A 72,089-nucleotide genomic window follows, 5' to 3' on the forward strand; every position below is an offset into this window, starting at 1 on the left:
CGAACGTCCAGCTGCTTGCACAGGGACTTAGCGTTTAAAAAGCTGAACCACCCCGAACTTCACTGTAATATTCCCAAGTCGGAAAGGTGGACCACCCTATCAGTTCACTCTGAGATTCCCAGGTTCGGGAGCTGAACGATCCTGTCTGTTTGCACTGAGATCCCAGTTTAGTGCGCTGGACTATCCCGGCTGATCACACCATGATTCACAATGTAGAGTGCCGGACGACACCACTTGTCCACACGGAGATCTCCATTTTGCATACCTGGACTATCCCGGCTTTTCACACTGTGATTGGCAATTTAGAGAACTGGATCATTCCAGCTGTCCACTCTGAGATTCCCAGTTTAGAGAGCTGGACCATCCAAGCTGTTCACACTGAGCTTTCTAGTTCACAGACCCGGACCAACCCAGCTGTTCTCACTGGAATCCCAGTTGAAAGAGCTGGAACATCACGGCTGTTCACACCGACGTTCCCAGTTTAGAGAGATGGACCTTTCCAGCCGATCGTTTGGGGAAACCAAGTTTTAGAGGGCAGAACGATTCCGGCTTTCCCAACTGAGATTCCCAGTTTCATGAACTGGACCATCCCGCCTGTCCACTGTGAGATATCCATTTCACAGAGCTGAACTATCCCAAATGTCCACACTGAGATACCCAGTTCAAGGACCTGGACCATCCGAACTGTTCACACTGTGATTCTCAGTTTGCAGAGCTGAAACATCCCGCTGTTCACAGAGTATCCTACTTACAAAGCAGGAACATCCTAGCTCTTCACACAAAATTCCCAGCTCAGAGAGCTGGACCATTCCAGCTGATCGCAGTGAAAAACCCAGTTCAGACAGCAGGACTATTCTGGCTGTTCACATTTGGTTTCCACTTTCGAAAGCAGGACGATCCTGGTTGTTCGCACTGAGATTCCCAGTTAAGGTAGCCGGACCATCCCGGATGTTCACACTGAGATTCTCAATTTAAAGAGTTGGGCAATCCGGACTGGTCAAACTGAGATTCAAAGTTTGGAGAGCTGGACCGTCATGGCTATTCACATTGAGATTCCCACTTTAGACAGCCTGCCCTCTTGGCCTCATTCCTAATGAAGGGCTTTTGCCCGAAACGTTGCTTTTCCTGCTCCTCGATTGCTGCCTGACCTGCTGTGCTTTTCCAGCACGACTCTAATCTAGAATCTGATGTTCAGCTTCTGCAGTCATCACTTTTGCATCGGCCACCCCGGCTATTCACACTCAGTTTGGAAAGCAGGATGATGTTGACTGAATCCACTGAGATTCTCATTTTAGGGAGAAAACCATCCCAGTTTTTCAAACCGAGACTCCAGGTTTAAACAGGTGGGCCATCCCAAAGTTTCGCACTGAGATTCCAATTTACGGATTCGGCCATCCCGGTTGTACCCACTGAGATTCGCAGCATAGAGTGGTGGACCATCCCAGCTGTTCACACTGATATGTCCAGTTGAGAGAGCTTGTCCATCTCAGCTGTAATCAATGAGATTCCCAGTTGAGGGACTGGATGATCCCAGTATTTCCCAATGACATTCCCATTTTAGAGAGATGAACCATCCAGGCTGTTCACGCTGAGCCGGGATGTTACAATTCTCCACCGTTCAGGCTGTTCTCACCGAGATTCTCTCTTTAGAGAGCTGAACCACCCCGGCTGTTCACACTGAAATTCCCAGATTAGAGGGCCGGACCATACTTTTGATCACACTGAGATTCGCAGTTTACTGAGCCACACCATCACAGCTGTTCACAGTGACATCCCCAGTTTAGGGTTCTGGTCCATGCCAGTTGTTCACACTGAGATTCCAAATTTCGAGAGCTGGAACATTCCGGCTGTTCACATTAAGATTCCCAGTTTAGAAAGTGTGACCATCCCGGCTGTTCGCACTGAGATTCCCAGTTTAGAGAGCTGGACTATCCCAGCTGTTCATACTATGATTCCCAGTTAAGGGACCACATGGCGTTAACGAAACTTGACCATTCCGGCTGTTCCCACGGAGATTCCCTGTTTAGTGAGGTGAACCAAACTAGCTGTTCACTCTGATTTTCCCAGGTTAGAGACCTTAACCATCCTAGCTGTTCACACTGAGATTGCCAGTTAAGGAGCGGAACCACCTTCGCAGTATACACAGAAATGTCCAGGTTAGAGTGTGGACTATCCCGACTGTTCACACTGAGATTCGCAGGTAGAGAACCAGACCACCCCACTGTTCACGCTGTGATTCCCAGTTTAGACAGCCAGACCATCCCACTGTTGACACTAAGATTCCCAGTTTATAGAGCCAGATTCTCACAACTGTTCGCACTGAGCTCCTCAGTTCAGAGAGCCGGGCCATTCCGGTCATGCACACTGAGATTCCCAGTTTAGACAGCCAGACCATCCTGGCTGTTCACACTGAGAATCCCAGGTTAGACAGTCAGACCATTCCGGGCTGTTCACATTGAGATTCCCAGTTTAGAGAGCAGAACAATCACGATATTCACACTGAGATTCCCATTTTAGAGGGCTGGATCATCTTGTCTGCGCACACTTAAATTTCCAGATTAGAGAGCTGGAACGCTCCGGCGGATCACACTGAGATCCCCAATTTACACAGCTACCATCCCAGGCATTCACAAAGAAGTTCTCAGTTTAGTATTCCGAGTCATCCTGAATATTCCCAGTGAGGCTCCCAGTTTAGAGAGTAAACCATCCTCGCTGTTCACAACAGGATTCCGAGTTAAGAGAGCTGCCCCACCCCAGTTATCCACACCTAATTTCCCAGTTTAAACAGCTGGCTCATCCCGTTTGTTATCACCGCGATGCCCGTTCAGGAAACTCTGATATCCTGACTGTTCTCATCTAGATTCCCTGTTTAGAGAGCTGAACCACCTCGGCTGTTCATTCTGAGATTCCCAGTTTAGGGAGTGAGACAATTGCCGTTGTTCACACGGGGATCCCAGTTTAGAGTTCTGTGCCATCGCAGCTGTTCACACTGAAATCCCACGTTTAAAGAACTGGAATACCCCGGCTGTTCACGCAGAGATTCCCAGTTTAGAAAAGTATACTATCTGAGCTGTTCACGCTGAAAATCTTAGTTTACAGAACTAAACCATTCCAGAATTTCACATTGAGATCCCCAGTCAAACGAGCTATGTCCATTCCAGCTGATCACGCTGAGAATCCCTGTTTAGATGGCAGGATGATCGCGGCTGTTCCCAATAAGATTGCCAGTTAGTGAACTTAATCATCCTTGCTCTTCACACTGAAAATCCCCGTTTCGAGAGCTGGACCATTCCGGTTGTTAACACTGTCATTACCAGTTTACGGAGCAGGACCAATCCAGCTTTCCAAATTGCGATTTCTATTTTACAGCTCCGGACTATCCCGGCTGCTCATACTGAGATTCTCAGTTCAGAGAGGTGGACCATCCCGTCTGTCCACACTGCGATTCCGAGTATAATGAGCGGAACCATCCTGAGGGTTCACTTGAAACTCCTATTTTATATCTCTGAACCACCCCACCATAAACACTGTGATTCCCCGTTCAGAGAGGTGTAACATTCCGGCTGAAAATTCTGAGATTCCCAGTTTGCACAGCTATAATCCCGGTTGCATACACTAAGATTCCCAAGTTATCGAGCTGTACCATCCCGTCATTTTGCACTGAACATCCCAGTTTAGAAATCAGGTCCATCCCAGCTGTTCACATTGATTTCCCATTTACAGATCTGGACCTTCCTGGCTATAAACACTGAGATTCTCAGTTTAGAGGATTGTAACATTCCGGCTGCTCAGTGGGATTCCCGGTTTGCACACTACCATCCCGAAACTTCACACTGAGATTCTCCAATTGGAGAGATAGACTCTCCCGTTCAGGGATCTCGACCACCCCGGCTGTTCTCATCGAGTGTCCCTGTTGAGTGAAGTGAACCTTCTTGGCTGTTCACACTGAGATTCCCAGGTTAGAGCGCTGGACTATCCCATCTGTTCACATTGGGATTCCCAGTAGAGAGGGCCGGACTTTCCTAGCTGATCAAACTGAGAATCCCAATTTAATGAGCAGGACAATTCTAGCTCTTCCAAATGAGTTTCCCAGTTTAGCGAGATGGACCATCCCGACTTTAACTCAAAGATTACCTGTTCACAGAGCTCGACCATCCCGTGTTTTCAAACTGAAATTGCCAATATAGAGAGCTGGAAAAGCCAGGCTCATTCTGAGATTCCCAGTTTAAAGAGACGGACCACAATGTTTGTTCATTTTGAGATTCCCATTTTACAGATCCGGACCATCCCGGCAGTTCACACTGAGATTCCCAGTGCTGAGAGCTGGACCATCCCGGCTGTTCACAATGCAATTCCCATTTTAGAGAGATGGACCATCCTGGCTATTCAAACTGAGATTCCACGTTTCGAGATCATGCCTACCACGACGGTTCACACTGAGAGTTTCAGTTTAGCGAACTGGACCATCTGGTTCTTCACGTTGAGATTCCTAGTTTAGGGACCAGGCCATCCTATCTGTTCACAGCAAGACTCCCAGTTCGGAGAAGTGGATCATCCCAACTGTTTGCACTGGCATTCCACGTTTCGAGAGCTGGGCTGTCCAAGCTTTTCATGCTGAGGTTCCCAGTGTCTCGAACTGGAACATATTGGCTGTTCTCACGTGGTTTCCACTGGGGGCGCTGAACCATCTTGACAGCTCACTCTGAGATTCCCAATTTAGGGAGCTGGACCATTCCGATTGTTCACGCTGGGATTCACGGTTCTGAGTGCTGTGCCATCCCAGCTCTTAAAACTAGATTCCCAGTTTCGGGAGCTGGACGATCCTAACTGTTCACATTGAGATTCTCAGTTTAGAGGGCCGAAAAATCTCAGCTGTTCACACAGTGATCCCTTTTTAGAGAGCTGGACTATCCGCCCGTTCATAATGAGATTCCCAGTTTACTCAAATGGACCATCCTGCTCTTTACACTAAGGTTCCCAGTGTCGAGAGCCGGACGATCCCAAATGTACACGTTGGGTTTCAGTTTCGATAGCCGGACCATCCCAGCTGTTCACACATAGATTCCCAGATAACAGAGCAGAACCATCCCGGATGTTCACACAGAAGTTGCCAGGTTGGAAAGCAGGATGACAAACCCAGCTGTTCACACCGAAATTCCCAGTTTCGAGAGCCAGACCATCCCAGCAATTCACACTGAGAATCCCAGGATAGACAGCCAGTCGCTTCGGGGCTGTTCACACTGAGAATCCCAGGTTAGAGAGCTGGACAATCACTACATTCACACTGTGATTCCGAGTTTAGAGGGATGGAACATCTTGTCTGGTCACATTAAAATTTCCAGATGAGAGAGCTGGAACACTCCGGCTGATCACACTGAGATTCCCATTTACAGAGCTACCATCCAGGTGATTCACATTGATTTTCTCAGTTTAGTGTTCCTGACCGTCCCGAATATTCACAGTGAGGCTCCCAATTTAGAGAGTAAACCATCCTAGCTGTTCACAACAGGACTCCACGTTTGGAGAGATGGACCATCCATGTTATCCACACTTAATTTCCCAGTTTAAACAGCTGGCTCATCCCATCTGTTCTCACCGCGATGCTCGTTCAGCGAACTCGAAAATCCTGACTGTTCTCATCTAGATTCCCTGTTTAGAGAGCTGAACCACCTCGGCTGTTCATTCTGAGATTCCCAGTTTAGGGAGTGAGACAATTGCCGTTGTTCACACGGGGATCCCAGTTTAGAGTTCTGTGCCATCGTAGCTGTTCACACTGAGATTGCACGTTTAAAGAACTGGAATGCCCCGGCTGTTCACGCAGAGATTCCCAGTTTGGAAAGGTATACTATCTGAGCTGTTCACACTGAAAATCTCAGTGTACAGAACTAAACCATCCCAGAATTTCACACTGAGATTCCCAGTTAAAAGAGCTGGGTCCATTCCAGCTGATCAAACTGAGAATCCCTGTTTAGATGGCAGGATCATCACGGCTGTTCCACTGAGATTGCCAGTTTGTGAACTTAATCATCCTGGCTCTTCACACTGAAAATCCCCGTCTCAAGAGCTGGACCATTCCGGTTGTTAACACTGTCATTACCAGTTTACGGAGCAGGACCATTCCTGCATTTCACATTGAGATTCCCAGTTTGCAGCTCTGTACCATCCCAGCTGCTCATACTGAGATTCTCAGTTCAGAGAGGTGGACATTCCCGTCTGTCCACACAGCGATTCCGTGTACAATGAGCTGAACCATCGTGAGGGTTCACATTCAGACTCCCATTTTATGTCTCTGAACCACCTCACTGTGCGAGCTGAGATTCCCAGTTCAGAGAATTGCAACATTCCGCCTGGAGACAGTGAGATTCCCAGTTTACACAGCTATCATGTCGGCTGTTTACACTAAGATTCCCAAATTATCGAGCTGTACCATCCCGTCATTTTGCACTGAACATCCCAGTTTAGAAATCAGGTCCATCCCAGCTGTTCACATTGATTTCCCATTTACAGATCTGGACCTTCCCGGCTATACACACTGAGATTCTCAGTTTAGAGGATTGGAACATTCCGGCTGCTCAGTGGTATTCCCGGTTTGCACACTACCATCCCGAAACTTCACACTGAGATTCTCCAATTGGAGAGATAGACTCTCCCGTTCAGGGATCTGGACCACCCCGGCTGTTTTCATCGAGACTCCCTGTTGAGTGAAGTGAACCTTCTTGGCTGTTCACACTGAGATTCCCAGGTTACACCGCTGGACTATCCCATCTGTTCACATTGGGATTCCCAGCATAGAGGGCCGGACATTCCTAGCTGATCATACTGAGAATCCCAATTTAATGAGCAGGACAATTCTAGCTCTTCCCAGTTTAGCGAGATGGACCATCCCGGCGTTAACTCTGATATTACCTGTTCACAGAGCTCGACCATCCCGTGTATTCAAATTGAAATTCCCAGTATAGAGAGCTGGAAAAGCCAGCTGATTCTGAGATTCCCAGTTTAAAGAGATGGACCACACTGCTTGTTCACTTTGAGATTCCCATTTTACAGATCAGGACCATCCCGGCAGTTCACACTGAGATTCCCAGTGCTGAGAGGTGGACCATCCCGGCTGTTCACAATGCAATTCCCATTTTAGAGAGATGGACCATCCTGGCCATTCAAACTGAGATTCCACGTTTCGAGATCATGCCTACCACGACGGTTAACACTGAGAGTTTCTGTTGAGAGAGCGAGACCATCTGGTTCTTCACGTTAAGATTCCTAGTTTGGGGACCAGGCCATCCTGTTTGTTCACAGCAAGACTCCCCTTTCGGAGAAGTGGACTACCCCAACTCTTCGAGGAGAAAGTGAGGACTGCAGATGCTGGAGATCAGAGCTGAAAATGTGTTGCTGGAAAAGCGCAGCAGGTCAGGCAGCATCCAAGGAACAGGAGAGTCGACGTTTCGGGCATATGCCCTTCTACAGGAATGAGGAAAGTGTGCCCAGCAGGGTAAGATAAAAGGTAGGGAGGAGAGACTTGGGGGAGGGGCGTTGGAAATGCGATAGGTGGACGGAGGTCAAGGTGAGGGCGATAGGCCGGAGTGGGGTAGGGGCGGAGAGGTCAGGTAGAAATTGCAGGTTAGGAAGGCGGTACTGAGTTCGTGGGATTTGACTGAGACAAGGTGGGGGGAGGGGAAATGAGAAAACTGGAGAAATGTGAATTCATCCCTTGTGGTTGGAGGGTTCCTAGGCGGAAGATCAGGCGCTCTTCCTCCAACCGTCTTTTCGGAACACTGATAGGGGAGGGGAGTGAAATATATTCCTCGTGGTGGGGTCCGTGTGAAGGTGGCGGAAATGACGGCGGATGATACGCTGTACATGGATTTTGGTGGGGTGGTAAGTGAGGACCAGTGGGGTTCTGTCCTGGTGGAGGTTGGAGGGGCGGGGCTCAAGGGCGGAGGAGCGGTAAGCGGAAGAGATGCGGTGGAGGGCATCGTCGACCACGTCTGGGGGGAAATTGTGGTCCTTTAAGAAGGAGGCCATCTGGGTTGTATGGTTTTGGAACTGGTGCTGCTGGGAGCAGATGCGGCGGAGACGAACGAATTGGAAACATGGGATGGCGTTTTTACAGGGGGCAGGGTGGGAGGAGGTGTAGTCTAGATAGCTGTGGGAGTCGGTCGGTTTATAGTAAATATCCGTGTCGATTCGGTCGCCCGAGGCAGAAATGGAAAGGTCAAGGAAGGGCAGGGAGGAGTCTGAGACGGTCCAGGTGAATTTGAGGTCAGGGTGGAAGGTGTTAGTAAAGTGGATGAACTGTTCAACCTCCTCGTCTTCGCACTAGTATTCATAGTTTCGAGAGCTGGGCTGTCCAAGATTTTCATGCTGAGATTCCCAGTGGAAAGAAATTGAACACCCTCGATGTTCTCACGTGGTTTCCACTGAGGGAGCTGAACCATCTTGGCTGCTCACTCTGAGATTCCCAATTTAGGGAGCTGGACCATTCCGGCTATTCGCACTGAGATTCACTGTTTTGAGTGCTGTGCCATCCCAGCTCTTAACACTGAGTTTCCCAGCTTAGAGAGCTGGACTATCCCAACTCTTCACATTGTGTTCATCAGTTGAGGGGGCCGGAATATCTCAGCTGTTCTCACAGTGATCCCTTTTTAGAGAGCTGGACTATCCGTCCGTTTATAATGAGATTCCCATTTTAATCAACTGGAACATCCTGCTTTTCACACTATGATTCCCAGTGACGAGAGCCTGACGATCCTAATTGCTCTCATTGAGATTCACAGTTTCGAGAGCCGGACCACCCCAACTGTTCACACGTAGATTCCCCGAGAACCGAAGAGAACCATCCCGGATGTTCACACAGAAGTTCCTCGTTTGGAATGCCGAATGACAAACCCAGCTGTTCACACCGAGATTCCCATTTTTAAGCTCTAGATCATCCCAGCTTTCACACCGAGATATCCCACTTACCGAACTCACCCATCCCGTGTCTTCTCAGCAAGATTCCCTGTTTAGAGAGCTGAATCAACACGGCTGTTCAGTCTGAGATTTCCAGTTTAGGGAGCTTGAAGAACACAGCTGTTCTCATCGACATTCCCAATTTAGGGAATTGGACCATTCCGCGTGTTCCCATGGAAATCGCAGCATGTTGTGATAAATGTAAAGTAGATTGCCGAATTATTTTCACTTCTGCTGATTCAATATCAATGATCCGCCGTTTAAGCTTCAGGAAGTGAATTATAATCCATCCTCACAGGCAGGTGTTCCTCTGGAGATATAAGAGACTGTGGGTATTCACCACGAACACAGCCCTGGATGCCTACTGACACCTCACAGATAGATGCTAAGTGCAACTGGGCGCGTAATGGCCTGATATAGCCCAGGAAATAGGCAGGATTGGGTAGTTTGTCAATTGGTGATCAGCATATACGTGCTCTTCACCACAGTCCCCAAACACTGTGCACATAACAAAACAGGAAAATGGTAAGTGTTACATAAACGTTTTCACTCATTTCATGGTCGGAAACAAAAATAACGAACAAATGGTCCTAGGAAAATAAGAAATTTAAATACACCAGCATAAAGACATTAAAAAGTTGGCGATGATGGAGCACTGATTTTTTTAAAAAATGTGCTGATGAACCTCAGCAAATCTGGCAGCATCCGTCGACAGACTGACCTATAATTCGATAGAAACCAGTTGAATGGGCTGGTGAAAGGGGTTTCAAATCTTAACAAGTCAACTGGGCGAATTTGAATGTATGTTTGTCAATACCGGAAAGAGAAAAGACAGTTCCAGAGACAATAAAAATCAGTCATAATTGTAAACAACTGGTTCATTTACATCGTTAAGTAGGGAAGTGTGCAATCATCATCTGCTATGACCTCGTGCAACTCCACTAACCATTTTCCTCCTGTCTTCACGTCAGAAGAAACAATACTAAAAACAGAAGTAGCTGTAAAGCAGGTGAAAGTCATATGTATTCGAGAAGAAACGCAGGAAATGTTCATAACTTACTTTTCACACAGACATAGAAAGGTACAGCAAAGATCAGGCTCTTCGGCCCACGATGATGTTCCGAGGATTAATCCTAATATAAAATAAAATAACATCACCTATACAGTTCTCAATTCTCTGCTGTCCATGTGCATTCCATGCGTTCAAACCTCTCTGACTAAAGAACCTACCTCTGTCGTCTCATCTATATCTTCCTCCTTAAAACAATGACCCCTCGTGGCAGTCAATCCTACCCTGCTGAAAACTCTGGCTATCGACTTTATCCATGCCTCTTTTTACCTTGTATACCACAAAACATTATTTTTTGTTGTTGAGTTGTAAGAAGTGGTTGCCACTTGCTGGTTCAGCTTTAATAGATCAACACTCAATGCACACGGGAAAGTGAGGGTAAGCTGTTACCTTTTACGACAGCAGTTCATCTTCTATATATTAATCCTTACAGTAGTTAGGGAGGGAACGCCAGCATACCAACTCAACAACCCTGTCGGGATGGTGATAAAATTCGAGTCAGGATGGTGAGTGGTTTGGTAGTTTACTTGCAGAGGCCGGTGATCACAAGAATCCGATGCTCTTTTCCTTGGAGATGGAAGTGGTTGAGAAGTTGCAAGGGATTATCTGATGAGCTTTGTTGCATTTATGCAGTGCATTTTGTTCAAATTATCAAACAATGTTTGTTTCAGGATGTGGTTCAAATCAAGCGAGCTTCTTTCTTTTGGATTGTGCCAGACTTCCTGAATGTTGTTGGAAATGCACTCGTCCAGGCAAATGGAGACTATTCCATCAATCGCTCACTGGTGCCTTTGAAATAGCGGAGACGCACTGGGGATTCAGGTGGTCGTTTATGCAATTCAGGATTCCTAACCTCGACCAGTTGTGAGTCATTGTATTAATATCGCTTTCCAACTCAGTTTCTAGTCACTGAATCGGAGTAAGTGATTCAGTGATAGTAAGAAGTATCAAGAGAAAGTGATTAGATTACCTGAAATGGGAGTTGGTCGTTGCTTGGCAACTGTGTGGCACAAATGTTACTTGCCACTTTTCAGCACAGATGTGAATGTTGCCCATGTCTGGTTGCATTTGACATGGACTACGTCTGCATCTGAAGATTCACGAATGGTGGTGAATATTGTGCATATTTCTGTGAACATCCCGCTTTTGACATTATCAAGAAAGAAACGTCATTGACATTGTAACTAAAGACGGTTGTTTCTGGGACACTACCGTGGGGCACGAGGATTCTTGTGGTGTAGTGACAGGGTCTCAACTTCGTGGCTTGAAGTACACAGAACATAGAACAGTACAGGTCCGTCAGCCCTTGATGTTCTGCCAAACATATTTCTTACTTTAATATCAAACTAACCGACATACCCTTCCTTTAATGTTCATCAACGTACCTCTCCACGAGTTGCTTAAAGTTGACTGTTGCATCTGACTAGACTACTCTGGCTGGCAGTGCATTCCATGCACCCACCACTTCCTTTGTAAAGAAGCAACCTCTGACATCTCCTTTAAACCTTCTACAAAATAATGCCGTCTCGTGATAGCGGATTCTGCCCTGCGAAATATATTTCTCACTCTCCACTCTGTTTATGCCTATTATAACTTTGTACTTCTCTGTCACGTCAACTCTTATCTCTCTTCACTCCAGTAGGAAAACCCCCCATAGCCTCCTCAAACTTTCTGCATAAGATACAATTTCCAATCCAGCATCCTGCTAAATCTTCTCCAGACCCTCTAAAATATGCACATCCTTCACATAATGAGGCAACCAGGACTGAACGCAACATTACATATGTAGTCTAACTCGGTCTTTATAGAGCTGCAGCATAACTTCGCGGCTGGGAAAGTCAATCCCTCTTCTAATGAAAGCAAACACACCAAACGCCTTCTTCACAACCCTTTCAATTTTGGTGGACTGTTAATGGAAAGGTTGATTTCCCTACTCCTCGGTTGCTCCCTGACGAGCTGTGCTTTTCCAGCACCACACGTTTCGACTCTCATCTCCAGCATCTGCATTCTTCAGTTTCTCTTATCAACCTTGGGCGGCAAACTTGAGCGACCTAATACGTTCAAGACTGTCTAAAAGAGGAATGCATCATAACATCTCTGAACAAGTCGATTATAAATCCGTACCCAGAGCAGCTCCTGCAGAGATGGCCTGGAGCTGAGATTACTAAACTCCAACAACGATATCCATCTTCTGATGTACATCATTCTCCACATCCATGGATAGATAATGGTGATAACAGATATGATAAAACACATCAACACTCAAACACGATTAATAATGATTTAAAAATCGCATACATCCTCAGGCTGGGTTCTTTAAGTGTTATAATTAGCACACACACTCACTGTGTTTCTCTCTGCAGCTACTCTGTCATTTTCCGAAACATTGTGTCAGTTTCGGAAAGGATGGATTACTTCAGACCAAGACGATTAGAAATGAACAAAAATATCCTGTGAGTAATTGATTAAATGGGGGGGATGCATTAGTAAATTTGCGGATGACACTATGGTCGGTAGAGTTGAGGGTAGTGCTGAAGATATCACAGGTTACAGAATGAGATTGATAAGATGCAGAGTTGGGCTGAGAGGTGGCAAATAGAGTTTATTGTGGAAATCTGTGAGGTGATTCACTTCGGAAGGAGCAACAGGAATACAGAGTACAGAGTCTTGGTAGAGGAGATGAGCAGAGAGATCGCCGTGTCCATAAACATTGATCCCTGAAAGTTGCTACCCAGGTTTATAGTTACGTTTTAAATCGTTTTAAAATTTGTTATCATTTATTGGTGGGGGGAATGAGTTACGGAGCCATGAAGTCATACCGCAGCATGTACACAGCTTTGTTGCGGCCGAACCTGTAGAATTGCACACATCAAACGTAGAAACGAGAACATAGGACAATACAGCGCAGAGCATGCCTTTCAGCCCTCGACGTTGTGCCGAACTGTGAAATAATCTAAGCCCATCATCCTCCACTATCCCATCATCATCCATCTGCTTTTCCGAGGACTTTTTTAATGCCCATAAGGTGGCTGAGTTAACTACATTGGTAGGCAGGGCTTTCTACAATCTTACGACTCCCTGAGTAAAGAACCTGCCTCTGACATCTGGCTTAAATCCCTCATTCGTCAATTTGTACCTATGTCACCTCGTAAAAGCAGATTCCATAATTCTAGGAAAAATACTCTTACTGTCCACTTTATCTAATTCTCTGATCATTAATATATCTTTATTAAATCTCGACTTAGCTTTCTATTCTCCAATGAGTACAGACCGACGTCGCTCAGACTTTCCTCATAAGACCTTCACTCCAGACCAGGCAATATCCTGGTAAATCGCCTCTGCACATTTTCTACTGCTTCCACATATTACCTGTAATGGGGCGACCAGAATTGCATTCAAGACTTCAAGTGACGCCGCACTAATGTTTTGTATACTTGCAGCATGAAATCACGGCTCAGGAACTCAATCGCTCTCCCAATAAAACTTACATACTGCATGCTTGCTGAGCAGCTCTATGAATTGGGTAGAAACTTCAGGAATCTGTGTGCACGGACACCAAGATCCCGTTGTTCATCCACAATACCGAGAATCTTTCCATTGACCAAGTATTCTGCCTTCCTGCTATTCTTGCCAAAGTGAATCACATCACATTTATCTGTATTGAACTCCATTTGTCTCCTCTCAGCCCAATTCTGCAGTTTATCCAAGTCTCCTTGCCACCTTGCACACTGTCCACTACTCCACCGACTTTAGTGCAATCTGCAAACCTACGAATACATCCTCCCATACCTGCTTCCAAGTCGTTTGTAAAGATGACGAATAGCAATGATCTCAAAACAGACCTTTGTTGCACACCACTCGTAACCGGACCCCAGGCTGAATATTTTCCATGAACCACCTGTCGTTGACTTCATAAAGAAAGCAAGTTTCCAATCCAAACTGCTAAATCATTCCAATCCCATGTTTATTCCAGTAGCTTCCCCTGTGGAACCTTATCAAAAGCTTTACTGACGTCCATATACCCCACGACAACTGCACTTCCCCCGTCCACGTGCATGGTAACCTTCTCAAAAAACTCATTAACATTTGTGAGACACGACCTGCCGTTGTCAAATCCATGTTGCTTATTTCTAATCAAATTGTTGCTTGCTGGATGATTCGAAATCCTATTTCTTATAATCCTTTCCAAAACCTTTCCTACGACTGACATATGGCTTAATGGTCTATAATTACCTGACCCATCTCTTGATCAAGGGCACATTTGCAATTGTGCAGTCTTCTGGTACTAACGCAGTAGTCGATGACGACTCGAACATCAAGGCCAAAGGCTCGGCCATCTCTTCACGAGTTTCCCAGATATTATTTGGACAAATCCCATCCAGCCCAGAGGACTTGCCTACTATCTCACGTTGTAGAATTGATAACACCTCCTTCTTACTAATCTCAAACGTTTCAAGTCTAATAGCCCATATCTCCGTCTTCTCCTCTACAATATTCACATATTCCTGGGCAAACATTGATGAGACATATTGGTTTCGCACCTCTAAGATCTTCACAGGGTCCACAACCCACTTCGAACTTTTGTTTTGATAGTCCCTATTCCTACCTGAGTCGTTGTTATTTTTCCCCCGCGTATCAATCGAATGCTTTAGGGTTCTCATTTATTCAACATGCTCATGTCCCCTCCTTGCTGTTCCTAACTCTCTCTTTAAATTTTCCCTAGCTACTCTGTGACTCTCCATCACCTCATCTGAGCCATCGCGCCTCAATTTCACAAAAGCCTCCCTCTTCTTCTTAACAAGAATACAGTTTCTTGAGTAAACCAAGGTTCCCTTACCTTATCACTTCCTTCTTGCCTGACAGGGGCATACCTATCAACGACAAGGAATATATGTTCATTAATCCACCCTCCTGCATTCTATGCCTTCTAAGTCTTGTCTAATAGCATTAGAATTGCCCTTGTCTTATCAAAATATTTTGCCGTGGCATGTACTATCCCATTCCATCGTTAAACCAAATGTAAGCAAGTTATGGTCACTTTCTCCAAAGTGCTCACCTATCATTAATAGAAATACCTGCCCTGTTTCGTTAACAAGTATCATATCCAGTGTCGCCTCCCCTCTTGTCGGCCCATGGACATATTGTGTCAGGAAGCCCTCCTGCGCACATTGGAAAGAAACTGATCCATCTGACCTACTACAATTAGAGCATTTATAGTCAATGTTGGGGAAGTTAAAGGCCCCATAATTACCACTCTGTTTCTTTCACTCCTGCCCAGAATCAATTTGCCAATCCTCTCCTCCACCTCCCTGGAAGCGTCTGCGGAGGCTTTAAAAAAAATCATAGCAGTGTGATCTCTCCTCTCCTGTTTCTAACCTCAGACCATACCACCTCTATAGACGAATCCTCGCCAAAATTTATTTCATGCTCTTTTTGACCGTCCTTGACTAAGAAAGCCATATCTCCCCTATTTTTACCACCTTCCCTGGAATTAATAAAAGATCTAAACTCTGAAACCTGCAACATCCATTCCTGACCCTGCTCCACGCATGTCTCAGAAATGGCTACAACATCGAAGTCCCAGATACCTATCCATGCTACAAACGCAACTACCTTATTGCAGACACTCCCAAGGTTGAAGTGGGCACAATTCCAACCAGCTTTCTATGTGCCAATACACTAAAATTACCGTGCACTCCTGTCATTGTTCTGCGTATGCTCATCCTACTGTGTACTGGAAATAAAACATAGGTTCCCATTCCCCTCCTGAGCTACTGTAAAACCACCCAAATACCACTCGCAAATTTAACACACAGGCTATTAATACCCATCTACTTCAAGTGAAGGCAGCCCTGTTTGTCGAGGTCTCGCCTTGAACAGAAATAGTTCCAATTATCTGTGTATCATTTCCCGAAACCCTTCCTTCTGCACCAACGATGCAGCCACGTATTAGTTGATATCTCTCCCGGTTCTTCGGCTCACTATCACATAGCACGGGTAATAATTCAGAAATAACAACTCTATTTGTTCTCGCTCCTAGCTTCCAGTCGAGCTCCCTGAAATCCTGCCGTACATTCCCATTGCTCTTTCTACCTATGCCGTTGGTGCCGATGTGACCCACGACTTGGGGCTGGTCAACCTCTCCCTTCAGGACCCCAAGGACTTGATTCGATACCTCATGGACCTTGGCACCTGGCAGACAATGCATCAAACGTGACTCTCTTTCGTTCCCAACAAGCCTTCTGTCTGACAATCTAACTGTTGAGACCCCAAAGAGTAAAACTCTCCTCCTTTCCCCCCTCCCTTCTGTGCAATAGGGACAGGCTCTGTGCATGCCGCTCGTAAGTCGTCCCCACAGCAGTATCGAAAATTGTATATCTGGTTTTCAGAGGATCCCTGCACTGACTGTTTTCCCACCTACTAACAATTAGCCAGCTTTCTTCATGCCTCGGAGTTACTAATTCCCTGTAACTCTTACCTAACTCAGACTCTGTCACCCGAATGATCCGAAGTTCATCCAGCTCCTGCTTCATTTCCCTGGCGCGGTGTTGGAATAGCAAGAGGTGGGTGCACTTCCTGCAGATTTAATTAGATTGGACATTAACGTGTAACTCAGTTGAAACATCATCCAGGAGGAGCTTTCCTCTCCCTGCCCTGCCATCCCACTGTCCCCTTATCAGAAAGTTAAAAATAAAAGAAGAGAAGCTTGCCTGATGTGTTCCTGGTGTGTAAGGTTGGAGGAGGTGGCTCGACAAGGGAAAGGTCTCGGGTTTAGAAAACACTCACTTATATAGAGCTGAGGGGAAAGACAGTTCTGGTCACCTCATTATCGGAAGGATTCAAAGCTTTGGAAAGGGTTCATAACCGATTTACTGGGAAGTTGGTTGGTCTGGACGGCATGTCTTGTGAGGAAAAGCTGAGGGCGGTGAGGCTGTTTTCATTAGTGAGAAGAAGGTTGAGAGGTGGCTTAATTGCGAGATGCAAGATAATCAGAGGATTAGATAGAGTGGGCAGTGAAAACATTTTTCCTCAGATGGCGATAGATAGCACATGCAGACATAGCTTTAAGATGATCGCTGCTGCAAAAGCGAAAGAAGCCAGAGCTATTTTTTTTTTAACTCAGAGTGTATTAGGAACGTGGAACACCCTGTCCGCAACAGTAATAGATTCTAAATTTAAGCGCATTTGATAAACATGTGGTTGAAACTGAAATAGTGGCGGTTGGATGGGCGTCAGATTGGTTCCACAGTTCGGTGCAACATCAAAGTTCGAAGTGCCTGTACTGTCCTGTAATGTTCTTAGTTCTATGCAGCACTCAAAGAGGAATACAGAAACCGAATGAATTGTAACAGGAGGAGCCCATTCACCCCAACATAATATTCAGTCATTCAATGGTTATTTGTAATGCTCAGTTCCCTGTTCTGTCTAATTCCCATGTCGTTTGATCATTTGAACTCCACGAACTGTATCTATCTCTTTCGTGAAAAAGTCAATGTTTTGGCTGTGAATTCACAGCCTCACCATTCTCTGTGTGAGGTGCATTCTCCTCAGCTCAATCCTGAATCACCCAACCTATATCCTTAAACTGTGACACCTGCATCTGAACTGCCCTTTCATCGGGGCCATCCTTTCTGATTCTGCCCTATCTCAAACCTGCTAGTCTCTGTGATTCCCCTTCATTCATCGAAACTACAAGGAATATCTTCCTAACCAATCTAAGCTCTGTTTATACCCCATTCCTGCCATCCTAGGGTTCAGTCTGGTAAACTTTGTTGTCTCCCCTCTGCAGCCAGAACAACCATTCTCAGACAAAGGACACCAATGCTGCACATAATGCTCCAGGGGTGGATTCACTAAGACCGTGTATAATGTCAGGTATCGCTGTGCATGTACCTGAATTGTCTCACTGTGAAGACTCACTTTGGTCTCTCGGTGATTGCTGTTACACACTGACACTGTACATGCCCCCACCTCCACCACCACCCCAGATCCATGCAACCATTGGACAAACCAAATCGGAGTCTCACTGTGGTCTCTTTGGGGATGTTTGTTACGCACTGACACACTGTCCTCAGTCCATGTAAATATGGACACACACACTAGGGGAGTCTTTGTGGGCTCTCTATGCGTCCTGCAGAGTCACTTTAGAAACTTACTCTCGATATTGGGACATGCATTAAATACTGCCACACACTCTAGAATCCCCCTGTAAAGACTGCCACATACTTCAGGAACTCTGTAAACAGTGAAACATTCTCCAATGAAATTCATGTAAACTCTGGCACATCCCCATGCCCCCTCTCCCAGGGAGCTCCATGTAAACACTGGCACATTCCCCCTACCTGCCGCCTGTGAATACTGACATTTCCTGAAGGAGGCCCTTTAAACTCTGGCAAATTTCCCTGGAAGCCCCCTGTAAACATCCATACATTTTCGCAATTGTCTCCTTTAAACGCTGGCACATTCTTCCTAGGAATACTCATTACACACTGACATGCTTCCCCTCTCAGCCCCCTATAAACACTGACACATTCTGCTTCGGAGACCCCTGCAAGCAGTGATACATTTCCCCCGATATGCCAGTATGAGCAAGGATCATCCCACCAGGAGCCCCCTGCAAACGTGGGCACATTCAACTGTGGGCACATTCAACTAGGCGCACTCTGCAAACACTGATATATTCGCCTCAGGAGACCCCTGGAAAAACTGACATATTCCCACGTTCGCTCTCTCAGGGAGCTCCTTGGAAACACTGCTACATTACCCAAGGTGCCCCCTGTAAACTCGCACACATTTACCAAGTGTCTCCTGTAAACACTGGCACATTCTTCCCAGATGCCCGCCCCCGTAAACACTGACACGCCCCTCCAAGCAGCCACCTTTAAACAGTGACATATTCCCTTCAGGAGACCCCTGTAAACACTGGTATATTTCCCCCTATATCCCACAATGGACATTGATCATCCCCCCAGGAGCCGTGCATAAAAGTGGGCACATTTCCCTCGGAGCACCCTGCAAACACTGACATATTCTCCTCAGACTACCCCTGTAAACAGTAACATGTTCCTCCCAGGAGACCCCAGGAAACAGTGACACATTCTCCTTCCCCTGGATGCCCCACTAAACAATGACACATTCTCTCCCTGTAACCAGCCACAAACACTGATGCATTTACCCCTCCCCAGGATACCCCTGCAAAAAGTGGCAAATCCGCCCCCCACCCCAGGAGCCCTCTGTAAACACCAACACTTTCCACCAGGAAACCACAGAACATTTTAATTTTACATTCAATATGAGTTGTCGCTTCCCAGGCAATTCAGCATTTCAAAAGTAAGTAGAAAGTCAAATTGATGGGAAGATGCAGGATCTGCATGCTTTCGGAAAGGTTAGTCAGCATGACTTTGCGGGGCGTAAAACATGTCTCCCAAACATAAGCAATGTTTTTGCAAGATGTGAGCAAGAAGATCGACGGAAGTAAAGCAGCATATTTTGTCCAAGTGAACCTTAGTAAGGCCTAAAAATGTTCCAGACGGTTGACTGCTTAATAAGATTAGTTCACAGTGAATCAGGGACAGTTAGCCAATTCGATATAAAATTATATTCTGGCTCCATTAGTTTTTGTTACTTTTATAAATGAATTGGATGAGAAATAGGACACATGAATGGAACATTATCAGTCACAATGATGTTTGAAATTATTTCTCACAGACAGAACAGACAAACGTTGAAAATCCATTACTTTCCAAGACCTGATGAATGGTTTCAGTCTCATTTCTCGATAGGTGTTTACTTTGAATTCTTGGTGATAAATGTACCTCTAAGATTCTCTCTAAAACAAATTCAAATAAGGAAAAGTCAGTATGGCTGCAAGCAGATCAGATTTAGGAGCTATATATTCAAGGATATACATTCTATTACAATGATGGCAGGTGGCCAAAGGTGTGGGGTGTCTATCGGAGTAAGAAATTAAACGAAATTGGTAATAAGAAACAAAGTATGGCCAGATGGTGTTGAATCTGTTTGGGTAGAATTGAGGAACGGAAAGGTAAGGAAAGCATTGTTGGAGTTTTGTACTGGCTGTCAAACAGCGGTCAGGAGCTCGGGCACAAGATACACCAGGATATACAGAAGATATGCAGGAACTCCAAGATTCAAGTGGTAATGGAGGATTTTAATGTGGAACTGGCTTGGGAAAATCAGGTCCGAGGTGAATTGCAAGAAAAGGATTTTCTGGAATATCTGTGTGATGTCTTATTGGAGCAGCTTTACATGAATCCCACTGGGATTGTGTAAAACTGAATATAGTTCTTTGCAATGAGATAGACTTAATAAGGGAGCTTAAGAGAAAGGAAACCTTAAGAGGCAGTGCTTTTATAGGATCTTTGCAATTTGAGAGAGAATATTGAGTCAGAATTAACGGCATAAAAGCAACTGCAGAGTCATGATGGAGGATCTGGATTGAGTTTACTGCGAGAGGAGCCGAGCAGAAAAGACAGTGTAAGCAATGCCAGGTGTTTCTGGAAGTGATTCAGCAGACACAGCAGTGACTCATTCCGAGGAAAAGAAGCGGATAAGGAGGATGAGTTGTGCAGCTGCACAAAACTCTGGTGTGGCCGCACTTAAAGTATTGCATACAGTGCTGGTCACTGCATTATTGGAAGAATGTGGAAGCTTCGGAGAGGGCTCAGAGGCGGTTTACTAGAATGCGGCCTGGTATGTAGAGAGGGTCATATGACAAAAGGCTGAGCGATGTGAGGCTGTCTTCGTGAGAGACAAGATGTTGGCGTGGTGACCTTAGTGAGACATAGAAGATAAACAGATGATTCGTTACGGAGGGCCGTGAGAGCCCTTTCCTTGGATGTTGATGGCTAGCAAGAGGGGCATAGCTTTAAATTAAGAGGTAAGAGATACAGGACAAATGTCAGAGGTAGTGTCTTTACTGGGAGAGCAATAAGGGCGTGGAAAGTCCTGCCTGCAGCAGAGTAGACTCGGCACTTTTAAGGCCATATAAAAAGTGGTTTGATAAATATTCGAACGAAAATGGATTAGTGAAGGCTTCAGATTGATTCCAGAGATCAGCGCAACAACTTGGGCCAAAGGGCCTGTACTGCGCTGCATTTTTCTATGTTCTCTGAATCTTAGAAGGATGAGGAGTGATCTAAATGAATCTTGCAGAAAACTGAATGAGTCGAAAGTGGGGTATGGAAAAATACAGAAGTTCAGGCAGCATCGGAGGAGCCAGAAATCGATGAAGCCCTTCATCAGGACACCTGAATACACAGTCCTGAATGACCTGTACAGAGTGGATTTTGGCAAGATGTTTTCATGGGTAAGAGAGACTAGCACATGTGGCTCAACCCTGAGAGTAAAGGGAAGACCTTTTACAACAGAGGTAAGATAAAACGTCTTTCGCCAGCCAATGGTGAATCTATGGATTTCAGTGGAATTAAAAGGCTGTGGAGGCCAGTTCATTGAGTATATATAAGACAAAGTTGTCTGTTTTCTTGATTGTCGAAGTGATAAAGGGTTAGGGGGAGAAGGAATGAGAATGAGGCTGTGAAACTTTTCAGCCATGATTGAATGTTGAAGTTAGACAAAATAGCTGCAGATGCTGGGATACAAACTAGACAGGCATGAGGCTGGAAGCACAAAGCAAGCCAGGCATCATCATGGACTGTGCAAGTCGAAGTTTCAGATTGATGTTTCGGGTGTAAAGCGTTTTCAGTCGTGAAGAATGGCTACACTCCAAACGTCGACTTCCACACCTCCTGACGCTGTCTGCCTTGCTGTGTTCTTCTCCCCTCCTGCGTGTCCACGTGATTGAAAGTTGGAGCATTCGCGATGGGCTGAGTTGCCGACTTGCTTCGCCAATGAGAACTGTTTAAAATGCTAAAGTAAGTTGTGAAATGGGGTTCACTGAATCCAGTAATTTGTATGAAACAGATTCAGAAATAATGACCATAAAATGTTAGTGGATTGTCATAAGTGCTCAACTACTTAACGATTGTCCTTTGGGGAATGGGACCCACTATCTGTCCAGTGCCTCGACAAGACTCAACACTCAATGCGACGAGACACAGTGAGATAATTTAGTACACAGTTTACACCACCACCATCGCATGAATATAGGGGCAAATTACCTATTTAAGAACATCAAGACCAGTGGTTTTAAGGAACCATCAGCTATAATCTCTTCTTCCAGACATACCCTGTCCTCTTCAGGATACATGCCGCTGTTGTTTTGCAGCTGCTCCCTGACAATCCTGAAACTTCGCAGTGAAGAGTACTGTGGGAAAACTGGCACGACAGCACAAGAGTGAATGATGGCCTCTTTAACCTTCCTCGTGCCTCACACATAACATTAGATATAAATTAGGTTCGAACCAAACTTGAGATATAATTCATCCTAAAATTAATGCCTGAAATTCCAACGAGACCTTCAGCTTAGTAACTAAACCGACAGAATACTTCCCACAACAGCTTCTCTTTGGAGCTTTTCAATCTCAGCAATGCTGGGGCTTAAGATCAGCCGCTTCTAGTTGCTCTCCACTGCAGATGGAAATGACACATCAAGAAGTGACCAACACAGGACACCAGGGACTGAATTCTGTGTTCAACCACGCACACTGATATGAAGCAGCACTTTCACAGATGCCTCTGTGGTTCAATCCCTACAACAGACACAAGACTGTGCAGCGGCGGGAGATTCTCCTGCTCCGTGGATGCTGGCTGCCCTGCATTTCCAGAAATTTCTGTTTGATTACTGATTTATCACATCCACGGGTCTTTTGATTGATAATGAGAGGGAATGAGAGTGTGTTCGTAATTTTAGGTGTTGAACTCAATATTATGTACAGCTGATTGTGAATCGCTTGGTTTGGAAACGAGATGCAGTTCCATCGGTCTGCTCTGCGATTCGTGAAGCAATACAGCATGGCGAGGACAGACAGTGCAAACTTGGTAAAAACAATGACTGCAGATGCTGAAAACCAGATTCTGGATCAGTGGTGCTGGAAGAGCACAGCAATTCAGGCAGCATCCGACGAGCAGCAAAATCGACGTTTCGGGCAAAAGCCCTTCATCAGGAATAAAGGCAGAGAGCCTGAAGCGTGGAGCGATAAGCTAGAGGAGGGTGGGGGTGGGGAGAAAGTAGCATAGAGTACAATGGGTGAGTGGGGGAGGAGATCAAGGTAATAGGTCAGGGAGGAGAGGGTGGAGTGGATAGGTGGAAAAGGAGCTAGACAGGTCGGACAAGTGACGGTTTTACAGAAAAAAACAGAATACAGCTTCCAAGCACAATTGTCTATTCTTGGCATGATGCAATGCTCTAGTTAATCACAGCGCAATTTCCAGCAAGAATCTCTCCTCGACAGGTTAGGTACCTTATAACCGTCTGGACTTAACATTTTGTGTAACATACACAGATATTATCCAATGATATTACTTCCCTTTCTCTTAGCTGTTATTTCGTACATTCTCTGTCACCTCTGGCCGGTCTGCCCTCGGTCCATTTGTGGTCCATTCATAAAGTCCATTCTGGAATCTCAAGTCTAGAATCTAAAGACACCACCGTTTTACCGTTCTCACATTCTGATCGCCGAATGCGAACTACGAACACACTTTATCCCCGAGCATCCCAGGCCTAGCCACTTCTCATTCAAACTCTGCTTCCTCCACACTTCATGCCATCTCTGATGGGGAGTCATCTAGATTCTAAACGTTAGCTCACTCTCTCTCCATGGATGCCTCCTGACCCGCTGTGAACTCCAGTGTTTGTTGTTCTCAGAACATTTTACACAGGACTGTGAAAATTTTGAATCTGATCGAGGATATTGAGGTGATTTTTGAATAAATCAAAGTTACCGAAATATACTCTTCACTCCAAACGCTGTCATACCTGTGGATAATGTAAGGTTTGCAGATCTTGGAGATCAGAGTCGAGAGTCGATGACGGGCTCCGGCCCGAAACATCGATTCTCCTGCTCCACCGATGCTGCCTGATCTGCTGTGTTTTTCCAGCAACATACTCTCGGCTCTCATATTTGATCCCAAGATGACTTTCTGACCACACGTATATGCAACAACAAACTCCCAAAATTTCAATCTCTAAAATGTTGCCTCTCTCCACCCCACCCCAGCTCAATTGTTACTGAAACTCCTTACCCGTGCCTGTGTTGCCTTACAATTGACCATTCAGAACGAGAACACCTGATTTCCAGATTGAACAACATAGAACATAGAACATTACAGCGCAGTATAAGCCCTTCAGCCCTCGATGTGGCGCCGCCTTGTCATACTAATTTAAAGGCCATCCCACCTACACTATTCCATGTACGTCCATTTGCCTGTCCAAAGTCGACCGAAATGCACTTAAACTTGACGAATCTACTACTGATGCAGGCAAAGCATTCCATACCCTTACTACTCTCTGAGTAAAGAAACTATCTCTGACATCTGTCTTATACCTGTCTCCCCTCTCTTTAAAGTTGTGTCCCCTCGTGTTTGCGGTCCCCATACTTGGAAAAAGGCTCTCCCTGTCCACCCTATCTAACCCTCTGATTATTTTGTATGTCTCTATTGAGTCACCTCTCAACCTTATTCTCTCTAACGAGAACAGCCTCAAGCCCCTCAGACTTTCCTCGTAAGACATTCCTTCCAAGCCAGGCAACATCCTAGTAAATCTCCTCTGCACCCTTTCCAAACCTTCCACATCCTTCTCACAATGCGGTGACCAGAATTGTACACAATACTTCAAATGTGGCCTTAACAGAGCTTTGTACAGCTGCAGCATAACCTCCCGGTTCCTGAACTCAATCCCTCCATTAATAAAGGTCAAACCACTATATGCCTTCTTAACAACCCTGTCAATCTGGGTGGCAACTTTCAGGGATCTGTGTACTTGGACACCGAGAACTCTTCTCACCTGCACTCCCAAGAATCCTACCGTTAGCCCAGTACTTTGCTTTCCGATTACTCCTGCCAAAGTGTATCACGTCACACTTGTCCACATTAAGTTCCATTTGCCACCTCTCAACCCCGCTCTGCATCCTATCTATGTCTCTCTGCAACCTACTACATCCTTCGTCACTATCCACAACTCTACCGACCTTAGTGTCGTCCGCAAATTTACTGACTCACCCTTCCAAGCCCTCATCCAGGTCATTTATAAAAATGACGAACAGCAGTGGACCCAACACCGACCCTTGCGGTACGCCGCTAGTAACTGGACACCAAGATGAACATGTTCCATCAACTAAACCCTCTGTTTTCTTTCAGCAAGCCAATTACTGATCCAGACAGCTATGTCTCCCAAAATCCCATTCCTCTGCATTTTGTATAATAGCCTACTGTGGGGAACCTTATCGAACGCCTTGCTCAAATCCATACACACCACATCAACCGGTTTAGTCTCATCTACTTGTATGGTCACTTTGTCAAATATGCTCAATATGATTCGTTCGGCACAACCTACCCTTCACAAAACCGTGCTGACTGTCCCTGATCAGATTATTCTTTTCTATATGGTGACAAATCCTATCTCTTATAACCTTTTCCAACACATTACCAACAACTGAAGTGAGACTCACTGCTCTGTAATTAACAGGGTGGTCCCTACTACCCTTTTTGAACAAGGGAACCACATTTGCTATCCTCCTGTCCTCAGGCACTATTCCTATAGACAATCATGATTTGAATATCAATGCCAAAGACTCGGCAATCTCTTTCTTTGCTTCCCAGAGGATTCTAGGACAGATCCCATCTGGCCCAGGGACTTGTCTATTTTCACACTCTGCAGTATTTCTAATGCCTCTTCCTTGTGAACCTCAATCTCTTCTAGTCCAGGTACAAGTACCTCTGTATCTTCCTCGCCAACATTTTCATTTTCTATAGTGAACACTGTCGAAAAATATTTATTTAGTGCTTCCCCTATATCCTGTGACTCCACAACCAACTTCCCACTATTATCCTTGATTGGCCCTAATTTAACTCTCGTCATTCGTTTATTCCTGACATATCTATGGAAGGCCTTAGGGTTAACCCTGATCCTATGCGCCAACAACTTCTTATGTCCCTTCTTGACTCTTCTGAACTCTTTTTTTTTAGGTCTTTCCTGACTGCCTTGTAACCCTCAAGCACTCTAACTGGGTTTTCACATTTTGTCCTAACATAAGCCTTCTTCTTCTTCTTGACCAGGGATTCCACTACCTTAGTAAACCACGGTGCACGCGTTCTATATCTTCCTTCCTGCAAGATTCTGACTTCCCACGACGGGTGACACCCTCTCAGCGTTTACCCTGCCAAACCCCTGAAGAATCCCATATGTTTCAATGAAATTACCTCTGATTCTTACAAGATCCAGTGAGTACAATCTCAACCTGTTCAGCATTTGCTTACAAGGTACTCCCTGCAAACCAGGGATAATCCCAGTGATCATTTTTCGAAATTCTTTCAACGAACATAAATACTTCCATAAATAAATGGACCAAAGCTGCTCAGATTACTGCACATGCGCTCTCGCCAGCACGTTGTGCAGTTGGCCTAAGACGAAGACTGCAAACTCTGATACTGCAAGCCCTTGAAACAAGGTACAACATTCCATTCTCGTTCCTAAATTCCCTTTCTAAGTGTGAGCTAGCTTTCTGTGTTGCCTGCACAATTACCTCCAGGTTCCTTTGTGGTGCAGCTCACTACGTTTTTTTACACTTAAGTAGTCCATTTCTTCGTTACCTCCTCTGATGTGATCTAGATGGACTTCAGTAAGGCGTTCCACAAGGTTCGCCATGGAACACTGATGAGCAAGGTTAGATCTCATGGAATACAGGGAGAACTAACCATTTGTATACAAAACTGGCTCGAAGGTAGGAGGCAGAGGGTGGTGCTGGAGGGATTTTTTTCTGAATAGAGTCCTGTGACTAGTGGAGTGCCACAAGGACCGGTGCTGGGTCCTCTACTTTTTATGATTTTCATAAATGATTTATATGCGAGCATAAGGGGTTTACTTAGTATGTTTGCCGGTGACAACAAAATTAGAGGTGCAGTGGACAGCGAAGAAGGTTGCCTAAGATTGCAACAGGATCTTGACCAGATGGGCCAATGGGCTGAGAAGTGGCAGATGGAGTTTAATTCAGATAAATGTGAGGTGCTGCATTTTGGGAAAAAAAAATCTTAGCAGGACCTATGCACTTATTGTAAGGTCCAAGGGACTGTTGGTGAAAAAAGAGACCTTGGAGTGGAGTCGCAGGTTGATAGGTTAGTGAAGAAGGCGTTTGGTATGCTTTCCGTTATTGGGCAGAGTATTGAGTAGCGGAGTTGGGAGGTCATGTTGCGACTGTACAGGACATTGTTTAGGCCACTGAATATTGCGTGCAATTCTGGTCTCCTTCCTATTGGAAAGATGTTATGAAATTTGAAAGGGTTCAGAAAAGATTAACAAGGATGTTGCCAGAGTTGAAGAATTAGAGCTTTCGGGAGAGGCTGAACAGGCTGCGTCTGTTTTCCCTGGAGCGTTGGAGGCTGAGTGGTGACCTTATCGAGGTTTACAAAATTATGAGGGGCATGGATATGGTCAGTAGACAAAGTCTTTTCCCTCGGGCCCGAGAGTCCAGAACTGGAGGGCGTAGGCTTAGGGTGAGAGGGGAAAGATTAAAAAGAAAAGACCTAGGGGGCAACGTTTTTAGACAGAGGGTGGTACGGGTATCGAATGAGCTGCCAGAACAAGTGATGGAGGCTGGTAGAATTGCAACATTTAAGAGGCAGTTGGATGGGTATATGAATAGGAAGGGTTCAGAGGGATATGGGCTGGGTGCTTCCAGGTGGGACTAGATCGGGTTGGGATATCTGGTCGGCATGGACGGGTTGAACTGAAGGGTCTGTTTCCATGCTGTACATCTCTACGTCTCTATGACTCTAAATGAACAAATTCACATTTTTTCCAAGTTATTCTACATTTACCAACTTCTTGCCCACTTCTCCTATCAAGATCTCTCTGTAAACTGTGTGTAACCCTCTCAGACATTGAGTGTTGTGAAAATTCTCCCTTTTTTCATCGAAACATTTTTTTTGAATTACTGGGCAGTGGGAAGCATGTGCAGTTGGTATTTTTGGAAATGACTGGGTGGTGCTTGCTGCCCATTGTTCAGAACAGAGACAAAATATCCATAAGTTGTATTAGCCTTTAACTAATAATGTCTTATTGGCGAAGCGCAGTGGCAGCACAGAGGGAAAGAAAAGGAAACAAATTCTGCTCTTACCGTCAGGCTGATTCTTGGAACATGCTAGCTCGTGTCAAAGATCTGCGTTCTGCTCACTCACATGAAATCTCAAGAAGGATACTCATGGAAACCCACTTGGTTTCCCACATGGACTGACTGCTAATCTCCAAAAGGGGTGAAATGCGCAGTCATCTGGTCCAGTAAGATGGGATTTTGTGAGTTTCTAACCCGAACTGGCAGTGCAGGTTTTTATTAACTTGCATTATAGGATAGTAAAAGTGGACTTGCCGATTGGATCTCAATAATTGTAACGCCAAACTCTGACCTAATTACTCAACTCATCATTACATCGACATTTGCGTTGTGTGTGAGTATGCTGTACCGGTTCATTCTCACTTGCTGCCTGAAATTTCTATTTGATTCACCACTTTCTCTTCACAGATCATCACGAAACCTGCTCACTGTGTCCTGATTCATTTCATAATCAGCTGATGAGTTTCCGTTTTATCATCCTCATGTATAAGATCTGTCAACAGCTGTATCACATGTCGCCTGAATTTGCTTTGATAAAATGAGAACAACCTCAGTTTCTCCAAACTCGATAAGGTACACATCAGGATTGTGTTAGGACATGTTCCAATTGGCTGCATCAATGCAGCCCCCAACAATGATAATGAAAGTGTCAAAGCACTGTGTCTGAATGGTGTCCCAGACACCATAATCAACACTTCCTCTCTCCACCACCGAGATACCGTGCCAGCATTTTGTCAACGGTAAAGTTTCCATTCTCCTACCTGACCATCGGGCTGTTCTCTCATTAGGGAACGATTATGGGTCTTTCTGAACCTGAAGATTACCGCAGACCAGTCAAGGGGAGAGGTTGAGAAGGAGACTCAATCGATTGTAGATGGATCCTCTCGATGTGTATCAGCACTAAAAGTGTGACATGGATGGGTATGTTAAAAAAACTCTAAAGATGCAAGTAAACCTCCCTGTTCTATGAAACATCCTGGTAAATCTTCACTGCTCCCTGTCAGGGACCTGTCATGATTCACAATGTCTGGATGATCTCCGGTTTGCACAGACCCATTTGCTCTGTGTTCCGGTGGATGACCTCTTCATGCAGCAACAAGTATACTGACCATCACTTCCTGTAAGGTTGGAAAACACAGCAATCATGGTAACACGAAGAGGTAATTACATGCATGCTTGCGATCCCAAGCTGACAACATTATGTATAAAATGCTGCAAAAAGGAATTAAAATACGTGAACTAGCACAGACCCAATGGGCACAGAGCCTTTTTCTTTGTACTGTACATCACTGAGACACAACGTAGGTGCATGACAAGCCACATTTGAAGTCAGGTATATTTTATTTTCGAAGGAACGTAAGGTACAGAGGTAGGGCGGGAGTAATTTTAGGAGCAGGGTGCACAAGAATTTGAAAGTGCCACATCAAGTGAGGAAATAAAAATGGCTTTCTTTTCCTCATATGGCTGGAATTAGGGGAAATCACTATTGCAAATATCTGTGAAAATGAAGAAGGTTCAGAGATTGGGTGGATTGTACGGCTGGAGAGGATTGCAGAGATTGGGTGGTTGAACGAACGTTGATTGACAAAAATGTGGAGCATTTACTGAAGAGAAAGAAAGTACATTGTTTAACTTTAAGGAGGCAAGGATCAGACATGATTTTAGACGGTTGCAGGGTAGCCAGGAAGAAACTGAAGAATGAACGGAGATGGAAACAGAAGGTAGTAACGTATTAAAATTTCAAAATATTGCCACATTTCGATTAGAAAGATGTTGAAGCTTTTTTTTCAAATTTTTTTTTGAAAACATGACCAGGCAGAAGGAGTAGCCAGAGAATGTGTCAGTAATGTTCATTCAGCCGAAGCTGGTAAACAGAGCTATTGAGGGATTTGCAGCACTCTCAAATGAGGTATCAACAGATTACGCAGATGGCAAAAAGGCTATTGTGAATGCCTATGAATTGGTACCAGAAGCATATAGACAGCGTTCTGAAACATAAAGAAGGAACCACGTCAAACTTATTTTGAATTCGAAAGCATTGTACGTGGGAGTTTTGATTCAGGCCTTAAAATAGGTCTCGCCTGTTAGCGATTATTCTGCTGGATGGTGTTAAAAACTCACTTCTGGAGATGATTAGAGCTTTTTTGGATGAAAGCAACAGATCGTGAATTTGAAGAGCAACAGAGTTTTCATATGTACATACATTGGTATATAAAGCGAAATTCAGCTTCCAGCAGGACTTTCATCTCATGAGGGACAGAAATGGGAGAATGGGCGATCCTTCACGACAAGCAAGGACGAGGTGATCCTGGGAATAGTTTACGACAGGTGAAAAAGGAAGCCCAAGAGGATGGAAATGAGGTGAAATGCCTCAGGTGTTTTCACTATAATGAAGTATGACAAACTACATTAAAGTGCTGGTGGTTAAACAGCATCATTTGGAGAAGGTGTTTCCACATGCAAGAAAATAAATTACGTAAGATGACAGTGATGATCGTTGAAAAAACTCTGTGGGAAAAGATGTGGTAGAAGAGGCTAAGCCAGTGGTTGAGTAAACGTAGTGAAGGAAACCTCAAGAAAAGTCAAGAAACTGGTGGAGCTTTCACGGCCTGGGCAAGATATGGGTATTATGTTCCAGCCCGATCTCAAGTAAACTTCACCTCTGTGGCCGAGAGTGTGGTCCTGGAAAATCACAGGAGGTCATCCAGCATCCGCGGAGCAGGAGAATCGACGTGTCGGGCATAAGTCCCTCATCAGGAATGAGGCTAGTGGGTCGGGCCTGAGAGACAAATGGGAGGGGGTGGGGTTGGGGGGATATAGCAAGACGTGTATGAATGTGAAGGAGAAGGTGATAAGTCAGTGAGGGCAGTAATGGAAGGGTCCATAGAGCGGTGCCGAGTTGGAGGCTTGGGACTGGAATAATGCGTGGTAAGGGGAAATGAGGAAGTTGTTAAAATTCATCTTTATCCCGTTTGGTGTCGGTTTCTAAGGCGGCATATGAAGCGCTCCAAATCCAGGCGTCGAGTGGTAACGGTTTGGCGCCTCCTCCAGGCGTCGGGTAGTAGCCAGTTGTATCCAGCATCTAACATTTTCTAACATGTTCCCTGAGAGAGTGGTAAATTGTGGAAAAGATGGACAGGAATTTAGCATTTACTTGTGTAAGATCAGTATGGAAAACCAAATCAGGAGTGGGGATGTAACAATGCAATTTATTGAAAGAATGTCAGTTCCAGGAATACAGTTCGTTCTTGGAAGAAACTTAGTATGAGCAAGATGGGAGTGACGACACTTGGTGTGTACCAGCCAGAAGGAAGACCAGGGAAATGCTGAGTCAAAAGAAAAATACCTTGGATATTTTCAGATGCCACTTTCATCATTCAAATTAAGAAGCTAAAACTAAAAGGCAAGAAGAACGAGTTGAGTTTCAGTCATCGGACACCCTGTTTGATGTAATGGTGCAGAAAAAAGCGAAGATGTTTGTAATAGATGCATATTCAGAAAATAAGTCAGAATGTGTAACAAGGGTCATTATTTTAAAAGTAAAATCCTAAGATGAAAATGGAGACAATGGCAGTTTAGTGAGAGGTAGCTGGGTGGAAGTGCACCAGATTGTGTTGTCGGTGGCATTACCCATAATAGCGGAAAATATTAGAGGGAGCACACGAATTGCCAGTAGGATGTCAACCAGGTGTGATGATTGCTCAGCCTAAGGCACAAAGACACTTCTATTGACCTGGACTGCACAAGGATGTGGTTAATGTTGCTGGTGATGTCATATGTGCCAACTGGTAGGTACGCCACGGGCAGTAACGGAATCAGCACCTTTCTTGCCAATTCCCTGATATGAAGAACACTTCATGCAGGCTACCATGGTTGTGTACGTTTCCTCCATTAGCCAGAATTGGCAACAAATACTTGAAACTCATAATGGATACATCTAACCGATTGGCAAAAGCAAAAGCATGGGATATTAAAGCACAAGGAACGATGCTGGAGCTTGTAACGTTCTAACAAAGAAAATTCAATAACCACTTAAGTCAGCATCTTGTCCCTTGTTACCCTTGTGATCTCAATTGATGAAGTTCAAGATTACATTGCTTTTGCTCACTGCTGCCTCAATCAAGTCAAGAACAGCTTTAATTTTCGTTTCTCCCACATACACCTTGTAAACCAAAAAACAAGACAGCGTTCTTTCTGGACCAATGTGCTACATGGACAGCAGAAGCTACACCAAGGGCAGCAGAAAGTGCATAAGAAATGCAAAACACATTATACAGCATAATAATTCCTAATATGTCATGGCAATAAGCACGGCAGTGTACAAATTACAGCATAATAAAATAATGAGAGCAGTGGAAGAAACTGTTGTAAAGTCTGGCCATCAAAGAGCGAATGCTCTGGTATCGTCTACCAGACAGCACGAGGCAGAGGAGGTTGAGTGAGTGATTTTGGGGTCTTCCACAATGATTTTAACCTTTCGGATTCAGACTGTGGTGTACATGTGTCCTGGATCTGTATAACGTCCCTCTCTTTCAGCCACAACATCTGGTTTCAAGCCCTACCTGCTATGGAGTTCTGCAGATCGTTTTGTATTTTTCGTGATTTGTTAATCGATGATTGAACCACGTCAACTATATTCTGTTTCAGCTGAAATTAAATAACTCTACCTCAGTTAACGGATCGCGGGAGCAGTGGAGGCAGTGGTGCGAAGTAGGATAATAAATTCAAGTTCATTTGTCATCTGTGGATTAATCTGTGGATCTGTGTAATAGTCATTCCTTGCAAGATGGATTGATACATTTATAGAATTCTGAGTAACTCATAAACGTGCGCTTGCAAGGTTGTCCTTTTCAGTCCCAAATCACACGTTATATTGATCTGTGTGAAAATCCTTTTTCCCCTGAAGAAGACATTTGAGTCAATTGGTTGCATAAACCTGTGTCCGAATGTATAAATGAATATGCGTTGTGGTTCTTTTAGTTTGAAACTAGAGCTTGGTCACTGCTTGGATTTCAGGTCTGGGACCAGTGTATGTGTCACTCTCCCCTCTAATCACATCAGATTCCAATTGGAGTGTTCCTTACCTGGGAGACACATGCTCCAGGTAGAGCGAGCAGGGAGCTGACTGGATGAGATAGAATGTCGGCAGAGAGGGGCCTTTGAGTGACAGAACTGAACGTTTTCTAAAATAATTTCTCTCATCTACAGATGCTTTTACCACGTGGAAGTAGCAGGAGGTGAGTATCAGAATGTGCGTGTGTTTGCATTTGGCATCTCAATGCTAGAATTAGAACATTGAACTTAAAACAATACAATGCAGAACAGGCACTACGGCCCGCAACGTTGCGCCGACCTGTGAACTAATCCAAGCTTACCGCCTTGCACTATCCCACCATCATCCATGTGCTTATCCAGGTATTGTATAAATCTCCCTGATGTGGTGAAATTAAGTACATTGGCAAGCAGGGAATTCCAAGTCTTTACTAGTCTCTGAGTAAAAACCCGCATCTGACATCTGCCTTGAATCTGTCACCCCTCAATTTGTATTTATTCCCGCTTATACAAGCTGACGTCGTCATCCTAGGAAAAAGACTTTCACTCTCTTCTCTATCTAATCCTCTGATTATCTTGTATGTAACTCTCAAATCCCTTCTTAGCCTTCTAATTTCCAATGACAAAAGGCCCAACTCTCTCAGACTTTCCTCATAAAACCTTCCCTCCATACCACGCAACATCCAAGTAAATCTCCTCTGCACCTTTCGCAAAGCTTCCACATGATAATTGTAATGATTCGACAAGAACTGCACACAATATTCAAAATGAGACCACACTGGCATTTTGTATAGTTGCAGCATGGCATCACGGCTCCGGAACTCAATCCCTCTAACAATAAAACCTAACACACCATCCGCCTTCTGAACAGCACTACCAACCTGGACTGTAACTTTTCAAGATCTGAGGACACGTACTCCAATATCCATCTGCAAATCCACAGCACCAAGAATCTTTTTATTGACCCTGTATTCTGCCTTCCTGTTATTCTTCCCAAAGTGATTCTCCTCCCATATAGCTGCATTGAACGCCATTTCCATCTCTGAGCCAAATTATGCAGGTTATCCAAGTTCCCCTGTAACCTGCAACATGCTTTCACACCGTCCACTACTCTACCGACTTTAGCGTTTTCTGCAGACTTACTAACCCTTTCTCCAATGCCTGCGTTTAAGTGATTCATAACAATGACAAACAGCAGTGGTTCCAAGTCTGATCCTTGTGGCACACCACAAGTAACACACTCCAGGCTGAATGTATTCCATCAAGCACCAATCATTGACTTTTTTTCAGGAATCCAATGTCTAATGCAATTTGCTAAATCAACTCTAATCTCGTGCCTCTGCATATTTTCTTCAACAGTATTCTTCAACAGTCTACCACGTGGAACGTTATCAAAGGCTTTACTGAAGTCCATGTACATCACGTTAACTGCCCTACCCTCATCTACAAGATTGGTCAACTTCTCAAAAAACTCAATGAGCTTTGTGAGACACGACGTGCTCTTGACAAAACAATGTTGACTATCTGAAATCACATTGTTGCTTGCCTGACGATTATAAATCATATCTCTTGTAATTATTTCCAAACACTTTTCCGACAATAAAAGTGACGCACACTGGTCTATAATTATCTGGGTCAACTCTATTGCCCTTCTTGACCAAGCGCACAACATTTCCAATCCTCCAGTCCTCTGGTACTAAATCTGCAGAAAATGACGACTCAAAGATTAGAGCCAAAGGCACGGCCGTCTGCTCCCAAGTTCCCAGAAAACCCTCGGATCAATCTCATCCGGCCCAAGAGGACTTCTCTACTTTCATCATTCTGGAAATGATAACACCCCTTCCTTAATAACGTCGATCATTTCTAGTCCAGTATGTCGTATTTCATTCTTTTCCTGTAAAATATTCTCATTTTTCTAATTGAAAACCGATTATAAATATTTGATTCTCATCTCTCCGATCTCCACGGGGTCCATACAAAACATCCCACTTTTTTTCTTTGACTGGCCCTATTCCTACCCGATTCATCCTTTTATTCCACACATACCAATAGAAAGCTTTAGTGTTCTCCTTTATTTCAACTTCTAAAGACTCGTCATGTCCTCTATTTGCTCTTCATAACTGTCTCTTTAAATCCTAACTGGCTACTCTGTACCTTCCCATCACTTCATCTGAGCCATCTTGCCTCATCAACACATTAGCCTCCTTCATCCGTTTAGCTTCGGTTCCTTCACCTTATCTCTTCCTCCCTGTCTGACAGGGACATACCTATCAAGGACGCGCAATGCCTGTGCCTTAGACCAGCTCCACACTTCGATTGTCCTCATCCCCTTAATTTTCCTACGCCATTCTATACATCCAAAGTCTTGTCTAATCGCATTATAGTTAACCTTGCCCGATCGATAAGTCCTGGCCTGTGACACGTGCCTATCTCTTTCCATCGCTAAATTAAACATAATTGAATTATGGCCACCCTTTTCAAAGTGCTCACCTACAACTAAATCAAACATCTGGCTTTGTTTCATTACCAGGCACCAGATAAAGTGTGGCCTCATTTCTTGATGGCCTTTCAACATAGATTGTCAGGAAACTCTCGTGTAAACATTGAACAAAAACTGATCCATCCTTTTTACTAGAGTTAGAGAATTTTCAGTCAATGTTGGGGAAGTTAATGTCCCCCATAATCACCATAGTGTTCCTCTCACTCCCACTCAGAATCATGTTGCCGATACTCTCCTCCACCCCCCTGGAGCTCTGTGGTGGCTTATAAATACTCCCTGCAGTGTAACCTCTCCTCTCCTGTTCATGACCTCAGCTCATACAATCTCAGTAGACGAACCCTCGTCAAAAGTTCCTTCAGCCACTATTATACTGTCCTTGACGAACAAGGACACACTTCCCACTCCTTTAACGCCTTGCCTTTTCTTAATGAAAGATGTGAACTCTGGAAACTGCAACATCCATTCCTCACTCGGCGCTTTCCATGTCTCTGAAATGACCACTACATCTAAATCCCAAACCTGTATCAATGCTGCACGCCCAGCTACCTCACTTCAAATACTTATGGCGTGAAGTGGACACACTTCAAACCAGCTTCGTGTCTGCTAACACATTCCTGTGACAGTGAAATACTGTCCATGCCCTCCCTACTATCATCGCCCTGTGCACTGGAACTTCACCTCAGGTTCCCATCCTCTTGCTAAGCTATTTTAAACCCACCCGAATAGCAACAGCCAATTTCCCACCAAGAATTTCATAGCCCTTAGTTTCAAGTGAAGACCATCCTGTTTGTAAAAGTTCAACCTTCCCTAGAATGAGCCCCAATTATCCAAGTTACTGAAAATCTCCCCCCCCACCATCCCTGTAGCCATCTTTTCAGGTGATATCTCTCCCGATTCTTTGCCTCGATATCACGTGGCATGAGTACCAAACGAGATATATCAACTCTTGTTTGTTTTTGCACTCAGCTTTCACGCCAACTCCCTGAAATCCTGCCTGACATCCATATCCCTCTTTCTACCTATGTCGTTGGTACCTACGTGGACCACAACTTGCGTCTTGACACCCTCTTCCTTCATAAGCCCAAAGATACAATCAGAGAACTCACGGGCCCTGGCACATGGGAGGCAACACACCAACCATGAATCTTGTTCGTTCCCAACAATCCTTCCATCTGAGTCGCCAATGATGAACACTCTCCTCCTTTCCCTCCTTCCCTCTGTGAAAAGGGACAAATTATTTGCCAGAGACCACTATCCCCCACTGCATACCCCTGATAAGTCTACCACCGTACAGTATCCAAAACGGTATACATGTTTTTATTCAGAGGGACCACCCGAGCGGATCCATCCACTGACCTTTATCTCCCTTCGAACAGTTTCCCACCTTTCTTCGTCCCTGTGAGAAACTGCTCCCCTGTGACTCTAACCAATCAAAGCCTCTGCCTCCCGAGCGATCCAGCTCTCGCTCCAATTCCCTAACACGGTCTTGGAGAATGACATGTGGGTGCATTTACTGCAGATATACTTGGATGGTACATTAATAGTGTCCCTCATCTCAAATATCATGCAGGACGAACGTTCCTCTCCCTGCACTGCCATCTCAGGTGGTCCACTTACCAGAAATAAAAATGGGAGAGAAGCTTACCTGATGTGTCCCTGGTATTTCACGTTGGAGGAGGTGGTTGGGTGGAGCCCCGAGCTTACAAGACGCTCACTTTTTTGCTGAACGGAATTTTTAAAAATCACTCCTTTCCCAGAATCCTCTGCTCTCTGATGTCAAATGTAAAAGCTTAAATCAATGAATCACCACTCTCGACATGTCCCAGGTACAATCTCCCGCCCTTCGGCCTGCTGCTGCTGAAAAACAGAAAAGGAGGACTCCCGCGCTAAAGGTAAGCATATCAAAGTTCATATCAGTGACTTGCCGCTCCTGACAGGCCCTTCGTCCAAGCTCCCGCCCGTGAACCTGCTGCTACTGCTGTGGCTGCTGATAAACAGAAAAAAAAACAGTTTTAATCCGTTACCTACCTCACATCCCTTCCTTAACCAACCAGGCTGAAGCAAACCCCAAGAGCATGGCCTGTCCCTTATGGGACAGAGGGAATGTGAGAAATTCTTGGCAGAGCCATGCCCACTAAAATGACGATTACCTCTCTCTCTGGCCTTTATTCTCCCCTTTTCTCGCATTCTCTCTCTCTCTCTACCCCTCTCTCCCCAACGCCCCTTTTTCTCTCTTCTCTCTCTCTGTCTCACTCTCACTCTCCCTCACCCCCCAGGCTGGTCTTTCCACCTCTTTTTGTATCTCACTTTTCCTCAGTCTGCTCTTTCTTGCCCTTGTGGTAACATTGCATTTTTCTGTTTCTTCCCTTATAGCTCTGACTCTTACCTCTTAGAGAATACAGACCATAGAATGTCCCAGTACGTCCCAGTAAATCTCCTCTGACTTAACCCTTTCCCAAGCTTGCAAATCCTAACTATAATGCGTTGTCCAGAACTGACGGCGATGCTCCAAGTCAGGCCATACTTTCTGACTTTCTAACTGATTTTTTCCACTCCGGTTTATGCGCCCTCCCATTATCATTCATCTGCCTGTCTTCCACCCAACTCATCTCTCTGTGGACCGTTGCTGGGTGTTGCATTGTCTTGATAAATTGTGCACCTCCAATTTTATGCAGTCCTCCGCCTCCACACACCAATGTTTTTCTGTGTACCCAGCGTATTTTTAACTCTCATAATATTGCACTTTCACGAGTTTTGTACATCCTCACTATTTTAATTACCCCAAAAACTAACACCCAGCACGCCTCACCTCTTTAGATATTGCATTTGCAAAGCATGAATGAGTAGCTAAGAAATTTTGCCAAATGATATTTCACGCCCCCTTTTTGAACCCACGCTCACATTTGTGCCATGGATCATGTGCCAACCAACCTGTTTTATAACCGACATTCTTCTCTATTACAGACCCGTAGTTCTGCCCCCAAAATTATGCACTGCCTCATTTTGTCCCCAATCACGTCTTCAGCCACCCCAATACATTGTACATCCCAGAGGTTTTCTGCATCAGCACACAAATTCTAAACAACCTTATGTTTTGTACCTTGGCCAAAGTTTGTATTCTCAATACCGACTGCTACAATCGATCACTCCTTTTTGCAGATCCCCCACAATTTAATGCAGTCTTTCCTAACTCTGTCATCTATTTATTTCGCCTGCATGTGCCCACCCCAACCGGATTTTGCAGGCTCTCCACAAAGTATGCTCATATTCACTCTGCCACACTGCAAAAGTTGCATCCATCCCAATTGTGCAAACTTGCCAAATTTTGCATTTCCCATAGTTTTCATTCCCTCCACAAGTATTGTTCAAACCTCAAGTTTAATCTAGCCCGCATACTTCACACTTCCACAAAAGTCCCACCCTCAGATTTCACACTCACCAGCCCTCCAAAGGTTTGACCTTCCACAAGCATTTCCCCTGCCCATATTGCTATCTATACATAATTTCAACCCACGCGAAGTTTTGTGCTGCAGTTTCTCACTTTTGTAATCCCTTACTGTCGCATTCCACAATTTAGCAGCTCTGAAGTTTGCACCCTATTTTTAAATGTCTGAAACGCTTCAAATGGATTCTGACGTCCAACTTACTCAACTATATTTGTTAATTTATATTAGAAACCACCTCAAACATCTTAACCGGATTCCAATCTTCAACTCACTCCATGTGACTTTGTGCAGAAGCCACATTTAATCCCTCAATTAGATACCATTTTGACTGTCTCCCAGACATCTCAACTTCCGTTATAAAAGCCAACGTCCTGTGATCTGCCAACTGATTAGTTTCAAGTCTTTAATTCACTCACGTGATTCTGTTCAGTTTGTCAAACGTCGCGGTCATCATGATGAGATTTCAATGTCTAATTCAGTTTTTTCTATGTGACTATGTCGATAAACTATCCTGAGACCATCAGTTAGATTTCAGAATGCATGTCTCTCCTGTGATCGGATCTTCTGTCTGCAAATCAGTTAGAGTCACAGAGTCATAGAGATGTACAGCATGGAAACAGACCCTTCGGTCCAACCCGTCCATGCCGACCAGATATCCCAACCAATCTACTCCCACCTGCCAGAACCCGGCCCATATCCCTCCAAACCCTTCCTATTCATATACCCATCCAAATGCCTGTTAAATGTTGCAATTATACCAGCCTCCAACACTTTCTCTGGCAGCTCATTCCATACACGCACCACCCTCTGCATGAAAAAGGTGCCCCTTAGGTCTCTTTTATATCTTTTCCCTCTCACCCTAAACCTATGCCCTCTAGTTCTAGATCTGATTCTTTTTTTTTCAGTCTATCAATCACTGCGTAGTATCAGTCATTTTATATAGAAGTCACTCTTATCTCCTCAATTGGATACTCATCCAGAGTTTACTCCTGGTTATCTGTGATTATGGGCACACACAAGCTCAAATCCCTCTACAAGATTCTACGTTTTAAGTTACTCTTGAGTGTCTCCTCAGAGAAACACGAAAATGCTTGAAAACACAGCGAATCCGGCAGCATTGCACGGAGAGAGAGCAGGCTAACATCTTGAGTCAAAATAACTTTTCTTCAGAGTTGATATGAAAGGTGGAGAAGCAGCATTTATGCGGTGGTGAGGGCATAGTAGAGTGCGAAGTCAGAAATGGCGTTGAAGCAGGAGAATGTGATTGGAATGTGATAATGACAGAACAATGGCGCATCGAACAGCACACTGGGAAAAGCAGAAAATTCCAATTGAATGGGGGAGGGGAGAGAGAACATGGTGACAGAGAATGCATCAATATAGATAAAAGAAAGCGAAGGAATGGGAGTGGTTTAAAACCTGAAGATGTTGAACTCACGATTAAGTCTAGATTATTATGAAGTGACTCAGTAAGGTGTTGTTCCTCCATTGTGCTCCGTGATTCAGCAGTGAATTGCAGCATGTCGGGAACAGACATGTGAGTATGCGAGCAGGACACTGTCTCATTTTGACCAGGTACAGGAAGTTTTGGTTCATGCTTGCGCCAAGATTTGAGGTGTTCTGCAAAGTGATCACTCAGTCTGCATTAGATTTCTCTACTGTAGAGCTGCTCATGTTCGGCGCAACAAATTCAATAGACCATACTGGAGGATAGACAGGTGAAATACTCCTTCACCTAGAAAGACTGTTTATGTCCTTGGATCGTGAGCAGGAGGACGTGAAGTGGCACGTGTTGCACTTTCTGCAATTTCACGGGAAGATGCTGTGTGAACATGATGGTGTTGGTAATTGACGAGTAGACTCGGATTTATGGGATGAACCCATTCATGTGGAATGCAGTGAGAGTGAGGGGAAGGTAAGTTCTGTGGTGGAATTTTGCTGAAGCTTTCCGAAATGGTGGAAAACAGTCCTTTGAATGTGGAGGCTGGTGGTTTGGAAAGTAAGGGGTGCCCGAGCATGCTGTTGACTGACAGGAATGGGCAATAGTGGAAGAACGGCTGATCGGATGGTTATGGTTCGAAACATGAGAGGAGAGATCACACTGCTTGAAGTTTTTTATAGGTCTCTGCACAGTTCCGGGAGATGGAAGAGAGAATTAGCAAAATTATTCTTGGTATGAGAGAAAGGAACAGGGTGGTCATTATGGGGAATTTTAAATACCCCGACAATGACTGGAAATGCTATAACTCTAGGACGTCGGATGAATCAGTTGTTGTCCAATGTGTGCAGAAGGGTTTCCTGGCACAGTATGTCGAAGGGCCGACAAGAGGGGATGCCACACTGGATCTGGTGCTTGGTAATGAACCAGGCCAAGTGTTTGATTTAGTTGTAGGCGAGCACTTTGGAGAGAGTGACCATAATTCAGTTACGATTAGCTTTGCGATGGAAAGGGATAGGTACATACCAAAGGCCCAGAGTTGCGATGGGGCAAGGTCAATTATAATACAATTAGGCAAGCATTGAGATGGATAGTATGGCGCAGCAAAATGCATGGGATGCAGACAGTCGAAATGTGTAGCTGGTTTAAGAAACAGATATTGCGTGTCTGTGATAGGTATGTCCCTGTCAGGCAGTGCGGAAGGGATAAGGTAAGGGGACCGTGGTTTGCGACAGAAATTGCATCTTTTGTTAAAAAGAAGAAGGCTCATGTGCTGATGAGGCAAGATGGTACATATGAGGCGATGGAGAGGTACAGATCAGCTAGGAATGATTCAAAGAGAGAGTAAAGAACAGCAAAAAGAGAACACGAGCAGTCTTTACCAAAGAGAATAAAGGAGAACCCTCAAACTTTCTATAGGTGTGTGAGGAATAAAAGGATGATTAGGTAGGAATAAGGCCAGTCAAAGACAAAAGTGGGAAGTTGAGTGGGGACACTGTAGAGATTGGAGAGGTGCTGAATGACCATTTCTCATCGGTGTTCACTCAGGAAAAGGAGAATATTGTAGTGGACAAGAATGTAGTGAGATATTTGACGAGAAAGGATCGAGGTTAGTTATCAAATCTAGAATGAGGGAAGGTAGACAAGTCGCCTGGGCTGATGGGATTTATTGGAGAATTCTTTGGGAAGCTAGGAAGGAGATAACAGAGCCTTTGGCTTTGACATTTGAGTCGTCATTTTCTACAGGTTTAGAACTAAAGGACTGGAAGATAGCAAATGTTGTGCCCTTGTTCAAGAAGGGTAGCCGAGATGACACAGGTAATTATAAACCAATGAGCCTTACTTCTCTTGCAGGACAGGATTTGTAAAGGATGATAAAAGGTAAGATTTCTAAACATCTGGCAAGCAACAATTTAATATCAGATAGTCAACATGGTTTCATGAAGGGCAGGTCGTGTCTCACAAACCCCATTGAGATTTTTTTGAGAAGGTGACCAAGCATGTAAATGAGGGTAGGGCAGTTGACGTGGTATACATGGAATTCAGTAAAGCCTTTAGTAAGGTTCCACGTGGTAGGCTGATGGAGAAAACGCAGGTACATGGAATTCAGGGTTAATTAGCAGTTGGGATCAGAAACTGACTTTCTGAAAGAAGGCAGCGAGTGATGGTTGATGCAAAATATTCAGTTGGGAGTTCAGTTACTAGTGATGTGCCACAAGAATCTGATTGGGGAAAACTGCTGTTTGTCATTTTTCTAAATAACTTAGAGGCAGGCATAGGTGGATAGATCAGTAAATTTGCAGGCGACACTAAAGTCGGTGGAGTAGTGGACAGTTTGAAAGAATGTTACAGGTTACAGGGGGCCTTGGATAAACTGCAGAATTGGACTGAGAGGTGGCAATCGTGTTCAATGCAGATAAATGTGAGGTGATGCAGTTTGGGAAGGATAACAGGAAGACAGAGTACTGGGTCAATGAAAGATTCCTGGTAGTGTGGATGCGCAGAGGGATCTTGGAGTCCATGTGCATCGATCCATGGGTGTTGCCACCCAGGTTGATAGTTTTGTTCAGAAGGCATACGGTGTTTTATGATTCATTGGTAGAGCGATTGAGTTCCAGAACCGCAATATCCAGCTGCAACTATGCAAAACTCTGTTGCGGCCCCACTTGCAACAGTTACAGTTTTGGTCCCCATATTTCGGGAAGGATGTGGAGCATTGGAAAAGGCGCAGAGGAGATTTCCAAGGATGTTGCCTGATCTGGAGGGAAGGTCTTATGAGGAAAGGCAGAGAGACTTGGGTCTGTTCATATTGGAAAGAAAATGCGAAGAAGTGATTTGAGAGAGACATACAAGAATATCGGACGATTCAATAGGGTAGATAGTGAAAGACCTTTTCGTCGGATGATGACTTCATCTTCTACGAGATGGCATAAATGCAAATTGAGGGGTGACAGATTTAAGACAGATGTCGGAAACAGGTTCTTTATGCAGACAGTGGTAATAGCGTGGAATGCCTTAATTGCTAATGTAGTCAACTCAGCCATATTAGGGAGATTAAAATAATCCTACGATAAACACATGGATGACTTTGGGTTCGTGTAGGGTGAACGAGTTGAGAATAGTTCACAGGTCGGTGCAACATCGAGGGCGTTAGGTCCTGTTCGACGTTGTATTGTACTTTGTTCTATGTTCTATGGCTGATGGACGTGCCTGGCACAGTGGGTGAAACCATGGTGCTGGAATAAGGAAGCCCTATCCGCAGTACTGTTTTGAGAAGTGGCATTGTCCAAACATGTATGACGGTGAAGGTACTCAGAACTTGGGTGGAATCTTTGCAGGACATGCGTTGTGTAGAACTGTAGTGAAGATATCTATGGAAATCAATGCCTTTGTAATGGAAAGCAGTGGACATTGTATTTCACGAAATTGAGACAGAGTGGTCAAAGAAATGAAGGGATGTGTCTTCACTGTCTATTGTTCCTACTCTATATTCGAGTAACCATCTGCAGACTGGATGGTCATTGTGGAGAACAATTTCAGTTCATGAGGAACCATGATCAGAATGTTCCTGTCCCCTACCATGTTGACAGAACTGCCCAGATTTCAAAACCTCTGTCTGTCCTTGGCATTCTGCAATGTTCCAGCGAATCACAGTGCAAAGTTGCGGAAAATTTCAACTTCAGAATAGGCACTTTACAACTTTCTGGACGTAAACGTAGAGTTCATCATCTTTGTATTGCCAGCCGAACACAAACCCCCCCCCCCCCCCCCCCCCCAAATATCCTCCAGTGAGACTGTCTTGCCAACCTGGCAGTTAGATACATCGTGATAGTGCCATTGTTACATTCACAACTTAATCGAAACCTTCAATGTCCTTTTCTCCCTCCTCCCCCGGTGCGAAAGTGCTGCTCCCACCATATGTTTTGTCAGCTCTGATGAAAGGTTATCTAGTCTGGAAACATTAGTTTGCTCTCCCTCTCTGTCTGTCCATGTCTCCTGATGGATGCTGCTCGACCTCATGTCATCTCCAGTGTTTGTTGTTTTGATGCTGGCGGAGTCCTCGGGCATGTGCATTGTTCGTTATGATTATAAGCATGCGTGCAACGAATCTTGGCTGGAATGAAATATTTCTCTGTTGCATCCACAGGCGGTTAGTGAAGCATTTGTTGCAAGATTCTCGACAGATGTTGCATGATTTCACAGCTAAAATTATCTCTTTCCAAAGATGGGTTTTCTGTGCCTGCGATTTAATCTGCAGAGAGCCAGACGTTTCTGTTCCGAAACAGGCACCGGTCCACGGCCGCCATCTTGGAACAGTGGGAGCAGAAAGTACGCAGATGTGGTTCACGTCATGATGATACAGGGAAGGGGCGGGACCATTGCACTCTCTCGCCTCATTTTCCTCCCTTTTATCGCGAATCTGAGCCAAAGTCTCCATCTGGAACTGTTGGTTTGTTCAGTTACTCCTGGTGGGAGGGATGGGCTTACTGATGGAAAAGGGTAACATGAAGGGATGATTGAAGCTGGATGTGATTAAAAGGAGCGGTCCCACCAGAACCCAACTCCTGGAACTCTCTGTTAAATTATTGGAGTCTCAGCAGCTGGATGTCTGACTGAATCCGTCCTACACATGCAGGAAGGGAATGTTCTCTCCCAGGTGTGAATGCTCCATTGTGTGACCAACCCAGCCCTTAGTCTTATCACTCTCTTGTTGTAGCCTGCAAAACCCCTCGACACTGTCTACAACACCTGATTCTTGTGTCATCGTCAAACTTACTAACCCACTGAATCATGTAATTGTATATAGAACATAGAACATTACAGTTCAGTGCAGGCCCTTCGACCCTCAATGTTCGCTGACCTGTGAGACCAACATGAAGTCAGTATAACCTTCACTATTTCATTTTCATTCATATGTTTATCCAACGACCATGTAATTGCCCTTAAAAATGACGAGTCCATTATTGTTGCAGATAGGGCGTTCCACAACTACTACTCTCAATGTAATTAATCTACCTCTGACATCTGTCCTACATCTGTCGCCCTGAATTTAAAGCTCTGTCCTTTCTCACTGCCCACCCTACTTAATCCTCTGATTATCTTATATGTCACAATTACCTCACGTCTGAGCCGTTTCCCGGTAACGAAAACCGCCACAAGTACATCAGCGGTTCCTCGTAAGACCTTCCCTCCTTACCAGCCAACATTGTGGTAAACATCCTCTGAAAACATTCGAAAGCTTTCATTTTTCCAATAAAGCGGTGCACAGAACTGTATGAAATATCCAAGTGCAGCCGCACCAGAGATTGGTGCATTTGCAACATGACCTCATGGCTCCGAAATTCAATCGCTCGACCAGCAAATCCAACGAATGCCTTCTTAGCATCCTGATCAAGCTGATTGGCAGCTTTCACCGATCGAAATGCATGCGTGTCAAGATCTCTCGGCTCATCTACACTACCAATAATCTTACCTTCATCCCAGAACTCTGTATTCCTGTTGCTCCTTACAAAGTGAATCACCTCACAATTTTTTGACATATCCCAGCCCGGTTCTGCAGCTTATCTATGTAATTCTGCAACATCCTTCTGTACTGTCCAAACCTCTACCGACCGTCCTCTGCACATTTACTAACCCATCCATCTGCGTCGCCAAGCAGGTCATTTAATTTCAAAAAAGACAAGCAACAGTGACTCGAAAACAGATTGTTGTGGTACACCAACAGTAATTGAACTCCGAGATGAACATCTCCCATCAACTACCATCTTCTGTCTTCTTTCAGCTAGCTAGTTCCCCATCCAAACCGTCAAATCACCGTCCAGCTCAGGCCTCCTTATTTTTTGAAGTATCCTACCGTGGGTAGACGTATCCAACGCCTTACTGAAATCCATAAGCACCACATCAACCGCTTTACCCTCAACCACCTGCACGCTCATCTTCTGAAATAATTCAAACGTCTTGTGAGGTAAACCATACCATTCACAAAAATATCTTACTGAAATACATATACACCTCATCCACTGCTCGGAATTCATCATCTCAAAGAACTCAATAAGGCTTGTGAGGCATAACCTGCACCTCACTAAGCCAGGCTATCTTTAATCAAATTAATTGTTTTCCAAATAGTCATAAATCTTATCTCTCAGAATCATTTTTCGTACCTTGCTTTCCACAGCCGTAATACTGACTGGTCTCTAAATTCAGGGATTTCCCAATTCTCTTTCTTGAACAGAGGACTAGCATTGTCCATCCTCCAATCATCCTCGACCTCTTCCGTGGAATGACCATCGCCTAAGGCTCAGCAATCTCATTCCTCACTCCCAGGAGTAACCTTGGATATATCTGATCTGCGACTGGGGATTAATCTATCTTGATTCTTCCCAGAATGTCCAGCACATTTACTCACTTAATATTTTCAAGATGATTAACCTGGTACACAGTGCTCTCACTATCAAACATGCCCCTCGCACCAGTGAATACTGAAGCAAAAAAACTCCTTTCGGGCCTCCCCACCAGTCTAGACAGCAGGTGCAAGTTCAGTTCATTATACCTGATCAGCCCTACATCTCTCTGATCATTCTCTATTTCTCACGTAAGCGTAGAACGCATAGATGTGTATTCCGTTATTCAGCAACCTGCTGTGAAGTACGTTGTCAATGGTCTTCTCGAAATCCAAATCAAACATGTTCGCTGTCTGTCCTTTGTCTAACATGCTTGATAACTCCTCACAGAATTGGAACAGATGTGTCATTCGTAATCTTCCCTTGACAAAGTAGTAGTGACTCTGCCCTATTTTACCTATATCAAAGGAATCTCCGGTCTTATCAATAATATTAGATGCTAAAAGCTAAGCACAAACTGTGGCCAGGCCACCCGGCTTTTCATTCCCAGCCTCTGCCTCACTCATTTCGTGAATACGAGTGTTGCATTAGCTATTTCTCAGTCATCAGGGACCATTTTTTACTCCATTAACTGCTGACGGATCACATTTATGAGAGGCCATTGAAGTGCTTCGTGACTGTGTTCAGGCGATCACCTCATCATGTTGTACATCAGCAAATATGTATTCAGGCGATGCCTTTCAACCAACTGTGCGTGGGAAGGGATTCACCCTGTCATCCCAACATGCTGAACCGTCAGTGACTTCATCAGTAAGGACGCTCTTTTAATTTTGCTGTGAATCCCATTCAAATTGAAGACTAAACTAGATATTAGGTTGTATTGGTTTAAAGACCTGTCATAAAAAAAAATATTCCCTAATAATTTGGCTGTAAACTGCTCTTTGGGAAGCAGTGGCAATAAATAAATTTCGCAATAAGCTGAAATGTGACGTTAAAAAAAACTCAAGGTCATATTGGAACTCGGGCTTTGAGTCTGAAGGAACAACATTATGAAGGTATGCAATGCGATTTTCTACCATGGATTTGGAAAACGTAAAAGTGTTTGAAGGTAGGGTACCCTAATGTCTCAACAGACATACTACTTAAAGAAGAAGTGATCACTTTCAGGACATCTGAAATTGTGATGATTCTGGGGAGCGGGTGAAATTGATAGTTAGATAGAAAATTTGAAGCAAACATGCAAGGAAATTATGAAAACTTCATTGGGTGCGTGAAAGGAAAAGATTGGCTAGCACACGTTCGTGCATTTTATAAACATGACAATTTATATTACAAAACATGGAAATGGTAGAGAAACAAGACGGTTACTCTGCACTAACTTGATGTGAGATTCGATGTTGCAGAACGCAAGGATATCAAGGGAGTTCTGAAACCAGAGGACAAAAATCATACAACAGGAAAGTGGTAGAATTTGAACAGTAAACTGTACTGAAGTTTGATAATGCATCGGGACCCCGTTGTCTTCATCCCAAAGTGTCGAAGAAGGAGGATAGAGAGAGAAAGAGAGAGAGAAAGACAGAGAGAGAGAGAGAGAAGGAGAGGATGCATTGGATATTATCTTTCAAATTGTGATGTCTCTGGAAAGTTTACTTTTATGTCAGTATCAGTGAAAACGTAGCAATCTCTCTTTATTAAAAGCAAATCACTGAAACCTTCAGAATGAGTGTTAAAATTGGGCCCAGTCAACATGAATTTGTGAAAAGGAAACCACGGCTCAAAATATAAAGATGTTAAAGAAATTGCTTGCTGTGAAGATTAAGGAGAATGTAGGTGTGATTTGCTTGTTCAAAAGGATTTTGATAAGATGCCAGACAACGTTCATAAATAACATTAGATTGCAATTGATTGGTGACAACCTGCCAGCATTGATTAAGAATTTGTTATCATTGAAAAACAGATTAGGAATATTTGCTATATCTTCAGAGGCTGCTGTTACTGGTGGAGGACCACAATAAGAAGTTGCTGCTGTAATCTTTATTTTTAATATGTGCTGTCTTTATGTCTGTTCTCCACCTTCCAGATAATTTGTTTCTACCCTGATGGAGAAATTACATGCCTGTCCTTTGTATGGCTGAGGAGTCGGCTGATCATTGAATGTGAATAGACATGAAGACACATGCAGCACAGAAAATCTGTGGCAATATTTGGAAAGTGCAGACCCCTATCCTGAATGGAAACCAACTGAATCAGTCACACTGGGACGAGGCCGCACCTGCTCTGTTTATGGGAAGGGAATCACTTGTTCAGCCCGCTTACAAACACACCAACGAGTCCACACTGACGAGAGTCAATTCATGTGCTAAGCATGTGGCAGGGCATTCCCCCTATTAGCCAATGTGCTGACTCACCACAAATTCACAGTGGGGAGAAGCCGTTTCTTTGTCTGAAGTGGGAAGCGATCCTCTCAGTTATCCCACCTTAAGACACATCAAATGGTTCACACTGATGAGAGACCTTTCAAATACTTACACCGTGAGAAGAGCTTGAAAAGCAAATGCCATGCGCTGAGACACCAACACAGTGACACTGCGGACTGATCATTCCCCTACTCCGTGTTTGGGAATCAATTTATCCGTGCAAACGCCCTTTTGGAACGCCAACGAATACACACTCGTGAGAAGTTGTTACCTGCCTCCTCTGTGTGAAATGTTTCACGCGGAGGTCTCTGCAGGGCAGGCGTCTGTGCTGTTGATCTTCACAAAACCACGATAAAGGTACTGTTTCCTAATACATTCCTCCTGCGAGGAGGCAAAATGTGCTCATACAGATTTGAGGCTAATACTACAGGCCTCTACCCAACAGTGCTGGATCACAGTTGTGCACCATTTACATAAACGATTTTTATGAGTATACAGAAGTCATAGTTAGCGGTTTGTGAGTGACACTAAAATTGCTGTCAAAGTAGACAGTGCAGAAGGTTATCTAAGAGTAATCGGGATCAACAGTACGCATGAGCCAGTGAGCTTAGGGCTAGTCGGTGGAAAAGCACGATCTTGCGTTGTGTTAAGGCAAACCAACCCGGGGCTTGTACAGGTAACGTTATTATCCTGGGTCGTGTTGCCAAACAGAGGGACTTCGAGATGCAGGCACACAGTTCTTTGAAAATTTCGTCACAGGTAGACAGGGTGGTGAAGCATGCGTCAGGGACACTTGCCTTCGGTGTTCAGACCTCTGAGAATAGGAGTTGGGATGTCATGCTGTGACTGTACAAGTGATTAGTGAGGTCACCATAAAAGTGTTGATAATCATCTGGAAAAAATCCAACTGGTTCACATCTATTCTTTCTGGGAGGATTTATAACAGTCTTACCTGGTCTCGCCGACGTGTGATTCGTGATTGAGCAATATTACTGGATGTAAGCCGATTTCAGGCAATTAACAGTGGGATTTGTATGCTGATCCAAGCCGTGACTTCATCAGCCCATGAATGAATAAATAAATAATACGACATATACCGCCCTTACCGCTGCGAATACACCATCTGCAGCAAACGTACTGGCTTTGTAACACTGTTCAGGCCCTTGCAACTCTCTGTAACACGTTTACCACCTCGGGCGGAACGGTATCTCAGTGGTGAGCACTGCATCCTCACAGCACCAGAGACCTAGTTTCGATTCCAGCTTCGGTCTACGGTCTGCGTGGTGTTTGCACGTTCTCGCTGCGACTGCGTGGATTTCTTCCAGGTGCTCCGGTTTCCTCCCACGATCCAAAGATGGGCTCGTCAGGTGAATTGGCCATGCTAAATTGCCCGTAGTGTTAGGTGCATTAGGCAGAGGGAAGTGTGTTTGGGTGGGTTACTCTTTGGCGAGTGTGTGTGGACTATTTGGGCCGCAGGGCCAGTTTCCACACTGTAAGGAATCTAAGCTCATCTCTTTCAACTCTTCCTGCTCCTGTCATTTCAACCAACCCTAACAATGTTTCCTCTACCTGCAGCGCAACTCTTAAGCAAAGCTGATCCTTCAGTCGTGCATAGAACACAGGTGGAAATTCCTTGTTGAGGTTTTGTATTGTTGCTAAATATTTTACACAGTTCCTTAAAGTGTTTTCCACTTCATTTGCAGCCATACATTTCAGTCTGTTTCCCATGTTGACGTTTTGTCAGTTCTGCTCCCAGGCTCATGTAATTGGTTTTGTTTATATTGTAGGCAGTGATTTATCGTTACTTCAAAACTTCATAATCTCTTTGAATTCTATGATACCCCCGAATCAGAATGTCCCAGAGGATCGCTCAGTGTGACATTACTCATTCATTCAGCTTCATCACCCAACGGTCGATCTGAGACAGTTACATCCCTTGCCAGGTGCATAATACGTGATTCAAAGAAAGACTGACAAAAACATTTTCCGAACTCATATTTGAATGCCACTCTTGCCTGCATGACTGTCCCAGATTATCGAAAGATAGAAGTCTCCCAAAATTATGGCAGTGCTTTTGTTGCAAATTCCAATGAATTCTTGTTTAATGCAGTGATGAGCACCGACATTCTGTTAGGCAGCTCAAAAACTGTAGTTCTGCTTGTGTTTTTGACACGTAGGAACCAGACTTTTCATTCAGGCTAATTCAACAGCATAATCGGAGGTGAAATGATTTCTCTGTAATGTCTTTGGTCTCCATTATTCTCAGAGTTATCCATCGTGCTTTCCCATTTTGCCTGAATTACTGAAAGTTTGTGTACCGTTGAACGTTGATGTTCCACATTTTGTTCACTGTATAACCACGTCTTTCTGGTGATTAAGTCTCATTTATCTCTTTGTCACAAGTCCATCTACCGTTTGGCAGGTACCTCGTCCATTCCAAAAACAACACCATAAATTACGTTTTCCCACATTTCCTGTCACAAGTCTGTTGGGTGACATGAAATTTCAGTTAATTTCTGTCCCTTCTTGTTATTTTCTGCTTGCCCTCATCCACATCACAATGTTGTTCTGATGATTCACCTCTTTGTATTTGGACTTGGAAAGATTCTTTCTCATGAACCTTGTCTCTGCACCCCCTCTCTCAGTTTAAAGTCGTGCCCATCAATATACTGGTGTGATTGGTCAGGACACTCCCTATGTTTACTTGCATCGGGATGAAACGTCTGAGAACAAATCCAGATGGTCAGGAAACAAACTTACAACCTGAATCATAATTTGAGTCAGAAATCGTCTCAAAAATCGCATGGAACTGTAGTGCTGAAGGGATGCCCAAAGCATAAAGGTCCCAGGCTCAATGACCACCCTCTTGTGAGAGGATTGCTTTCAGATCTGCTGCACTGAGTATTCCTGAGACAGCATAGGGCGTTCACCGTTATCAATCCAGTCCTCTGCGGTGTTAGTGAACATTAGTACAACAAACGTGAAAGACAGGTCTCCCAGGAGAGGGTGATAATGACTTCTGGGATCTTTCTGTTCTCTATTCCCAATCCATCACTCATTGTTACAATGTCATAGAGTCATACAGTAATGAAACATATCTTTCGGTACACCTCATCTGCACTAGTGCCTTGAAAGGCTCAAACTCCAAGAATAGTTCCTATCTCTGTAACCTCCTCCCCACCAATAATCCCATTAAATTTTTGAAAAGAGCTCGAAAGCCGACGACTCTCCCTACCCCTGCAAACTGCTCCAGATTGGATAGCATGCCACGTCTCTCCAATCTGCTCCTCCAGTCACGACAATGATCCCTATTTCGGTCATCTTGCTCAATGCCAACATTCAACACTGTTTCAGTGAAATCCTCCTGCGCTTACTACCTCCACTTGCATGTGCCTTCATACATCGCTGAAAGCACATGATATACGCAAACCTCAATCCCAGTAACACACCTGCCTCCCATCATAAAGCACCGCACGGCCTCTGTAAGATCTACTATCACAACATACATCCCTCCCTGTACGAACTTCTCCATCCCTCCAGCCTTTCCTGCGTGTGTAACCTGCTCCAATTACTACGAACATACCTTTGTATAGTGTTCTGAATCCACATTAACCCTACATGTAACTGCCACGTTAACCAGTCTCTGCAATCTCCTCTATCGCTGGATCTACTGTTGTCAATACAATGCTCCATAACTCTACCATCTCCATCAGGAATAACCTTCATCACTCTAAAGCCCCTGAAGCCAGTAAAACGGTCAATGTTCCTGCAACATCCTCTTTATTGTTGGTCTCAAACCCCAGTCCTTGCAGCCATCAATTTCTATAACCTACTTTAGTGTGAAGAACTAACCATTGTCTCCACCGTCTGTATTAGTAACTTCATTGAATCTAGAAAAAAACATTACCACAAACCTAATTAAGGCAGTAACTTCTTCCAGCTCCTCCCTAACTCTGTGCACCATCCTGTACTTTTTACACTCCTTATCACATCATTTCATCTCCATAACACTCACAACTCCAGTAAAGTAGTTCTGTCTTGTCAACCCAGTCCACCTCTCCGTACATCTTACATTTCATACACCCCTCCCTCTGCATGTAAATTCCTGGAGTCATTAGAAACGTTTGTCTATTGCCTCCTCCAGAAATTACGATAATATTTAATTCTACAAGCAGCACCAGCTGCTATAATTCCTTCATTTTGAGGACTATTCCAGTGAGTCTCCAATGCAAGAACATTTTCCCTCTAGGTCGGTGACCAAGCCTGCTCACAATGTTCTCGATGTGGGCTGATCGGAGCCATCAATAGTATTGCGAGCCTTCACTATCTTTATTCTTTATCGCCTTTCAAATTATGCCTGCATTCAATTTGGCTTGTCTGTGATCTGCTGAACCTGTATGCGACCTTTCTGAGATTTATACACAAGGACTCCCAAGGTACCTACGTGGCGTGGCTTTCTGCAATCCATATGATACCAAGATGTGGCAGTAATAATCAAGAAAGTGCTGGAATGTATGATAAACGATATACCAAAATGATACCTGCACACTGACGAACCAATCGGATAAGTCCAGTTCGCAGCACCATCAAATACAGGAGTAGAATTAGGCCACTCAGGCAATCGAGTCCATTCCATCTTTCTTCTATGGCTGAATTGATTCTCAACATATATTCACTTACGCACTCTCTGCAACCCTTGATCCCCTTACTCATCAAGAACCTATCTATCTCTGAATTAAATACAGTGAATTACTTAGCCTCCACTGTGTTCTGAGATAATGAGTTCCATCGATTCATCACCCTTCGGCTGAGTAAATTCCTCCACATCTCCATTCTAAAATGTCATCCCTTCACTCTGAACGTGTGTTCTTGGGCTCTAATCTCTCCTACTCGTGAAAACGTCTTCCCACGTCCATTCCATTCAGACCTATCAGTGTTCGGAATGACTGAATGAGATCCCGCCGCCTCCTAAACTTCATCGAGTACAGAGCCAGGGTGTTTAACCGTTGCTAGTATGACAAATATTTCATCACTGGAGTCGTTCTTGGAAATCTCTCTCTTGCACCCACTCACATCCTTTGTCCAGACTGTTAAGGCTGCACAGTATGGTACCAACACTCATTCCTTTATATCCGTTCTCCATCTTATGATAATTCCAAGCATATCGTTATGGATGCATGATTTCATTTCACAACGCTCATTTTGCTTCTTTGTCTCTTTGGCTGACTGTAGACAGCATAATGGATAAAAGGACGATGGTTTTGTCGGATTTTCATAAACCTTTCAAAAAGATCCCACTGAATATGTGAATAAGTAAACTTGGCACATGTTGAATTGGAGGGAAGGAACTGATATGGATGGAGAATTTTAAAAAACAATCTAAGTGGGAATAAATATATTCAGTGTCGGAGCCACAACGATTCACAAAAAGTATTGCTGACTTTATTGGATGGACAAGGTGAAGAGGTTGATGGTGAACTGCCTTCCTAAACCACCACAATCCTTTGGGTGTAGGGGCAGACACTGTTGGATGGAGCGTGGCTTGGAGGAGATCTTGGAAATACTTGTATTTCTGTACACCTGTCACTCCTGTCATTTCAGATAACAGTTGTTCCTGGTTTGTGAAGTTTTGTCGAAAGAGCCTTCCTAAGAGACCACAGCTTTGCTCGTCGATCTATTTTGAACGCATTCATGATATGAGCTTTCCGAGCTGGATCCGTATTTACTTTTGATTTTGAGTTGGCCCTGAGAAAATGGTGGTAAGCTGCCTTCTTGAACCACTGCACCTGCCATTTGAACTGTTGTTATCTGTGTAACCGACACTCCTCAAGTCTGCAATTGCATGCGTCATCCTCCTCTAAATAAAACTCTCTTAGTTTTTCGTAATATCTCACTTCCTTCAATCCCTTCTGTGCTGTTGACCACTCAAATTTCTTTACTCTTGTTGAAACGTCTGATCACCTATAACTTCTTCTTTTCTAAATTTACAAGCTGTGAGTATCATTAACTCTCCATATCACTTTAACCATGACCACCCAGTTACACTACCTTATGTCTTCATGAATTAGAGCGACGAGATAAGATAAATTAGCAATTTCAACCTGCTTATCAACCTCCCCTCTTCCAGCCTCTACAATTCCACTATTTTAATAATCTCTTCAAGCCCTCGACAATGCTCCCATTCTCTGTTCTCCTTATGTGCTGCGTCTCTTTTAACAGCTATGTTCTCTGCAGTTATTGCTGGTCTTCTAACTCTCCAATATAAACAGTCTGCAGAGCCTGCAACCATCCTCAGTGTCAGTAGGTAATTGTTGAAGCCTTCATATCTCTAAAAACAGCTCACGCAAAGTCCTTTAGTCTCTACAAAGCTCTGTCATCAAAAAGGCCGCCATCTTGTTATTCCCTTTAACTTGTTCAGTACCTGCAACTCTCCCTGTCTCTTTCATTGAACTGCTTTCGGCACTGCGCGTCTGCCGAGCTCTCAAGATATCAATCCACGCCCCTCAGTTCGTTCAATCACAATAGCACTCTCCATCCTCTCGAATCTTACTCTTTTCCACTGTCTTCCAGGCACAACGGTGGACTTGTGAGGCAATGCTGCGAATACGCTGATATAAATCTCAGCTAATGCTTGCGACCAGTTAGTGCCTGGGATTCCCAAAGACATAGAAGTTGAAAGTGAGCACCACAGCGTGCAGTGTTTAAATCAAGAGCGATGATAGAGGCCGACTGGGACTTGGGGTTGGAGAAGCAGCAATGTGGGAAGCTTTAAATCCGTCCCAAATCAGAAAAGGAATGAACATGTGAGGGAACTACTCAGAACAGGAGCTTGCGGATAAATCAATTGTGTGAGTTATAGACACAGTATCGTTGGTCGATATAATCAGTATTGATGATTGAGATCGAGTCGTACCGAGGAGTCACAGAGACAGTGACCCAGTGAGGGAGCAGAGTGAAGTGGGAGCGTGAGGATGGCACGTATCTGTTAAAAACAGAGACTGTGAACCTATGAGCGAATTGAGTGCAGTGGGAGCTGGATGATTACACGTACCTGAGAGTCACAGAGACGTTCACCCGATGAGGGAGCAGTGAGTATGTGAACTGGAGGATTACTCGTTTCTAGTAGTCAAAGATACGGTGACCCTCTGAGGGAACAGAATGGAATATGTCCTGTGGGTAACACGTACCTGGGAGTCAGAGGCACGGTGGTCCAATGGGGGAGCAGAGTGGAACGTGGGCTGGAGAAGTACACTTACCTCGGCGTCAACAGTAGGTGACCCTATGTGGGAGCAGAGTGGAGCGGACACTCGAGGATTACACGTAAATGGGACTCACAGAATCAAGTTGCTGCTACTGGGACTTGCCTGCACTGAGTTTGCAAGAAGTGCTGGAGATACCAGAGCAAACGCTGCAAGTTATTTGGGAGATAACACTCCATTATTTAGCTCATGTGGGAAAATTGCTAAAACTTAGCAATTTTATTTTTGAACTTCTTAAAGAAGGTTTGAACTCAGAGTGACATGTGCAAGTCCAAGCCAATATAATGAAGTCATCACTGGAAACCACAGCTGGACTAGGGACTTAACCCTCATGTAATTGCCACAATATTAACTTTAAACTAAGCAATTTAATAAGTAAGGTTTGGTACCTTGTGGATCATTTGTGATCCTGTGAGTTAAGTGGACAAATTAAACAGAGACAGGATAACCCTGCAGGCACAACAGCATTGGAAGAAAGAAGAGAATGAGCTCCCACACAAGTGAAGTGAAATAATCTGGAATACAGAAACAGCCTGATACCTCACTCACAATTCAGTTCTTCAGTTTTGAAGCTGGTGAAGTTACTGGCTGCTCGGAGGAGTTCAGACAGACCCTTGTTTGTGGCAACGCAATTGGCCTAACTCTACAGGAGGTGATGGAGAAAAAGGAGGAGCAACTGGCACGGGGGAATCATACATTGAAGAAGATATAAGCATTTCTGTGACTGTCAATGTAATTCCAGAATGGTAGGGGCAAGAATGTCACTGTGTCTGCAGGACGTGTGTCTGGTGGGTAGTGAGCAGTCAGAGGTCAGGTCCATGTTGTTAGGAATGACATGGGTAGGAAGGGTGAACAGATATGACAATCAGAATTTAGGGAGCTATGTGGATCTGACATGCAGTAAACTCTGGAAAATGCCAGTGCCTTGTACAACTGAGAACAGAACTAGGAGTTTTCGGTAGATGAGATCGTGACTGGAACGATGATGCAGCAGGAAGGGCTTGAGATTACTGGGAAATGGGGCTGTTTCTGAGGAATGAAGGAACAGTACAGGCTAGTTTGGTAACATGTGAGAGAGCTTTGACTGAATTCCTTGTGGGGTATTTGTGAAGGATTGAGAATAACGTGGTGTGTATATGGTATCCAATAAAGCATGGCAGAGGATACAACCAGGATTAACAAAATACTTGGAAATGCAGCTGGTATCCACTTCCAGCAAAAAGTTTAACAATGGAAGGTGGAATAACAAAGAGGTCTAAATCTTAGTTACTCTACTTACCGAGAGCCTGCTGAAGAAATCCCAGGACTTTGCGTTAAATATACCAGAGTAAAACAAAATTCAGAAACGATATAAGGGAAGGGAAAGTGATAAAGACTAGAAGTATTGGTTTAGATCTGCTTTAGTTAAGGAGACCAAGAGAAAGACAATGCATCCAAAGACAGAATAAATTTGCCTTGCATTACAGAAAGAAAATGTGTACAATTACACTTTGAGATACCGTCTGTCAGCCAGCAACTATTGTAAAGGATAGGGAGAATATGCATGCAAGTACATTTGACAGTGATTGCAATATTACAGAGTAGTCATATTGAGAAAAATAAATTATCCAGATATAAACAGGAATACTGGTCGGACAGGGCCCTAGGGCAAGTATTCCAGGATTGCATGGACGAGAGCTTACTGCAGGAGTATGTGTCCAGCCCAGGAGATCATGTACTGCTGGCAGTGGACTTTTCAAAGAGTTGCGGGAAGTGGATCCAGTGTCAGTCAGGGAACGTTTTGGGCACGGAGATCATTTTATTGTAAATTTCAGATTAATGTTAGAGAATGGTATGCAATAACAGGGAGTGAGAAAAAATAGATGACTGAGAGCGGCCTTCAAAGCATTAAGATTAAATCTGGGTTGGCTTGACTGGAACACCAAGTTTGTCAGAAAAAGAAAATCTAAATAATGGGTTCCTTTCAAAGAGGAGACGCTTTGGGTCCCGTCGAGAAATGGTTCCTCAAATCGGGAAGGCAGGATAAATAAATCCAATGCTCCCTGGATGACGTTTAAGAGCAATCGAGTCCAAATGCGAAACGGAAGGAATGAAGGTTCAGAGGCGAGATGGTAGAGCAGGGTGAAGTTCTGAGAGTCAACTTTGAACATTCCCAGAAGCCGCTGTGGAGACCTTATACTGAGCACGATAAAGTTGGAGTAAAGCCGGTGCAAAAATACGGAGACCACTCATACCGTTCAAAAGTTCTCTGCGAGTCGTTAGGATGCCCGTGGATGTGTTGTCGATGCATGATCAATGGCAACATCCAGGAAGCGATTGAATGAATATTGATACAAAGATCCTGCGTGAGGATGTGGGGGAAGGAGGAGATCATTGTTCAACAATGAGTTCAGTTGAAGAGCTGGTGTAACCATGACGGGCCAAGTGACATCCTTCAATGCCAATAGATGTCTGTGTCGTTCAGTGAGACATGTTGGAAATACTCCAATACAATAGTATACTTTCCTCTGTAACCGCATCGATCCTGTACGATATATTCAGTACGTCACACAGTTGTGTGGTGGCTCAATGGTTATAAGCCTTCTTTCTCTGGAATGTCCTCCAGCCACAACAATCCTCGCTCTCCATATAATGTTCCTCAAGTCCTTACAACTCTCCCTTTCTCTATAACTATCCTATCCATAGAAGCCTCTCAATCTTTGCAATCACCTGCAGTCCACACCATTACCAACATCCCTAATTGCCTCCAATCTTCACAAATCTCACTATCTCCATGACATCCTCCGGCCAGTAAAGTGTTCATTATGTCTGAAATGTTCTCCAGCACCGACATCAGTCTCCTTTCTTTCCTCCAGTCCCTGAAGATTTCCCCGTTGTCTAACCTACACCAATGCCTAACCAGCTCTCATTTCTACAGCGCTCCCGATTCTCGAACCACCACATAGGGAGCTCCCTATCTCTGCCACCTCCCGATTCTAAGTTCATTCAGATCCGTGGAAACATTTTGAGCCTTATTTCTTAGTCATCTTCACCCAGATGGTAAAACTGAAATAACTCCACAGAGGCCGGTATACCGTCACCAAATCACCTTCTTTCTCTCCATGCATGGTAAATACTGCTTACTTACGCGAGCCCAGAAATGGTTCCTGTCGTGAACACAGCCCCTGACACTCCTGTTCACTTCTGTCAGCCAGTATTCCCTTAGTGGACCAGGTTAATAGTCCCAATCAAAGAACACATGTTAATAAGTTATACTTGACTGACCTCGTTCCAAACACTGCAAACTATTTCCACATAGATCTAAAATTCATTAACACCTACAAATCTCCCAGCCTCTGAAGGCATTTCCAGCTGCTAAATCCCTCTCTCTGCAATAGTCGCCAAGAAATATCCCATACCTTTCAGTAGAATCGCCTCTGTTCAATCTTCTGCAGGACCAATGCAAGCACTTTTAATGTTTTCTACAAGTTCTCGATTTTACTCTCCTCCACCATAACGTGTCTAACTGCATTAGAAAACACGACCCTCCATATGTTTATGTGGACTTCTACAAAAGAAGGAAGGCGTTTTCGAAGCAGGGAGCCTCATCGAGCTTAGAGAACTTTCGGGAAGTAAGAATGTTTGTGGAACAAGTGGGTTAACATCGGTGAGAATAGTTATGGAATATGAGTTTTTTACAGATACTGCAGATTTTCAGAACAGAGGAAAGAGCTGGGAAGATGGCTAGCAGAATGTTGTCCCCAGTCTATTTGACATCTTCAGTGCTTTGGAGCCTCCTTTGCAATACTGCTGTACTTTGTCTTCCGGAATTTATGTGGTTCAGTTTCTGTTGCTTTTAGTTGCCGCTTCTGTTTGTTCATTTTAGTGGCCCATATATTAGATCTTGGTCCGTGTGTTTGTTGATGGAGTCCATGGATGCCTGTCATGTTTCTCGGAATTCTCTACCTGTCCTCTGTTTAGCTTGTCCTACGGTCATTCTGTTGACCCAATTGAATTTCTGGTCACTGTCATCTGTGGTTTGGTTCGAGGGAGAGCTGTTTGTGGAGCTTAGTGGCTAGTTGGTGATCGTGGATGGGGATTCTGAGTTGTCTCCCTGTTTTCACTCTGCCTTACAGGAAAAACAAACACATTTCAGAACTAACAGCCAGATTTCTCCGACCACTGGGACTCACGACAGCCATAAACCGAAAGCACGCTCAGACAATAACTCACCAGAACATATGACCCGATATCCAGTGAGGAATGGATGATGGTGGTCAGGATCAGTCAGGTGATTTTTGACCACTTCTTTCACAGTCTGGAATATTGTGTTAACCACTTTTAAAGATGTGAATCTCCTTTATACTTCCCCTCTCCAGGAGTGTATGAGTCCCAATATTTCTTACTAAGACGTATGGAACACCTCCCTGCTTTCGTACAGACAGACAAGGACCTATACAATGTTATGATTTGCTCAAGTCTCATTTATGTCGAGTTTCATTGAGGTTTCTCTCCACAGAATTAAGTGTATTTTCTCATAACACCACCCCAATCTGCCTCATTAACTACCTTCCCTGTCTGCGTGGTCTACCTCTCATCTGACATAAGCCTGATGATTTTTTCCATTCTTCATAACAACTGAACACAACTTGGATATGCCGAAATGAAATGTCCTCCCTGTTGCAGCTGCCATCTGATAAAAAAAAGTCATTAAACTCTCGGATTGTCAATTCGAGTCTGTCCTGGTCGTGGCAGAGAAGATAACACAGTTGCTCCACTTTCAGGTTCTGGAGGATTTTATGGAGCTGAAGAGGGAATTTATCTTCCTCCAAGGCTGGCACTGGAAGCCACGACACCAGACCTGCCAGTTTTGTCCGAGGTCGACTCCTCGGTGAGTGAGGTGCCAGCCAACTGGGTGAAAGCCAAACAGTGTATAAAGGAGGACAATAAACTTCTCCACACCACCAGAGAAAGTGACGCCATCTGCACTTTGTGATCTCGCCCTCACTCTATCTCTGTTATTGCACCCAACTCCCGTCAAGGCTTCTGTTCTCCGTTTCTAATTAAAAGCAATACGTTCTCTCATGCCGTCTCTAACTTCTTTTCTGTCCCTCTCCCCACCTCTCCCTGTTGCCTGTGGTATCTATCATTCGGTCACGATACCTAGCCACCTTCCTCTCAGCTGTGCCAGCACTTACAGCTGTACCGACCACAGCCATCCCCTGAATTCATCTTAATAATACGTTCATTAGAGAAGTAACCATCTCTCTTTATGGAGGAAAGATCAAAGAGGACTCGGAGACAGCCGAGCATCCAATTTCCTCCCAATTAACAGGGGAAGGATCCTGACCATAACAACCACAAGAAACGGACTGATTGCGTCCAAGCTCCCGGACTTGTATCTGATACTTCCCTTGACTCACTGTGCTGGGCACTGTGACTGACTGCTGACAATGATATCAACCTTCTTGGTTTTCTGATTGTGCTCAATAATAAGACAATACAGCAGGTATGAGTGCCGTGTAGCTGTGGCTGAGGGGAACTACTCCTAATGGCAGAGACAGGCAAGGCATAATTCCGGGAGCATGGAGGTCAACTCAAAATCAGTATGTTGAAACACTGATTAAGCACCCCAGAGGTGCAGTCCATGAGCTGAGTGTGTATCACTGAGCACAGTGTCTTTGCAAAAGGATTTCAATGAGATTTGACTGTGCGCGCTGAGCTACAGCATTCAAGTACAGAAGCGTACTGCCAGTTAGTCGCAGATGTGCTATAGTGAGGCTGGCATGTGACTGATGTCAGCAATGTTGGTTTTGGAGTCCATGCGACTTTTGACTGTGCAGCGTCCCCCAAGTCGTGGGTCTCTAAGATAGAAGTCCGAGGGAGCGATGGTCAAGATGGAGTCTCCGGTTATCAGCTCTGACTTTCATGTCAAATTCTCAGCATGGAATTTCCCCACAGTTGGAGGGAGCATATGAACATGCAAAGTAATGAGGAGAGATCGACATTCATGTGGCTGTTGATATCAGTAATCATTCGTTCTGCGTCTCGCCACTTCCATGCTGAAATATTGTCTCTAAAAACAGGAACACGTCCTTTGGCGCAGCAAGCCTGCGCTGACACATTATGCCTTTCTGAAGTTAAAAAGAATGTTTTGCTGCTACATGTTCTATGTTGTTCTCTTCTCTGCTGACTCATCTCTGTGACAACATACCTCTTAACCGTTGCTATTTTATGTTCTTCTCCTCTGATCGTACATTCCAAGTACTCTCACATTCTATCTGCACTGGAAACAAAAAGCATGCTTATCATATCTCCTTCGTAACCCATCCGCATTTTTAATTAAAATGTAATGCCCCTATTTATTGATAGTTCTTCTCTTGGAAAAAAAGCTTCTAATATCCTTCTTTTTATGTCTCAGGCAATAATTAAAATGTGTGTCAGATATCCACTCAGTCACTAATGTTCAATGAAAATAAACCAAAATTATCCATTTACCCCTTCTGGACAAAACCCTTCAAAACAGGCAACATCCTTGTAAAGCTTCTCCATAGCCTCTTGAACACCTCCACATCGTTCTTCCTGTATGGCACACAGCAGTGTGCATAATATTACAAATGAGGCTGAAGTATTTTTCGAGATAACTGTGATATGACATGCCAATTTATATACTCTAATCTCCGCAATTAATCCCTAAATTTGTCATAAGTCTTCTTGATCACTCTTTCCATGCGCGCTGCCACTTTTAAGGAACTGTTGAGCTCTGTGATTAGTTCCCTTCGAATGTTAATGTGACTAATATTTTTTCCATCTGCAGTATATTTCAGTTCTGCAACAGACAGTCTGAATGCATCACCTCGAAAATGTCTAGATTAAATTACATCTGACTTTTCTCGATCCAACTCCCCAGGCTAACGATATCTTGCTGCATTCTCTGACAAACATAGGGTCCACAACTCCCCCCAATCTATTAACAGATCTTCAGTCACACAAATAACCTTCCACCACTACTCTATTTATGTGACCAAGCAGTTCTGGAGCGAAATTACTGACTGACGGCAGATCCCATTTGACTTCATCTTTTGTGTCAGCCTGCCATACGGAACCATACCAAAGACCATTGTAAGCTCCATGTGTCCAACATCCAGCCCTATGCCATCATTAGTCAGCGTTGTCGCTTTCTCAAAATATTCAATCAGATTTGTGACAGACAATTTTCCCCAGATAAAACCATGTTACCGGTCATCAACAATGTGCAGAAGGTCCCAGCAATTTAGTTTATCGCTTCGCGCAGTATTAGTTTCTGATCTGATGATCTAACCATAGTAGCTGTATTGTCTGGCACAACCTGTGAATGTTAGTGTTATTGGATTCACCAATGTGAATGCCATCGTATGTCGAATAACGATGGTGACATGTTTTATGATGATGATTATCTCTTATTTGTGTTGCACAAGTGTAACTTTCCATTTGCAAGCACAAGTCTGGCTGTTGGCCAAGTCTTGCTGCATGTTGACCTGGACTGATTTTGTGAACTGCCGAGTTGGGAATTGTAACATCATAGAGCAAACTTCAACACATCTGACCGTATGAACAAGAAAGCTTGCAGTCGGGTGATCTTCTCAAGTAAATGTTGTTTTTGTCATTTTAGACTGCAATGGGATTGGAAGGTGCTGTGCTATAATACTTAATGCAGTTCATCTTGTAGACGGAATATTCTGCTACGACTGAGCTGTCACGGTGGAGGGGGTGAAAGCTTGCAGAAGTGATAGAAATCTAATGGACTGGTTTTATCCCGTGTTATTCCTGGGTTATAATCCATCATAGGATTTAGGGAAAGGATTTTGGGGTGTCAGCAGGAGAGTTCATCACTGCAGGATTCCAAGCCTTTGACTTGTTCTTGAATCCAATGTTATTTATGGAGCTTGTCCAGGACAATTTCGGATCGGTGATCATGCCCAGGGTGCAGATAAACTCAGTGTTTGGAACTCAGTGATGGTAATGCTTTTGAAAATCCAAAGGACAGTTTGATGTTTTTGTTGTATTTGTCTAGCATTTGTACGGCTAAATATTATTTGCTATTTATGAGACAAAACCTGTATGTTTTGTTTTTCTTGTTGCATTTGGGCATGGGCTATTTCAGGAATGGTGTAAACAGTGAACATCCTCACGGCTGACCTTACGGTGGAGAGGGGGTCGTTGCAGCATGTGAAAATGTTTGAACCTCGGACAATCTCTTTCCTGAGGAATGGCTGCAGAACTGTCCTGGAGTTACAATTACTGACACTGACAATAATCACTTTTTTGTTGGTGATAATTCACATCCCTCAGATTACAACTAACTATAATTTTAATCGTGTTCAGATTGTCACACACTGTTAAACGGAGTCTTGAGGTTAAGACTAATTACTTCTAACGTCCATTTTGAATTCCATTCTTTTGAAATGAGCTTGCAATAGGGTCCGGAGCTGATTGAGCCTGATGAAACTCTAACTGACAAACACTCAACAGGTTATTGCTGATTAATCACCTGGTTGCTGACACTTTCCTTCATATTTAAATGGAGAAAGCGAGGACTGCAGATGCTGGGAATCAGAGCTTAAAAATGTGTTGCTGGAAAAACGCAGTAGGTCAGGCAGCATATGCCCGAAACGTCGATTCGCCTTCTCCTTTGATGCTGCCTGACCTGCTTCGCTTTTCCAGCAACACATTTTTAAGTAAATAATTACATGGTAGACCGTAGACCGATGGGTCAGTGACTGACTACAATGAAAGTGCCCTGTCTTTTTTGTTTACAGGGCATAATTGAGTCTTCCATCACATTGTTGGCCGATGTCAGAGGTCTTGCTGGAATGGAGCAGTTTGGCTCGAGATGCCGCAAAGTCTGGACTTAAATTACCGTTTCCAATGTATCCAGCCAGTTCTTGACATTGTGTGGAGTGAATCGAATTGTCGGAAGATTTCTGATGCTGGGGCAGACTGAAGAAATCAGAAATGGATTATCCGCTCTGCCCTTCTGTCTGAAGATTGTTACAAATGCATCAGCCTTATTTTTTTCCCAGATGTGCTGCGTTCACCAATAACTGGAGATTTCATTGTTGAAGAGCAGCCTCCTCGGCTTATGGTATCTTTCATTGTCACTATATTTTATAACTATATGTGGAAGGGCTACAGAAATCGATCTGGAGCATTGATTGCGGGATAATTGATGTCAGCCCATCACTTGCTACTTAAGCTGTTTTGCGCGGAAGTTGCCTATTTTGTAGCTAAAGATAATAAAAGTTTTTCCAGCTTGTCCCCTCATATCCAGGTCTGGATGGGCCGCTCCCGGCATGTCCTTCTTCACTCTTCATCCTCCGAAAGTGGATCCCCTGCTTGATGGTTACTGGAGAATGGGAGATGTGTCAGGCCGTGAGGTTGCAAGTTGTATGAGTTGTACAGAGTATGATTTTGCTACTGCTGATTGCGCACTGCACCTCATGGACGCCTCGTCATTAGTGGCCAATTCAGCACACAGGTTGTTACATAACTTGTTTGGGCAGTTCTGCAAAACATGAAGTTGGGCCTTCCTTCCCAAAATGACCGTCCCGTACCCACTCGTACCGATATATTAAACTGCGAGCAGTACCTGCAGCAGGCAGATTAGTGACGATGAGGTCAATTCTTTGTTTGCCTTTTATTGATTTCCTCATTTCCTGATACAGAGCAGTCTCGCAGCCACGGGATCCACTGTCAGTACTGAGCACTACATTAACTCTATACCAAGGAGCTGACCCTCTGCCTGTGTCTGTCTTGTCAGTGGAACAGAACCTAGCAGACAGGATGGTTATGTTGCCTAATGCATAGTCCTGCTCTCGGAAACCTGCTTCACAGAAATTGTCTGACTTTTGCTCGAGTATTCTATGGAAAATAAACTGCAGGATACTTTTACATTTCGTATAATGAATGGTTAATGTCATTTTATTTCTTACATGTTTTAAAATAGATCAAACATCATCATTTTTCAGTTGACACTATTGAAGTGAACAATAATTAAATTACCAGAGTGCGCAAGTAACTATTTCATAATTCAGTGACTGTAGTAAACAGCTAATTAATCACCATATTGCAGTCCGCAAATGTGATGAAAATCACTTTGTTAAAAAAAAACTAAATTCAGATAGACTGCTGCGACTGGCCCTCACCAAAAGCTTTCAAAAACTGGCTCTCTCCAAGATCTGTCCAGAGAGTTTCCAAACTGGAGCTGAACAGTTACTCATACAGTCCCTCACAATAGAGAAATTTGAGACATTCCTGAAAAACAGGGAAATGTTTGGCCAATGGACGAGCACGGAGCTCGGCGCTGCTTCAAGCACAGTTCAACATCTGTAAAAATCATTTGAAACCACACATGTTTTGTACGTTTATCTCGTCTGATGTGCCATCTTTACTCTGTAATTCTGCACCTTTGACCCGATCCTGAATGAATTGTTACATAGGTGATGGACTCCGCAGAAGATGGCATCTTACATTGATCCCTCATAAATCATATCCAGGGTATGCTAGCTCCATAATAGCAGTATTCAAATGGAACTGTGCGGCTCCACTGATGGCGAACATGATTCCAGCCCAACATCCTTGTGTGACTCCGTTTAGAAATTTCTATGTAAATGTTTTTTGTATTGTTTTAGCCATTAACAGCAAAGTCTCCTGACTGTACTTCTGACATTCTTGTAAAAGACTTGCTTTTCGATTGTCCAAAAGCATGAATTCCACCCATTCATTCAATTCAAATTTATAACAACATTGTGATGGAAAAAGTGCACAAATCAAAATAGGGGTTATGAAATGATGAGTCTCATTACCACAACCAAGAACAAATTATTTTTTAATGCAAGCCTTTGAAAATATGCAATTATTTTCCATTGTACCAACTTTGTGTGCTAATATTCACACACAATCATTTTCAAGGCTACAATATCACTGTCTGCATTCGGACATGATTACATTTTCAATTGCTTCTGTCTGTCTCTCACAGCTCAGCAATGTCGTATGTGAATGTTAGTGTCCGTGTAATGCTAGATATGTAGGCCCCGCCTTTGGCAGTCTGACAGATTGTTTCAAACAGAGTATCCCTTTAGCTCATCACAACAAACTGGCGCAATCCAGCCTGCGCGCACAAAAGCCAAAACTTAGTGTCGAGCATTGGGCATGGTTAGACAATATTTTTCATTCAAATTTATTCCGGGAATGTGATTGGTCCAGTATGTATTGCTCGTAACTTGTTCCCTTTGAGAAGGTGGTCGTGAGCTGCCACGTTGAACCGCTGACGTCCATGAGAAATGTACAAGTAAGTTAGTGAGAAAACTTGAAACAATGACACTGCAGGAACAGCAATAAAGTTCTAAATCTGGCTGGTGGGTGGGCTGGAACGGAATGTGAACATGGTGGTGGTCCCATGTATCTGCTTTCCTTGTCCTTCTTGTCAGTCGAGGTTTCAGAGGGACTTTGTCATGAGACTTGGTAAGTTTCTGCAGGGAACCGAGAAGATGGCAAACATTACTGCTATTGCGTGCCAGTGGTTGAGGGGTGCAGCTGCACTCATGCAGGCAAATGGGGGCTATTTCATCACAGACAAATTCAACGTGTGTCAAGTGGGTGGTGGACAAGCTTTCGAAAATCATGAGGTAAGCTATTCCTTGAGAATTCCTCGACCCCGATATTTTCTTCTAGCTGATGAATTTGTATGAGTTGAAAAGTGTGGCGCTGGAAAAGCACGGCAGGTTAGGCAAAATCTGAGGCTCAGAGGAGTCACCGTTTTAGCATAAGCATTTCATAAGAATGGGTAATGAATTTATGTAGACAGTACAGTTCTGGTTAACGGTAATCCACCGGTTATGATAGTTCAGTATTCAGTGATGCTGATGGTATTGAATGTTAATGGATTATGGTTCAATTCTGTATTGTTCGATGTTATATTGGTCTGGCATGTATGTAATACAAATATTACTTGTCACTTAAAAGCGCATGCCTGCATAATGTGCATATCTGAGGAATCACGAATGGTCTTGAAGTTTGTCCAGTCATTGGTAATCAACCCACTTGTCACGTTATGTTGGATGGATGGTCATTTGTGACATAGCGGAATATTGTTGAGCTTAGGGCAGAGAATACTCTTATATCTCACTGATAATGACCTTCCCTCTGAGCTAGGAAGCTTGCTTCAGTTTCTACCTGCTCCAGAGCTGCGAAACAGCAAATCTGCAGAGATTAATGTTAAAAAATCAACCGAAGTAGCTGAGTGAGAACTTCGTTAGTTCAATCGATTGGATGACTGCTTTGTAATGCAGTGTAATGCCAACAGTGCAGGTTCAATTCGTGCACTGACTGAGGTGACTGTAAAGGACAGTACTACTCAAACTGTTCCTCACTTAGGCTTGTTGACTGTCCAGTAAAAATACCACCAGTCGTCTCTGTCCAACGAGAGAACAACCCTATCACCCAACAGGTGCATGATGGCTTACTTTCCATTTCTGATCTATAAGCTTCCCCGGAAACAGCTCCCCTGGTGAACTGCTGCAGAGCTGGCATGGCTGCTCTTCAACTAACCCAACCATCTTCCTTTTGACCAGGTATAACTGCAACAAGTGCAGAGGTTTCCTTAATTCCCATTTGCTCCAGTTGTGTTATTAATCATTGATGTCACACTTCGCCAAATGCAGTTATGATGGTGTTAAGTGCAGGCAATCTCACCTCAACTCGAGACTTTAGCTTTGTTTTTCCTTGTTGCTTAGCTTTTAATCAATGCTTCAATGAGGTCAGGGAATGAATGGCCCTGGCAGATTCCAAACTGAGCTACAGTGAGCACAATAGTGCTCATGAAGTGCTGCTAGAAGCAGGATTGCAGAGATTAGGTCTGAGTCGTTGGTTAGCTCTGTGGATCAATTGCCCCTTATAGTATTTGGTGGACAAGTGGTCCTGTTTGGTAACTTGTCTTCGTTTTGAGGTGGACCTGATGCTGCTCTTGGCAGGCGCTTTTGTATTCTCAATTGAACAAGGGTTTATCCCCAGTGTATAACGAATAAGAAAATCCTGTGGAGATAAGATCTCCACATGCTGGCTGTCAGAGCAGTCCTCGTAACCAGGTGGCATAGATCCAATCACAATGCCTGCTGTTTCTTTGCTGGAGTAAACAATCCCAAAAAGATATAGTCAGACAGACAATCCTGAATTAACATGTTCAGTTCTTAATAAAAGGGGAAGTGAATGTTAAGATTTGAAGTCTCGAATGTTAATCATTCTTCTGCATTTTAAAAATTATTTTTTACAATTACAAGCTGGGAACTGGGTGATGGGGCTGCAAGAGACAGAATAGTGCAGATTCTGGAATTCAAAATACACAGGCAGGAGTCTGGAAGAACACACCATGTCAGGCAGGATCAAGAGATGGAGAAGAATCCTGAAGAAGGGTTACACACGAAAAGTCGACCTCTCCTGATGCTGCCTGGTTTCTCCAGCATTCTGTCGATGTTGGTACGCAAAACATGTTATCATTGCTGCAAATTGACAGTTTAGACACCGTGTAAGCATTTTACATTGTCAATTCCTTTGGAATGTAGGAAAAAACTATATTTTTGGTTTAAAAAAATCTGGCTGCATTATGGAATAATACAAAAAGTAAACGTTCAGAAAGGGAAGATGTGAAGTGGTCATCATTCTATTGCAATGAATTTTGCAGGTAAAAATGGTAAACTTCTGAAACTGGATCAAACAATGTGAAGTCTTTTGAAGAACTGAGGTGTTCTTCAGTCTATTAAACAAAAATGAATTTCTGCGGGTAAGCAGTTTGCAAATGCCCAAATTGACACAATATATCAAAAGCATTGCTTCAGAAGGCCAAGCAACATTTATACTCATGACATTTTAAATTCAGCCAATTAATATTAAAAGGCATTTGAAATTAAGGATTCATTTTAGTGTTAACAACAATTTGTTTTGTCAAGCGGAGGGGGATGTATAACAGAGGGGCAATTAGAGAGAGAGGCAGAGTCAATTGCCATTGAAAAAGGGGTGGGAGCGAAGTGTCACCTGAGAAAGAAATATTGGCTCTCACAAGAAATCTCCATTCTCTGTCCGAAAAAAAAATGCCATCCATCTATAAATGTACACAGCACGCTTAGCAAATAATCTTGACACTGGAAACCTACTGAAAAAAACATTTCAGTCAGAGAAGGAGGACCGAAGAAGAGCCAGAAAGATTAGGAGGATCCATTGTTTCTGAACTTTGAGAAACTAAGTTTTCATTTTTGTTCTTATTATTGAGGGATTAACCTGCGTTATTGAAACAACATACCGATAGACCCATGTTTTATTCCAGAATAGGTCGTTCGTTCTGGAGTGATTGCTCAGTTTGTTGGTTATTTGTTGTCTGTTAGAGATAGAATCATAGACTCCCTACGGTGTAGAAAAACGCCCTTCGTCCCAACTGATCCTCCGAATTGTTACCCACAAAAATGCATTCCTCCAACATATAAACCTTATTTTACCCGTGAATAATGCACGTAATCTACACATCCCTGAACACTATAGGTAATTTAGCATGTGCACCCAACCTGCACATCTTTGGAGGAAACCGCAGCACCCGGAGGAAACCCATGCAGACACAGGAATACTGTGCAAAATCCACACAGACAGTCGCCCGAGGCTGGAATCGAACCCGTGTCCCTAGCGCGGTCAGGCAGCAGTGCTTGCCACTGAGCCCCCGTGCCGACCTGAGATAATTACTTTGTTACTTGTGAGTTAAAAAGTGGTTGAAAGGATTCCATTTCACTTAACCACTCATTGATAACAATTTGGGGAAAAATAAAATGGTGTGTGAGATCACTTGTTGCTCTTCTTTACAGATTAGAGGAGAGGAGTTTTTCTCCGTGTTTATCGGTTTTAATAATCAGATGAATGTCGACCTCTGTCACGTTATATTGTGGAGATGTCCAAGTGGTTCAAGTGAACGTACAGTTATTAGTATATGGCGCATAGAAGGGAAAATGCTTCTATGTTCGAATAGATTGGCGGTTTGAATGGAAAAGCAGTGTATTATTTCAATTGAGACATTGCAAAGCTGAGGCACAGAGGAATCAGGCACAGATCCTTCCTGAAGAAGGGCTTATGCCCGAAAGGTCGATTCCCCTGCTCCTTGGATGCTATCTGACCTGCTGCGCCATTCCAGCAACAATTTTTTCAGCTCTGCTCTCCAGCATCTGCAGGCCTCACTTTCTCCACAGAGGAATCAGGCACCTGGATGACAAAAAAGAATTACATGGACTTCATGTTTTTGGCGAGGCAATATAAACGTTGAAACCTTTCGAAACAAAATATATTCAGAAGTAGGAAAGATTTTCTACAATATACAGGGTAA

Source organism: Chiloscyllium plagiosum, unplaced genomic scaffold (assembly GCF_037043375.1).
Source record: "Chiloscyllium plagiosum isolate Xiang-an unplaced genomic scaffold, Cpla_swu_hap1 HiC_scaffold_52, whole genome shotgun sequence".
Lineage (NCBI taxonomy): Eukaryota > Metazoa > Chordata > Chondrichthyes > Orectolobiformes > Hemiscylliidae > Chiloscyllium > Chiloscyllium plagiosum.